This window comes from Bombus flavifrons, chromosome 12 (genome assembly GCF_040668555.2).
Source record: "Bombus flavifrons isolate JBK064 chromosome 12, iyBomFlav1_principal, whole genome shotgun sequence".
NCBI classification, from domain to species: Eukaryota; Metazoa; Arthropoda; class Insecta; order Hymenoptera; family Apidae; genus Bombus; species Bombus flavifrons.
This window is the reverse complement of record NC_138453.1, coordinates 773130-834077: the sequence shown is the minus strand read 5'-3', so window position 1 is coordinate 834077 and position 60948 is coordinate 773130. Positions and strand designations below refer to the sequence as shown.

General features: G+C 36.6%; 3 protein-coding genes across 3 annotated transcripts; 2 read left to right on the top strand and 1 right to left on the bottom strand.

Annotated features, from left to right (window-relative positions):
- The first annotated feature begins 1066 nt into the window (after positions 1-1066).
- LOC138185450 (uncharacterized) lies at positions 1067-29835 on the top strand. Its single transcript, XM_069124431.1, has 5 exons — positions 1067-1234; positions 18954-19047; positions 19651-19767; positions 25153-25349; positions 27668-29835. The coding sequence occupies exons 3-5, from the start codon at positions 19680-19682 to the stop codon at positions 28550-28552; spliced, it is 1170 nt and encodes a 389-aa protein (XP_068980532.1). The 5' UTR covers positions 1067-1234; positions 18954-19047; positions 19651-19679; the 3' UTR covers positions 28553-29835.
- Positions 29836-33440: 3605 nt separating this feature from the next.
- On the top strand, positions 33441-34822 carry l(1)10Bb (BUD31-like protein). The gene is made up of 3 exons (XM_069124470.1): positions 33441-33635; positions 34284-34406; positions 34483-34822. The coding sequence occupies exons 1-3, from the start codon at positions 33542-33544 to the stop codon at positions 34698-34700; spliced, it is 435 nt and encodes a 144-aa protein (XP_068980571.1). The 5' UTR covers positions 33441-33541; the 3' UTR covers positions 34701-34822.
- A 633-nt stretch (positions 34823-35455) lies between these two features.
- Positions 35456-37452, bottom strand: LOC138185725 (uncharacterized). Its single transcript, XM_069124887.1, has 2 exons — positions 37204-37452; positions 35456-36830 (listed from the first exon to the last, which is right to left on the bottom strand). Exons 1-2 carry the CDS (start codon positions 37450-37452, stop codon positions 35547-35549), a joined length of 1533 nt encoding a protein of 510 aa, XP_068980988.1. The 3' UTR covers positions 35456-35546.
- Between the last annotated feature and the right edge of the window lie 23496 nt (positions 37453-60948).

Below are 60948 nucleotides of genomic sequence, written 5' to 3'. Positions count from 1 at the left end.
CCGAGTACATGTGCTTCTATTCATGTATACGGAACCGTTTCTGCGGGCAAGGTAAAGTGGCCGGGCCAGTTGAAAAGTCGATTCTGTACAGATGTATGCAACTGTTTCCACCGAACCCAAGTTGTTCCTACTATAACGGGACATGTATGACGAATCTGACGATTTCGGCGAGCCATAGCATTCAAGGAGATTTCCCGGGTCGCATCTTTATGGAGGTTCTTTTTTCGGCAATGTGGTAATCTTCGCCTGCCCACAAACGAAAGCACACCGCTCCCGATCAGCTGCACATTGCAAATATTTTATACGCATTTTTATGGATTTCTTTTTCTTAACGATAAACGAAATTATTAAATTTTGGACGTCTGTCAAATATTAACAACTGGAAATATGTGTAGTATTACGATAGAAAATTTTCCGTCATTATAATATCAATTATTTATATTAGTATAGCTCTGTTCCCCGAGCAGCCTTTCATTTCTTAACAGATTTTCTTTATATTATTACTTTCCGAGATACGAAAGCCGAATTATTTTAATTTTTTTTAACGGAACTATACATTTTTCTTGAGATCAGTTGTTAGCGTTTCCGTATACGAATTCGTTAACCTTTCATGTGTTCGATCGACTTCAATTAATCTTGCAAATATCGAGCCTACGAATTTATTAACTTTTAGGGAAGAAACTTCATTGGAGCAGGAAACACGGAACGGTGGTCTTGTTCGCGCCTGAAATGCCATTTGTTAAACATTGCCTTTTGAAACAAATGCGAAGGGTCTGTGTCAAGAAGCGTTTGAATTGGTTTGATCACTGCTTGGGTTAACGTCAATAGATCTCTGATTATATCCTCCAAAATAAGTATCTTATAATAATAATTAATAAGTATCTATATTCAGCCCTAATTCACAGAAACATTTTCTTCGTTTATTTTTTATCTCTTCGATTCAATTCGAAGTCTGTTGCAAAAATAGACGAGAATAAGTTCTTCTATGACCTACAAGTCTGTAAGACTTGCGCGTTGGCTGGCGTTCTGTTTGGCTTTGCCTGTCGACGAAGTATACGTACGTAGTTTCGTCAGTCACGTGGAGAACTTGCGTGGTTTCGGTTTGTTCCTCTTGTTCTTTCTTTTCTTTCAACTTCTTCGGTTTGCTTTTCTTCGAGTTACATACGTTTAGTGGCACTAATAGCGACAGTGTTCGATTCAAGAAAAGTTAAAAACTGTGGTACTTCTGCTGAAAGTAAGAAACGATTTTAATTTTACAATATTCCTTAAGTTTGCCTTTGCACGAATTTCATGGCTTTTCAATTTTCTTGATATTATGTAGCTGTAATTTTATTTCTCGTATCGTTGAAGAAAGTATTTGCGTTCATTAGCGTAAAATTTTACAGCATAAAGGTATTTTGCAGTAAATTATTCTAAGAAATACTATGACTCTGACACATTTATCATTTATTACCTTAAAAATTGTATATTTTGGAAAAATATACAATTGAATGATGCAGAAGCGAAAGTTAATTAAAAGTAATTTGTCAATAGTAATTAGTAGTACTTGGTCAAAGTCGAATACTTTCCATGTGTTTTCTAAACTCATGTAGTTATATAGTTCTATAAGTTATATCGTGGTTTGTAACCGATGATTGTGCGAAATAGGAAGCATTTTGAAATAAATGGTTTCAGCTTAATACGAAATAAGAAAAACGTTGTGATTCTTTCGAATTCTTTCTCAAAACAGTTCCATTCGATCGAACCTTTTATCTCGAAAGAATGAGAACAGCAAGGAAACTTAATGAAACGAAGTATTGATAAATCATAATAGATACAAATAAGTGCATTATTCGTTTTTCTCGATAAATATAATAAAAACACGTGGACTATTCGAACTAATTGGAATGGAGCTAAAGAAAACTTGGATAATATCGAGTTTTCCGAACAAATGAAATTGTAACTTCGTTTCATACGAAAAATAATAATTTATTGCGCATTATTATATATGTTTCGATCATTTTCTTAAAGGTTTTCTCATCTGTCTCTAGAAAAATTATTCGTATAATAAGCTGCTTTTATCTATATTACTTGTATACATTATCTGAACAGATAATTTTATCTCGTTATTAGTTCTATAAATCCTGTTTTACTGATTTCAATAGCAGATCGATTTGACGATAGTACTTTTACCTGACATATTCAGTCCACGAATGCCGTAACGTGACTTAAATTTTGATAAGTAATGATGCTTTAAAGCTGCAATCTTCTCTTAATGTCTCGATCAATTGCAATGCTTTTCCATATAAGCCTTGATATAGACCTCGATATAGCGCCCCTTTTTTCACATAATCATGTCAACATTCTATTAGCAGAGTTTCCCTGCAATTGTATGAATTTTTTTATATTGCGTATATGTTGGAAACCTTTTCCTCCTCGATACGGTTCTTTCACGTAAGCCTCAAACGATGTTTGACGAAGTTGTATTAAGTGTACACAGTATCAAGCGTAACGAGAAAGCATCAAGACTCTCATTCGAGATCATCTTCGTTGAAAGAAAATAATTTTATGCAAAAGAGTGCACGAAGTTTAAAATTATGCGATCTTTAATTACATAATTTTCATAAAAGAAATCCAAAAATTTTGCACATAAACATTTACTTTATTAAGAAATTTAACGATCAACTGTGATACAATTTACGCGTTCTAAACGTATACATTATGAATCTTAAGAATATTTATTCCATAAATAAATAATAATCAAGCCATAATAAACGACATTAAGTAAAGTCACAGTTTCGTACAATTCTTTTTCTTTTCGTTTTTGTCATTTAAGTGTGATCAAATCCTTTTTTTATTTATTGTTTAGCGTCACATCTCCTGTTAATATATTAGTAACTACATTCACATGTACCTCGTAAATAATTAAGCGACAATAATATTATTTATATGGAGATACACTTATGTTTGTAATACTGTTTATATGTACTAAAATGAGTAGATCAGTATGGTTTTGTATAACTTTATAGTTGACGCAACAGATCAATTTTTGTTAAGAAACTTGGAATCCTTTACATTGCGCTTTACTACTTATGTTTATGCGCATATGTTGCATATCGTTGGGTATCTTTAAGTTATATATCGTGCTTTCGAATTTGAGACAATAGCAAATTAGATATTCGAGGGTGATGTTAGCGTTACAATAATAACAAAATTCGGGGTTTTGTTTTTTTGATAAAGTGTGAATGTGTTATACACAGAGGTCATTTGTACTTGTTTTTTTCTTGTGATAGTTACAGTCGAACTTACTTCGTGTATATCTCTTCCGATTTTATGCAAAAACGTGTGTTAATTTAGGCATAAGTTGTTTCACTCGTATTTTAATCTTTTTCGTTACAAATCGTTTCTCTTTTATGTCTTTATTGTGTGCATTGGATTGGTCATTTCCATGGTAGTGTAATGTTACTTTCGTTTAGTTATTCTTGGACTCGTATGAGAAATGCTTTGGTTGCTCGAGATTTTTCTGATGTAATTGGGGATTCCATGTAATATTTTGCACACCTTGTTGTGGACATTGTGATCGCGTAAGAGAGGGTGATTAGTTTTCTTCGGGATTCTGGTGGCAAGGACGCTGTAGACTGTGCTAGTTCGATATGCCCCTATTGCTATTCTGGCTCCTACGTTATGAACACGGTTTAGGATATGAAGTTGATGATGCCGAATTATATACGATGCAGCTTACCGCATATGGTGCAGTAACCTATTTTCGGACGTATTAAGGCTTTGTTAGTAAAACTTGGAATCTTTTGATCGGCTGATCAATTCTTCGAAGCCATAGTCTTTATGACGTTTAGTCTATACGTACACAGTGTCAAAAATTATTTGTCATGTTTCGGTGAAAGATTTTTACTTCTTGGATCGGTGGAAATCAATTAAAAAAGTGGATCGTAATTTTGACCTTGACTATGATTTGTAAGATCAATCTTTTTTATTGCGTCATATACTACTCGTACAAGGAACAAAAGTCTCACAGGATACATGAATCGCGAGTCAACCGTTCTCCTGGAAAAGGATATTAAAGTTCCATTAGTTTTCCAACTCACTCTATTTGTAATGTGCTTATATTCCGCAGTCAGATGCAGGGAAAATAGCATCTAGTATCGTAAAAATTTCACATCCATCATTAGATATCCTATATCCTTTTCTCTTTCTTTCTTTCTTTCTTTCTTTCTTTCTTTCTTTCTTTAATTCTTTCTTCCTACCTATTTATTGTAAACAGGCCAGTGCTCGCATTCTACATTACGGCCAAGTTTCTTCTCAAGATCACGTATTGACTTCAATCGATGAAAACCATATTAAACCCGATGTTTTAATCGTTCAAAGGTATCCAACGGTTCAAATGTAATCCATTCATCCCAATTATAAACAATTTCTTTTTTCTTATGAAGTAATTGCCAATTCCTTTTAAAACTTGCGCATTCCGATTCTAAGCAACGATTGGAAAATTCGTTCGTTCTAATGAACGATTATAACGCACGACCTTCCATATAGATAATTTTTATCAACAAATAATTTCTAATCAATCGTAATTTATTTCTAATTAGTCTGTATACTTTTGTTTCTCGTTCGCATATTATTTATTCGAGTAAATATTTTATTTCCACATTAAAATATCCTAGGACTATCGATCCACATGTAAAATCGACGTGTTCAACTCAACGCTTACAAGTAATTATGTTGTAAATTATAAAGGTTTGAGCGAAAGTTGTACCAAAGCTACCCCCTTTCCAATTTCGATGATTTTGAAATATGTTGTCTAGTTCAATGTTTTGTGCAACATTTTTCTACAGATAAAATGGCGGTCGACTATAGTTTCCGAGATATTTGCAAAAAGCTATCAGTCCCAGTGGATTCTGCCTATAATTGTGCGTCCATAGCAGCGTGTATAATCAGCTTTACGGCGCTGCGATCAAATACAATGGTCTAACCCAAATCTAACTCCTATATTTTTTATATGGTATATAAAAAACGAGGGTTTGGCGCATTTGGGTATTTCGCCGATCCTTTGCGTAAAAGCCTCGTGCTGTATCTAAGTTGTGCTTCTCAAATTATCAAACATTGCAACCGTCTTCCGAATTGGAGTAGTAAGGACGTGTGTGACAGTTTTCTGTAGTTTTGTTTGGTTTTAATTTGTTTACCTGTTTTTTTATTGTGTTGTATGTTGTGTTCTTTAGACATGAGAATCTTTTCTTTTTTATACGTGGGAAAATCCTCATGGATACCCCGTCGCTCTTCTGGGAAGCAGAACTTACCAACTAAAACCCCGCGATGGCCTACCTAACGCTTAACACGTTGACTGCCACGCGTGTTTTCAAAGAAATCTCCGTCAGGCCACGCGTACAGCAGTACCAAGCGTTCTCTGCTAGGTGCTCCCATCGATATTTTAGTAATGCGAGTCGCTCAAATGGTGGTCTCAAGAATGATCTTTCGTTTCATTTGTTCGCAACATTAAAACCACTAGCTGTTGTTGAATATAACGAAGGAAAGTGTGGTATAGATTATTCCGACCAAATGGTTTCTTATGCCACCACAATTAGGAAAGGAATCAAATGGTACAGAAAACTTGGCATTCAATTCCTTCTGGGAATTTCTGTTGTAAACGCTTTGACGGTTTACAAAATTGCAACAAGAAAAAATATAAATATTAGAATATTTAGACAATTATTCGTTGCAAAACTATTAAGGTTGTCTGAAAATACAAAAAATCCTTGTCTTCGACGGAGTCAGTATAATATCGCTGTTCGGAAAAATGATTCCGAAAGAAGCATTAGACGCGCATGCAAACTATGTTATGCAAATAAAAGACGTCGAATGGACCGAACAAAGGCACAAAAGAATTTGAAGAAAACAACAACTTATTGTCCAAATTGTCCCGACCAACCTCAGTTATGTATAGAATGCTTTAAAGTTTTACATTCTAAATAATTTTTTTAATAAACCATTTTCGTATTTTTACTTTATAACAATTCAACAGTTTTATTATTATGGAATATCTTTTCAAATACCTACGACGATCCTTCGCAAGTAGTCAAATAAGCGACACCCGAATATGGGTTACGCGGCCTGACCAGAAACTTTGCTGACACAAGAATACGGGTGTCGTGGCAGTCAACGTGTTAATAGGAGTGCTCCGGGATCTCAATATAATAGGATCCCAATCGTTACCTACTTTTTGCTTTTTTGCAACAGAATGTATCCAATTTTTTTGTTGATCTTTATAACGGGGGCAATACTAGAACTTCATGTTTATTTTTGCAAATTATAAATAACATAATAGACAAACAGACAAAGGAAATCAAGTTTAATGTCGTACTTCTAACAACAGCTCATAGATAACGAGCGACATTTGATTGTAGCTAGTTTTCCTTGAAATTTTCCTTGAGATTGTGGCTGACTTTCACCTTTAAGATAGATGTCCGTTTGAAGGCTTTGTACGATACGACATTTGATCTCTCAAAAATATTCTCAAATTGCGTATTTGAGAATAATTTTCAGAGCTTTACTTTTAGATAGACGGAAAACGTTTACCAAGAGTTTGTTATCCGCCCGAATTCTCAGAACTGTATCCATTTGAGATTTGTGTGCCCAATTTCTCTGTTTTACGTTTGAAACTGTCGCTTCTAGTCGTGTGCTATATAACATGTCGTTGCTGGATTCGCAAAGTCGCAAGGGCCAAAACCTTCAACTTCGATTCCTCGATTCTAATTAGCTAACTTAATCGTTGAACTTTCTGCTCATTTACCAAAAAATTGGTTTTGAACGTGTATTAAAAATACATATGTGCACAAATGCAGTTAAGGACTGAATTAAAGTGGCCGAAGATCTATAAGAACATGTACTGATTTTCCACAGTTTCTACAACTTTTCACAACGTGGAAATAATAGTAATGGATCTCGTTGAAATTGTTTTACCGAATGTTAATTTATTTTGGATAAAATAATACGATATACCATCCTGAAAAATTAACCTGATCTTGAAACGCCTCCCATTATTCTTATAAATAGATCATTAAAACTATTATAATTATGTATTGATATCCGGATATTTGTCTGATGAACTTAGAAGAAGATAGAGGTGTGTGTGTGTGTGTGTGTGTGTGTGTGTGTGTGTGTGTGTGTGTGTGTGTGTGTGTGTGTGTGTGTGTGTGTGTGTGTGTGTGTGTGTGTGTGTGTGTGTGTGTGTGTGCGTGTGCGTGCGTGCGTGCGTGCGTGCGTGCGCGCCGGGAATGTAACCGTGTCATAAAACTGCAGCATCTATTCAGCATTCTCGAATGGATGCTCCTATGAGAGTACGGTTATAACATGAAACTGATTCATATTCTGGAAGCAGCTCACCGATAATAAGATTAGTTCGTATCTGCTTGAGATGAACCTGCAACACTACCTTCGCTAGCTGCCAGTCTCTCTCGCATAGTGTCCACTTGCCAGAAATACTTTCAAAGGCAATTTGGGTATTTCTACACGTACACATCCTGCTGTATGTAAGAACGGAACAAATTTGTTTCTAATTGTTAATTTTCATATTGCTTTTGCAGCAATACGCGCTATATTCGTTAGGCTTCTTTCTTTGTGCTTTATAATCGATTCTGTATTTCGTGAGTTTATAATTCAATATTTATAATATATATATTCAGTCAATGTATTATTACAAAAGTTAGCTTCAACATTTTTTTCATAGAATTCCAATCTCTTATATTCATTCACAAATGGTTTTTCATCGTAGTTATTTATAATTTATAGACAGCGATTTGAAAATCTTGGAATATAAGCGGTAATTGTCGATACTCCAAGATTGGGTCGGAATTGGAGTTGACGAAGGCTAATTAGTTTTTTAAATTGCATAAGCTTGTTGAGTTACTGTCAGCAGATACTTGCTCTGATCGGCAGATACTTGCTCACCATCGGAGAAGTATCGCACTAAATCGTAGTTGAATTATCTACAAGAACAGACTGGATGAGATTGAATCGCTAATTGAACGTCGCACACGGACTGCAAGTTAACGAAAGTTGTTAAGATATTCTGTATGTCGCGCTGAGACTGTCGATAAAAGAATAGTTGAAGAAATAGGGAAGTATGCGTCGCGTAGAATAGAGAATATATTATACATTTAATCGCACTAATTGTAAAATACCAGGAAACGTATATCATACGCCACGCTGAGACTTTTGCCATTGAAGAAAGAATTCAAAACCACGAGGTTAATTTATATGTTTTGGATAGAACTTGAAGATACCTCGTCGGTTAACGTCAACTTTTTTCATGTCAAAGCGAAGAGTTTCCGAGGACCTCACGGATGCACAGCGAAAGCAACACTGCAAGTGTCGTTTCTAAAAGTACCATTTGCAAACCTTCAATTCGGACGAACACGGAAATAATCTTTCTTACATTTTGTTCACAAACCTGTATCAAATGAAATGAATTCGTTCTATAACCCTGTCGAAGTGCCTATATCTCGGATAAATTACTTCGATAGTTTAACCACAACAAAAAAGACAAATAGTTACAAGGATACGTAACATGTTGGACAAATCACAGTTCACACACGCATTTCCCATATTTGTTTACTTACGTATATATCTCTCTTTCTCTCTCTCTCTCTCTCTCTCTCTCTCTCTCTCTCTCATAGTCATAATTTAATAGTCGCTAGCTTTCTCTCGTCCGAAGATAAAATCAAGGATGTTTTAGCTGAAAAGAACATCATGTTTAAGTCATTTTGTTGGCTTTTCAAAAGTACGAATCCTTCTTTTCGAGTATGGTATTCTATTTATATTTCTGCAAAAAGTAGGCGAATCAAGAATAATCGATGCTCTCTATAATATCTTGTTATCGATTGAAGCGATATATAATAAATGATGCGCTCAAGCAAAAGAACCAGAACATCAGTTATTTTTCTTCAAACGATTCTAAATGCAAATATTAACTAGGAAAATCATGAAATATATTTCTACAGTTCTTGCAATTGTCTTTGGTTGAACGTAAATGAATTTAAATTACTGTAACAATTACTGTGACAAAAACTTGTAAAAATCATACAATTTTAACGTAATATGTATGCATTTACGTACAAATTTGCGTTAAATCAACAAAGTTTTCAAGATTGGTACAGAGGTACTTTTATAACCATACATAGAATATCATTAATCAATAAAGAATAGAAATCAACGTTACATGTAAATTTAGATGATTCATTATAAATTCAAACCTTTTAGAATCTTAAATACCTGTATGTGCGTATCGTATTATTAAAATTATCTAATTGCATTTGTTTAAAATATTTTATTTACATGTTAGTGATAGAGAACATCCAACTTGTCCTGCGCTTTTTCAGTTCTTTGAAATAGAAACATCTTTATTTTAAAACATTTATCTAAACAATGAGGCACGTGGTTGTGCTGTAATATGAATTGCGATAAACATCCAGAGTGCAGTGTCCTCGGAAATCTTGAAGGATTACATCTTCCATATGAATACGATAAACGCCTGACCTATCCCAATCATAGAAATTATTCATAATACACATACAAGGAGTTGAAAAATTACGCTCCTTGGACAAAACAAATTGTGTAACTTCGGGTCGCGTTCGTTCGGAAGTAGTATAGTAAGATTGTACTAATACATCCTTCCGACCAAATGGTCAATCCTTTGGAATCCGTAAGGCGATTGAAATTTTGTTTGGCAATATTTTGAAGCTACTCTTAGTTTTTGCACTGACAGTGCGTCGTAAGCACCCACCAAAAACACTACAGTAACGTAACTACTCTTACTTATACGCGACACACACACACGCACGCACGCACACACACACACACTCACGCGCACACGTAAGCACGTTTTGATTATAGTACGCGTACATGTATTGTCGCGTAAATTTCAGTCCGATTATTTAGAACATAACCTTCAAATCCGTAATCCCGTATATATAATATATATGTCGGATTAGCGTTAGGTTTAGGGGCGTGTAACGAATCTTCATTCGGACTAGCCATCGTTGTTGTGCAATAGAGATTGCATTTACTGGTATAAATATTGATTTTTATAAAGATTGACAAATAACCGTGGTGATTAGACACTCGAGATATTAAAGACAATGTTCTTAGGTTCAATAACGAATCCACGGTCAACGGGGTCCTCTCCTTACGATCGCGTTTGTTCGTTGCATATTGACCGGGGATACCAATAAAATCCTAGCCGCCGTTGCTAGGCAGACCCGCGTAGTACTGACATTGCTCCTGCCCGGGGTTTGATTGTTAATACAACGTGTGTCCCATAATATTGTCACTCCTCTGTTAGGTGAAAACGTTCATCCCGTGATCATGGCTACGTTCGGCGACCAGTTGTGTCACCTCGAGCCCAAGCCCATTGTCACAAATCTCGGGCAAACATAATCGGATTGAATCATAACAACTACTTCTAAGTTTTATTATTTAAGTACAGCTATAATAAATAGTCTAGACTAAAGTATTGGGGATCTTCCCAAAAATTCCGAAAGAAAGGCCCCGATGTCCTTTCATCTTCGACATATATATTATATGTATATACACAGTATAGTATATTCTGTACAATATAGTTGAAGTTACCGACATGATACGACTTTCATTAACAATTAATAAAACGTGTCGACTTTTATTAATCAAGTTACGGGGCCTCTACTAACATTTTCTGTATTTTTTGTTGCCTTCCCCGCTTTTACATCAGGTTCGTTGGCACGTCTCGATCCAAAGAATATCTTTTCAATCCAGTGGCTCTCTGATTTTGCATCAGATTCCTCCGTATTTTCTCTAACGACTCTTCGACTTTCCGTTCGTTTGTGCCATGTGCCAACCTCCTGGCAGCTCTTCGAGTTTGCATCGAGTTAATCTGCGCTGTTTTTTTCCAACGACTCCCAAACTTCGCATGTTATTCGTCCACGCAGTTTCCTTAACTTTGCACCAAATTCGTCCACAAGTGACTTTCGCGCTGGTCGAAACACCGCACCGGTTAGTAAAGATGCGTCTCCAATAACGAACAGTCATCGAATTGTTCGCGAATATGTCACAGCCGCCGGTTGATCTTTTCAAACATGCAATGTAACAAGTTGACGCACAATTCTCAAGTACCAAGAAATACAGTGGTGTCCCTCCGGATCTCTCTAAACAGATTTCCGAGCGCCGTGGGTACATCAAATGGGTTTCCAAATTAGAGTTCATAGCTTTTAGTTAAAATTACGAATACTCTAGCTTGTACAAGCAAACTATGTTTGCGTTTGCTATCTGAAATATAAAAAATAGGCAAACATTGTGCGAAGATTATATACTAGAATTTTATATGTTTTCAGTATCCGAACACATACAGAATAATGATAAAAATGAAATGTAATACATACAATTTTACCGCCATTTCAAACCCCGTATTAAAATTTTCTATTTACTCAACTACCATTTTTTCTAAAATCTGTCTAAAATCTGTAGATAGAAGACGCAGAAAATGATTAGTTCTAAATATAATACGTAGCTTGTGCAATCGTTTCATTTTCAGCTTTAATTATTATAAAGAAAGAAATTTTATTCTCTTTTTTCATCATGATAATGCTCGATAAGACACAGCGCAAACGTTAAACAAAATAATTGGAATTAAGTTTTCGGTAGTTACGTATTGGAACAGTATACTACATATATCAGCACACACATATATATATAGCAGATTGAACGTCAGTTTGGGATCAATAGATGCAATGTGTCACGAATTCTCGTACGTTAGAAATATTGCATGTTATGGCATGGTCGAAACTTCGATTGGCGAACTTTGCCTATTGTACATGATGCGCTGTTCAAGGTCAGTAAGATCGTCCAATCTGGAGTTACTAAAAAACAAAAACGCTATTCGATTGATAACAGGATCGCTCACAATTTTTTATTTTATGAAAGTATTCTACGAAACACAGAAAATATTTGTGAAAAGTACTATTGATAATTAATTTAGAAGCCTGCTCTATTCTTGTAAAGAAATAGTCAGTAAGCTTGACAGAGTTTGCGACTTTACACGCTAAAATATTTTTAAATATATAAATATTTTCAAAAATAGTAATTAAAAATAGTAGATACCCGTACCATAAACTCCAACGATTGAACTGAGATAACGTATATTAAAACTTCTCTTCGACAAAAAATATATGTTTGATTACGACGTATCGTAAATTCTTCGTTTGATAACCTCTGTTTAAATATACTTGACAAGTTTTCAGACTCCACTTCCTCGGAAACGAAACGTCATATGAAAATATGTTATGTTACATTTTCGACTTATCCTTTCATGTAGAATCACTTCCTGCCCGCTTGTACCTCCCATCAGGCCTCACACACAGGCCTGTATATCTTACACAAACTTATTTCCAAATAAAATAACCTAAAATAATCAAGCAGACTTCTTACAATTAATTATTTTTCTATGGTTCTATTCTATTTGGAAAAATTATACACTTAAGTAGCATTACGTTTGTTAGTCTCTTGATTTAGGTTGATCTTTAATTCTTCGCCACTCAAGGAGTTAGCGTCCTGATCGATTGTCCTCGAGATTTTCGACTGGTCTGCTTTTTAATCAACACGTCTAATCAGTTCTATCGATCAGCATTGATCAATATCTTTTCGAGATCTCGGGACTCTTTCTGAAGTAGCTGTTGAACCGTTACCAATAACTACATAGTTGTAAGCTGGGTTTATGATGCGCACGTAATTTCACTATGCTTGAGTTTAAGATTTCTAAGTAGTCCAGTCCTTGTATTTGCATCTCGTATCGCAATCGTATATTTAAAAATACACTCCAAGTATACTTACAAGTACACTCCAGTTACAATATCTCGAATAAATATTTGCCACGCAACAGCGGAAATGAGGTAATTTTGACAAATCATTCGAATGACCCTTCTGACCGCTGCCGAAAGTAGCTCCTACATCTTGACAATCGATTGTTGACTCTTTATCCAATTATTCTTTGGATCTTAGTGCATTGGTGTTCAACGTTTTATATGTCTAACCCTGACATATAATGTTTCTACATAGCTATTTTGGTAATAAAAAAATTTCAAAATTCAAAAATCGGCATCAGTATTGTTTTTCAATTTGCTAGATGGCTTTAAATAAAATTATATAAATCACATTAGCGGCAAATATTATCATTACATCAATTACCATCGATACCATGTTACGTGGCATAGATTGTACGAATATTTTCAAATCGTATATTATATCTACAACTGTCTTTGCGAAGGCAATCAGCAAATTTGGTCAACGTAATATTTTACTAATCGAATTCTACTTTTCGTGTGGATTTAAGAAGGATTACAAATTAATTCGAACATTTCTTCGCTGATATTCATAAAGTATACTAACCATGTTTATTTAATTGCAGCAACGAACCGATAGTATCTAATTTAATAATTTAAATCAATCGATAAGCAAATTGACATGAATTTCTATTTTATAAAATATGACAGTGTTACCGAAGCAAAAAGTATACATAAGTGGATCGTTTTTTCCGTTTTCATTCAAAATGAAATATCATTAAAATTGATATTTCGGTGTTTCTGTTACGCTATGGAAGTGCTTCCATCGTGTACTTCTATAACGGCACCGAATTCCAATCGATGGATCACCAATGGTTTTAAAATAATAAGTACTACGTCTTGTAGTTTACCTACATGACGTGATTCGATCTGATTCCACGCGATTTAATATATCTTCTATACCTTTATAATGATTCTAGCAAGCAATTGACATTATTTTGTTTTTTGTACCCAAGAATTTTTTTTTATTATTATTTAATTTGTATTTTACAATTTGTCCAGCTGGACATTTGGTAAATTTTTCTAACTTAATTGATAAATAACATGTGGCTGGCTACCCCCAGCGGGATACCATCTTCGAGTTTGACTATTTTATTTCTTTAGCGAGGTCAGTGGGATGTTTTCTTTTTAGTCTTCTTTCTATGAAAGTTTCGCTTGCTTCAGCAGCCAGTTAGTTTGGAAGTATTGCCGTTCTTACCCAAGATTGCGTGATGGCCATGCATATTATAGATGTCTAGTCAAGTGTATCTCTTTAGTTATTTCAGAGCTTTATACAGTACGTTAATAGCAAGGGTTGTCGTTAGAAGCAAGGAAGTAAAGATTGATGCTGGAACTTATGATACATGAGATCGGGCTTGCTGAATGTTTGAATGTTTCAAAAGCGATAATCTAACAAAGTCCAATAGGGCATATCGATCTTTTTAAATTGGAATGGTGGATCCAGTGAAATTACTCGAATCGAAAGTATTATAACTTCTTCTCCAGCAGCACAAGCTATCAAAACAGCTGTCTCTATTATACACTAATGCAAATTATGCACAATCTTGGAGCATTTAGATTACGAAGTAAAATTATTTTTATCTTTAACTTCAAAGAATGATATTATAACTCTGAAGGATTTAATGAACCAAGCAACTCTACAGGGCAATGAACAATGTGCTGCTCGTGAATGAGAAATAAGTTTGAGAAGGAGCATCGACTTTATCTAAAATGAAATTATTAATACTGTTTACCGATTTATTTGTTGGAGCCCGCAAATGGCTGTGTTATTAAAAAGAGTAACGTCAGAATAAATGTAATCAACTGATTAATTGGTGACCTTGTTCATATCACAGAGAAGTTATCAAGTGAAACATTTCCATGTGTTTGTAAAGTCTCCGTTACTCAGCTTTAGTAATAACTCGGAAAACACGTTTACATTACTGTCCTCATGAAGTTCTTATATGAAGTTATTACGAAGACAACTGCAAGTGCAATTAGAGATTCGGAGCTTAGTTTTTTTTGGTTCCACTGGGACATCCAGTCTGAGTATTGCATCATATACAATTGTTTGATCGTTATTTAGGATTAATTCATTTCCCATAGTATTATCATGTAATTTTTGTTCGTTGCAAGAGATCGTACGATACGATCAATTTTATTAAGGACAGAAAATCACATCATTACATTCCAAGTCTAGCATGACTGCTGAGTCTGGATGCGGTGTAAGATATCCTGATATACTATCTCCATATTTCATCCACAAAGATAGCGTGTCAGATATTTGACAAGCCGCTAACATCACGGAGAATAAAGATCCAACGTTTGAGGCAGAACTTGTGAGAGCTATCTCTATGGATGATACCTAATACCTAGGTCTGTTACTACTACTATACTCTATATATATGTTAGAGATGAAAGGACACCGGGGCCTTCCCTTTGGAGTTCTTCGGAAAACCCCCAATATTTTAGTCTCTATAATTTAACTCGATTATAATTGTCCGAGATTTGTGATAGTGAGCTTGGGCTCGAGGCGACAACAAGTCGGTGAACGTAGCCACGGTCACGGGTTGAACGATTTTACCTAACATAGGGATGGAGTAATTCTATTGCTCTCCTTAAAAGAAATAGTTGTAGCGGCACGCGACAGTAAACATTCCAACGGTTTCTGTCCCGTGGCTCGCCACACACACATGTTCAGCTAGCCTGAGGAGCCGCTATAAATCTTAGAATGTAGTTAACTAAAGTCCTTCAAACGGACAAACAGTCTTTATCCTAACAGTCCCTAAATCTACCACCTACTACGGGAAGATACGGGAAATCTGCCTTTCTCATGAACGACGCTTCCCGCTAGCAACTTTCTCTCAAGGGCGGTTAGCATCCTTCTTCAACCACCAACATAGAAATTAACCAATTAACAGAAACGTCCATTTCCCTCACTTTCCGAACGAAGGCTATCCTCGACGAATCCGATGATCTCGTGTCCTTAGACACACCCCATCATAGTTTTCTTTTGCAGCATCATCGTGACGGAAAGTCATTCTTTCTTGCGATCTCATCGACGAAAAGAGTAACGCCTTACGATCGGTGAATATTACGCGTTTTATTAACAAAGAGTCCTACTTAGATTTTGTGAGCACGCACATCTATCATCCCGTCGACCGCGGATTCGTTATTGAACCTAGGATCATTGTCATTAGCTTCTCGAGTATCTAATTACCACGGTTACTTGTCAAATTCTGTAATAATCATGTTTACACTAGTAAATATCTCCTCTATTGCATAACGACAATGTGTAATCCAAATGAAGATTCGTTTCACGCCCCTAACCCTAATTCTAATGTAACTCCGACATATATATACTCTATATACTGTATATTGAAAAAACGACTATTTCATACAGAAGGGGAAATTTAAAGCACCAAACAACTAGTTCAAAAAACTGAATTTTACATAGATTTAACATGAGCAATGGGCGCTGCTAATATTCCTCGGCGTGCTTTAGAAAACAATTTCTCTATCCAAATCTATAGGTCAGAATATTCCAAAATAATCGACGCTACGGAAGAATTAATTAGACAATTGCTATAATGCAGGTATGCAATATATGAGGGAAGATGTAGCAAATCACTAGTAGAGCTAACGGTTTTACTATAATATGTTATATTTAACCGATGTACATAAACTTTTATGACATTTTGTGGCATTTGAAACATTTTTCCATCGAACAATTACAGCACAAATTCTTCTTTTTAGACATATGTAGTGTCAATGCGCGATCGAAATGAAAATGAATTTCCGTCTATTACTTCCATTCAGTTCGTTGGAAATTGAGACGAGGAACAAGAAGTGGGTGTGAAATAGGATAAAAATCTACTAGGCCTATTGTGTGCGGAAATCAGAATGAGAAATATCAAGTCCGAACGAGAAAAAAATATTCGTCAATTGTAGCGCAGTATCACTGCCGTATTCAGCTAATTTCTAGATATCAGTGTATAGAAATAACGACTGTAGTGCAGCGATTCATTTACTATTTTAAACGATCATCTAACAGCGTTGTACATTGTAGAACTCCTGCGGCATATATGATCTAAGCTTTTGTTAAATAAAAGGTTTGTCGAAGTGGTTATCACTTCTAAAAAAAAAAAAAGGGAAAAACTCTGCATGATCTGTTTAGTCTTCTAGTATTTTTTTTGTAATAAATTAATTTGAATGAAAAAGAGAAAGGCGGCTGGCAAATGTACTTGTGAAGGCATTGACAAATTAATTTTCAGATATTTACGACAAGAGTTAGAAAAATATTAAGAGATAATTTGTAAATTTGAGATAATTGTTTGTAGGGATGTAGAGTTTTAGGGAGGGTGTTGAAGTGGTCACCGCTTATAAGAAAACTCTACATCTGGTCTGTTTAGTTTTCTCAAGCACTGAAGCCATCGACAGCGCGTAGACAAAAGACTGCGACGAAATCAGACCATAAACAGTAGACAGGCGACGTTGGCTTTGTCACGTAAATTTTAAGGGTTGGTTGATGAAATAAAATAGCTGAGTCGTAACACAACTATTAACTTCGTTTTAATTGAACTTTATTATAAATTCTGCAATCACAATGTAATACACACTGAATTAACATAAATCACAATTCACTCCAACCACGTTATGTAAGACTTAGTTACACTGATACGTTAAGTACGCGACTGTTATAAGGGTAGAGACCGGTAAAGATATATTGACTATTCTAAGGATACGGAATAAGTGAGCCTTACTGACGATACTGTGTCTGAGGAAGGCTAGGGGTGGATGTGTCTGAGGACACGGGACCATCGGATTTGTTGATGACAATTTTGGTTAAGGAAGTGAGGGCAGTAGACACCGTCTCCGATTGGATAATAAGACGGTTGGTGAACCAGGAAGGGTTTTAGCCGCCCTCGCGAGAAAGTTGCTAACGGAACATACCAGATGCGAAGAAAACCAACTTTCTATGCTAACACGTGGTAGACAATAAACGTAAAAGGGAATCTAAGACAAGAAATACTCGCTTGTTCCGAAGGACCTTAACTATGAAAATTCCAAGGCCCCTGGTGGGTACTTAAGACTATTGAGGTTACGCGCCAAGGATGTGCAGACATCTGGGTGCCATCCTGTCCGCGGTGAGTGGCCTGGTCTCTGACGTGTATTGGCGTTACAGCTTCGAGGGTTTCAGTTATTGGGTAACACAGCTAGCGTGCGGATCTGGACAAGCTCAAGTTGTATTCTTATTTATAATTACACTTCTATTTAAATATATTTTCTGCCTTACAATTTATCCACAAGTTTTCTCTGTTTACACATCGAATAACCTCAACAAGGTTGAACATGAATATTACTTTGTAAAACAGGGTCTCTTCTACAATGATTCATGTTTTTTATATATTGCGTTACATTTACATTTATATGTAATGTAAAACGATACAAGTACGCCGAAAAATTTGAAAATTTTTACATTCTCCTCGCTCGGCAGAATCTATACTATGATGTAAAGCAGGTTGCATTTGTGTAGGAATATCTAACGAAAATTACATTGACTAGAATTTGAAAAGTAAGCTTCACAACCGATACTTTTATATATGTACTAACTGACTTCCGTATTCATTTCGTTGTTTAGAATCAACACTTCAAATGTGTCTCACATATTTATTAATACCTTGTGTCTTATCAAATTGATCTAGTTATGCTAGAACCATAATTGCGCAACATACCAATGACAATAATATATTGTCAATGTTACCTATAAACTACTTCAAACTTCATATTTACAATTCTGAATTGCTGATCAAACGTTAGGTATAGTCTATCTTTCGAATTACGACAGTTCAATTTGGTTAAGTTTATCGCGCCATTACATTTACGCGACGTAATTTGTGTGGTGTATAAAAGGCAAACGTAAGAAAGGCCTACTAATATTTGTCTAAAATGCCAAATATAAATTATGTGATAAAATTATGTAATAAATTATCTTATTTAATTTGCACTATTTTCATGTAAAATACCCTACATTCTGTTTTTTATATCAGTATGAAAGCGAATATCTTTTCTGAATATCTTTTCTCAATAATTTGTATTTCGTTTTCATGGTTTCAGAGAAGCGTAAAAGTTGTAAGAGTGGAGGGAAGAAATCGATCTAGAGGACATGTCACAGTGTCACTGCACAAACATCAGGATGTCAATCGCAGTGGTAGGTATATTAAAAGTCGCTAATATTGTATATATATAATAATATAACATACGTTTATAATAAGAACGCTATTTTTGCTCATTAATATCTTCATTAATTTCAAACCGATTATTGTTTTTGTGAACATCTTATACAAGCTATATTCAAAGATTTTCTATGATAATAATTACAAAATTTGGTAAGTTTGAAAAATACTTAAAAAAATTGAATAGAATTCTATAAAAATATGGTTGAATAAAAGCAGATTGTAGAATATTCGTGGCATAAACTAATATTTAGACACAACAAGCTTAAAAACATTACTATCAGCAGACCATAAGCACAGCGCTTGATTACAACGCGATACGATCCTCTGAATAAAAGAATGTTACATTTATTTAAAGAACTTTTTCTATGAAAAGAGTACGTCTAACTAACTTACAATTATTAAGTAGATTAATTGATTTTGCCTAATACATTAAAAGGCAGAAGAAAATATACTACGTGGCAATAAATTTATGTAAACGAAAAAAATATTAATATAATATTATTTATTATCATTTCAAAGTTTCTAAGATTTACTTACACCATTTGTGATTATATGTTTTATTTTTGTTCGTCTAGGACACGTGACAAAAATTGAACTAGAATTGATGGAAGCTTCGGATGACAGGATCCTCGTTGGACCGATACCATCTGAATTGAATATCACCGGTAAAATTAATTCGACTTATCCGGATGGTGAGTTAAATATCCCACAATACTCAGACAATGGTAGCTCTTATCGTTCGTGAATTCGAAAGTTTTATATGGACACGGTTCGCTTTGCCATTTTAGATCATAGGATCCCAAAAGATCCGAGACACAGCTAAATATTTAAAGTTTATCACAGAGAAATCGATCCTTTTGTGCTATTACGTTTGATTAAACGGACATTTCAATTTGCCCTGCCATGCAAAATCTGGCGCAGCAATCCATAAGGATAGAAACTTAATCTTGAGAAATAGTAGCGAGAGAATGATAGAGAAAGTGAAAAAAGCTCGTTGGAAGAACAGAAAATGACAAGGGCATGTTAGCATGGTAGCAGTGCGTAGCTGGCACGATGTATTTAATTGCGAAATTTACAACAACAAACGAACCCAATAATAAATATATACATTTTCATTAATTTTTAATATAATGTGCGCGCATGTTAATAAAATGAAAGAGATACGGAATGTAAGTCGAATAGAGAGAAGTTCGGCAGGTCTTTCATTGATCGACGGCCACATTAGTTCCATATTCCAAGTATAAAATCAAATCGTTTGTAACGTGCAAAATAAGCCTCGAATGACATTTTTGTACAGACTGTTCGAAATGGTTCGAATGGTTCTACACCGTAAAATGAAATTCAAGGTCAAGCCTTTTTCTATTCCATCGTATTCCACTCCACGCGAATAAAAAGTCTGGATCGAAACTTAACCGTTCTACAATGAAACTCTAATTTATTTTTCCAAAAAGAACAGTTCAGTTGCGACCAACCAGTTCAGTTCGAACAACCTGTATGTGCACGAATCTTTTTAATTATCTTGATACCTGGAATCATAGATTATACATATATATCTGGCCCTCTTTTTTCGACAAGCAAGGAGGATAATAGCAATTCTATGTATGAATGGAAATTTTTGTCTTTTTATTACCAACAAAGCTATATTTGGAATATTATTCCTCGCCATGCGAAGCAAACTGCAATGCCCATGCTTTGTTTATTCGCGATTCAAACTAACGAATAATTTACGTGACGAAGATGATTGACATATATAACTCGGTTCTTAATCGTGTGTGTCGCAATCTATAAGATATCGACATCGTGTTTCGAGTGTTTCGTGTTTTACTTCGCGCCACGAAAAGATAATAACCATTACGAAACGCAAGCACGCAGACTTGGTAGATAAATTTCGTCCGACAGTAATTCAATTTCCGGACTTGTTACACTCGCATTTCCGCATGTAATTTCCGATTAGACGCAGTGAAACTAGTCAACTGCTTTTCATCTGTCTCCTTAACATTTTCCTACAAAAGACTACGATGCACGTCCTGAAATCGTTTCTGTTCACGCATGGGAAATCCAATATAGAGCCGCCGACGCACTCGCCGGCAATGATCTAGATCAACCAATGGAAAAGGTAAGTATACCATACCCGGGCAAGAGAGCAGGAACAACGCCTTCCGATGTCCAGAATCGTATAACGAAACCGACGCATGCTGCCAGACACACGATAATTGAGCCCACAGGTTTCGAGCACAACCTGTGGAATGCTTCTTAATTTCGCTTTCTTTTTGCTTTTGCCAGAATTTCGTCTGGTACGGTCGCGTCTCGAGGTAGCCGTTTTTAATTTTATTCTTCCTGTGAGATATAGATCTTCTTACGCAGAGCGCCGGAGCGATTCATAATTCGACGCGTGGAGCATCAATCACTGCTAGTTTTTAAAGTCTCAAGCAATGTTCAGGCCGTTGAACGATTCGACTTCGCAACCGAATTTTTGCGTTTAGCGCTCAGTAAAAAATACACGCGATTGGATGTAACACTGTATACGAATTGTTACGTGTGCCTAGCCAACTGCCTCGCGATCCGTCGAACGTCGAATCCTGTTCCGCTAAACAAATCGAACGAAGAGAACAACAGCAAGAGTAAATATTATGATCTGAAAAAGCGACAAAAGAATAGAGGAACAAATACACAATTTTTTGAACAGGTTAAGCTACGTCTGTGACTATAAGTTCTACCAATGTTTTAAAAATTCAAAAGACGCTGCCACCGACAGAGTAGGATATCTGTATTTCACCGTCTTAGGGACACAATGCTTCCGAGAAGATTATCCTGCTTCTTGCAAAACTCAAACCCCATAAGTGCGATTAACGTGATATCTAACGTGAAATTTTCTTCTAACGACGAACATGCAAGCGTTCGAGTTGAGATTATTAAAAAAATTTGTTCGTATGATCGTTGGCAGCATTGGACGTTGTTTGGAGTAGGAGTTTGATAAAACCAAAGCAAAGGAGTATCAGAGTGGTTTGACGTGCAACAGTTCTAGTAAAATTTCGGCGAACCTCGAGGATGTTTGCTATTCGATTAGTGTTGTCAAATAAATCTACTAATAAATATTAATCAACATAATAAAGCTCGATAGTGTACGATAAAGTTACAAAATATATAGCTGCATAAAGATAAATATTGCATTCTGCCAAAATTACGACATTTTGGAAACATTTTGAAGAGGAAGATAAATTATTTTTACGCGTATAACTCTCGAATGGGAGCGAGTAGCGTAAGAGATAAGCGAGCAGAGTTAAATTTATCAGAGTTGAGCTTTATCGTCCAAAATCCACACGATTTTCTCCATTTTATGAGAGATGGTATACGGACAGCTGGCGGTTAATGAAGTATTTCCCGCCTCCTATTCATCCATATGGATTTTCGAATGCGCGTAAGTACACAGACTTTGCATCGTCCTCGGAAATTTCAATCTCGATCAAAATGGTAGAACGAATTTTTCGATTTTTAGAATGAGACCGCCACAAGCGAGAAAATAAAGCAAACAGTGATCTGTGATACACATGACAAAACCAAAAATAGGATAAAGGAGCCACCTAAATAATATTTTCAATTTTTCAGATACAAAGAAATGTTTGAAACAAAAGTTGCTTGGTTTCGATTAAATTGGAAAAATTTTTCTCAGGTGGACGTGTCTATGAATTTTGAAGGCTACCTCCATTTTTTAAATGAAACCACACATTTTTAAACGCCTATATATTACGCAATATACGTATTTGCCTATCTTATGTTTTATCTTTTCATTTACATTTGAAAAATGAAACGTGAATGATATAAAATATGAAAATTGAAAATTAGAAAAATGTAAGAGACGAAACTATAAAGATTACTTTTGTTACGTATCTATGGATCAAACGAATAGAAGCATGCCGGCCGCCAATCCATCGTCTCTGTCGGTTATTATCTGTCAAGGGAACAAAATTTACATGAAATTGAAATTCATTTGAAATTTAATATCTTGATATTGGCTTATACGAAAGATACGAGTAACTGATGTTTTGTTTGTTATGGAAAAAGAAATATGATTCCCATTTAGACATATAAATCTGACCTTCGCGGTGACCTTTTCAAGTTCGTTGCAAGATATAATTAATATCGGTGTAACTTGTTCCTCTCGACACTGTACAACATTTATTTCAAATATTTTCCCATATCGGCTAGAGTTTTCGAGATGTTCACACGTTTCCAGGTAAACGAGGCTAAAGTATAGTTTAGTTTAGGAAATTTGGCGAATTTTTAATAATTGGAAAATGAGGTATATTTGATGAAATAAGTAATACGAGGTTGTATGTTGTAGTAAATTGCGAGGATGTGAAAAACACTGTGACTTTTATCGAAATCGGTATTTTGGAATATGAGACACGAAGTCGTACACATATATCTATTCTGTTCGTAGTTAGGTCCTTGATACTCACTTTGGATGTAATTGTAAAAAATGATCGTACCCGTAAGTAAAACATCGACGGAATCCAAAAATCATGCAACGTTTTCGTGTTCTTCGTCATGAATAAATATGGTTGGATGTTTTCAACTATCTGTCTGCGCTTGCTCTTGCATCTCGAGCGGTTGTTGCGTTTGACCAATGTAGGTGTAGTATGTTTCTTACAAGCGTTGAATGAGTTACAATTCCAACTAACTAGCTGTTGCAAGTGACCAGTTTAAGCGCGTTCTGGATGATCTCGAACAATTCGAAATCCTGTTTCATCTTTCTAGGCAGTTCCACAAATGGGGTTTCAAAGTTAACGAAAATAAATCCACACGCGTAACCTTCACGCTGCGAAAACAAACCTGACCTCAGGTGACCATTAACAATATTGCAATTCCTAACAAGGATTCAGTCAGATATCTGGGCCTGACTGTGGACAGGAGAATGACATGGAAACAACATCACAGACAAATCGAAGCAACTCAAGGCCAAACTTGAAAAATTCTACTGGCTCATTGGCCGACGTTTCAACTTAAGCGCGCAGAGCAAAATTACGCTCTACAAGACCATAATAAAACCTGTCTGGACCTACGAAATCCAACTATAGGGAACAGCAAGTAATTCCAACTTTGAAATACTCTAAGATCCCTAATAGATGCACCCTGGTATGTTACCAACAAAACGATACATCGCGACCTCAAGATACCCACAGTCAAAGAAGAAATAACAAAATGTAGTAATAGATATATCATAAGAGTTAACAACCATCGAAACCCCCTAGTTACTAAATTACTCAATACGTCGGACCAGATCCGCAGGCTAAGAAAACACTATCCTTTATCATAGATCTAAGCACTAGATTCAACTAGACATAAACTTATTATAAATAATTAGTCATGTCATTGCGCCACGCCAGAGAAACTTACTCAAAATTCTCAATGTGACAATTGATTGTAAAGTACTTGTAAATAAAAAGAAAAAGAAATCTTTCTAGACAGATGTTCTACTTTCTCTTTCACTTTGGCTTTTAAGGAAATAAGGTTTGTAGCATTAGTAACGGGAAGAACGCAGCAGTGAGTAAATTGTTGCTTAGAAACCTTGCAATATTATTACCGTCACATTCAGGAATCATTGAGGATGCTCGAGGAACATGGTATATCGCAGATGTGTTTGCCCTAGAGCCTTTAGCGGTTAGCCAAGAAAATCATTTTGGCCATCCAGAGGACTCATTAGCCTTTATGCGTTCAGTCGGAAACTGAACGACATATAAAATACCTACTGTTTAAATCGTAAATATTTAAGGAATTAATTACTGTACAACAGATTTGAAAGTTTCATGCCACGGATTGTCATACATAACTCTGTTGTGAACTACACTGTTTGAAGTCTCACCTATATAAAAACAAAGAGATCTCCACGATGTACATCGATTTCAGTGGATCCTTCGATACCTGAAGAAGGTAGCTGTAGTAGTAGGGAAACGTCAGGAGGAAATTTCTTTCGGATACGGCTCTTACCCAAGACCCTCAAACAGTTTTGTTCACAAGAGTGTTATATTTATTTAGACAATAAACTTTAAATAGTAACTCGAACGATGTTGTAATAGGCAGTCCAGAACTAGGTGCGGTTATACTCAGAGCTGAAGAGGCCTTGATAGTTATTTTCGTACTCTTTCTATGGGCTGCGGCAATTGCGTTATTCTTCAATCGATGGGGCAAGATAAGAATGTTGGAACCATCTCAACCGAAATTCCTGCCACAAGACGAACAAAATTGTATCACGATTGAACAAAATCAACTACAGGTAATGCATAAATATATATTTTATTTATAATTGATACTTTATGACTATACTTTAGTACTGTGTACTGTGTATTGACCTTCGTGCTGTCTAATGCTGAGTTCAGACTGGCTAAAATGGCAAGCTATTCATAGTTGTAGCGTTGTTACTCGTTTAGTGTTGGTACGCGCAGCCACTTGTTGAGTTTGTTCGTCAGTAAATCTCAATATATGGAAAGACTTGCTGCTCGTATCAATTGCACGTTTCATCGTAAAAGCAAATAATGTTAGAAGAAAAAATGATCTAGAGCATCGATGCTGGAAGAGAATAAATTTTGATACAAGAGACAAATAATTTATTAAAAAACGAAGATGAATTGAAAAATTCTATCGAAATGTCATATGAAAAATTACTCGAAACTATGAGAAATTACTTACCATAATCCAATAAATATTAGAGACAAGTATAAATTTTCGAATATCAATTTCAGTCATAGAAGGAATGTTGATTACGTTAAATTCTCTATCAACGAACGATTCTCACGCTGATTGTTCAGAAGGCAGTAACATCGAAGTTTATAAGCTGCTTTACATCTGCTCGTAACATTTGCTTATTTGCAAATAATACGCCAGCTCTACTGCAGGCACAAATACGTCTGTATTCTGCATTATAATCGGTACCTTTGATGTAACGTCTCTTGAATAAGGAGTGTTCTCTGTTCACTACTCGTTGTTCACAAATAAGTTCACAAGTGTCTAAAGCTGTTGACGAACGTAATTTGTAAACAACAATGTGGACCTAACGTAAGACGATCGAAAGACTCCTACACAATCCTAATTAATTATATAGTAGTAAAAAATCTTTCACTTGAGACTGACTGAATTATCGATGGCATCTTCTAATTGAGACGAACTAATTGAAACTTCCTAACTCAATTAGACATTAATGGCCGCGTCCTGATTGGCGTTCCACTCAACTAACAGAATTTAATTGCTCTAAGCTTTCTGGTTGAAACTTACTTAACGGATCTTTAACGATCAAATCCAACGAGAATAACGTCCATACGTTACCCTTAATCAAGGTATAACAGCTTTCTGAACGTCCGCCAGGACAAATTGCAGGAAACTTCATATAAAAACATAAAAAGAAAAATATAAAGATAAAATTCAAATTTAAAGACAATAATGTCGAAAAATCTTAGTCAATTTTTATCAATCTTTCAAATCATTTATTATTATTTCAGAGATGCTTGACCCGAACGCAGCTATCTTACATCATTTTCCACCAAATCGAGGTTGTACAATGCGACTATAAAAATAACGTACAATTTCTTAATACCCAACACATAATCCACTACTAACAACATTTATCCTTAAAAAAATGTGCCGCATTCTTCCCGTAATTATTCTATGCGAAATATTATACATTTATAAATTGTGTTGCAGGACCGCATATTATTTGTTGCTAAAATTAGTTGCTTCCAAACTTCTAGTTCCTTATCAGAAAAAAACAAAAAATATTTTGTTATCGGTATCACAATAAATCGCTGCATTTCTATCAACTTTTATTACTTGACACGGACTTAGACGCACACAAACACGCGCGCGCAGATAACAATATGAATTGTTTTCAAACTTTGCACTTCTGGAATGCTATTTTACTTTTACCGTGCACCGATTCATTTCTGATTTCTTCGTCGTGATTTCAAATAACCACTATGTATTTATTTTGACATTTCGACTTTATCATTTACTAGATTCAAATTTCCTACTACATAGACAATTTTCTATGCAACTAGAGACTTAACATCTCGGAGATGAAATGTAAAATTTAGGGAAAAATGTTTCATTGAAAAACATGGATTGAGTAAATGTTTTTTACATCCACTGTCCGGCATACATACGTACATATGTATAAATTCATAACGGAAAGGAGCAACGCAACAACATATAACGTAGATATAACAAACACAAGAGAAATGTTATGCATTAATGTTTAAAATATGAATAATATATTATATACGACACACTCTTATTAATTACGTATTAAATAATTAATAATTAAGAGAAGAGAAGCAATCGAAATTTTCATCCAGTTAGGGAACTGGATTTTTTATATTCTCAATATATTGAGAAATATTCCATACTGAAAGACTGAATCTTTTACATATCCAATTCATTTCAATGGAAGGATGTTGCAAAAATCTGAATTATCATTAAATAAATTAAAAATTAATGGACAATTTATTTTCTAAACACGAATGTAGATTACAAAGATCAATTGAACTGTTTACAAGTGGCGATCAAAATTAATTTACAAATCATCTGTTTGTTTGTTCACAGAACCGACGCACATTCTCGAAATGCAATATTCTTTGCGAAGAGTGTCCAATAAGGCACGACTCGAACTACGCTTTGGGACAAATGAGACCGAGGCAAAACAGTGCGTTCATTGGTTCCAGCGTGTCCTTTCTCCCAGGTGGCGGAGGTACAGCGCGTCGCACGAAAAGCGCGTTCGACCTTCAATTTTCCGTGTTTACGGAAAATAACACGCTCGACTCCTCCAGTGAACAAGATACGTTAAAGAATTTTAAGCCGGCCTGCGATTCCACGAAATTATTGCTAGACGAACGAAAGACAAGCGTCTATCAGCTGGACAAAACCGGAACAACCAAATCTTTCTGTCGAAACAGAGGAATAAGTGTTTGTCAATTCGATGCTTCGCCAAAATTATGGCAACGAGATCGCGGAATGAGCATCTGCCAGTTCGATAGGATGGAGGTTCTCGCCAGGCCATTGCAGAGAAATCGCGGTGGAAGTATCTGTCAATTCGACAGAATGGACGTATTAGCCAGATCACTGCAGAGAGATCGCATAGGTAGTGCTTACCATTTTGACAGAATGGATGTGTTGGCCAGACCTAATGTAACTTTTGACAAATTCTTGTTGAGAGAAAAACGCGTTAGTATGTGCAACCTTTTGGGAAAAAATGAGAAAACGACAGAAGGAATTCAAATGGAACGGCATTTGAGCAACAGCAACGTTGGGAAAATCGGGGAAAAAGATACATCGGGCGAGGAAGAGAGAGGCAGGATTATGGCGGAGGAACAAAAGACATTTATTAAACAAATAGCCAAAGAGAAGAAAAACAGCTTTTGTCGATCGAACCAACCATCTTGCAGCCAAACTTCTGATGCTGCATTTGGATATAAAGGTACTTGCGTGTAGCGTGAGAACTTGTACAATTCGTCAAGGAAGAGCTGCAACTGTGTGACACAATTTCCAAGATAATGGTTTTGTTCGGAAACGATCTCAAGATTGACGTTCTTGCGAATATATCATACATATGTATGTATATATAACGAATTAATTACTCGTTTTGAACAGAATTAACATTGTATTTATATATTAAGTATGTATATTGCTTTTGATATGAACACTTTCAGTTCGCTTATAGTGTTTCCTGTAAATGAAATGTTGGACAAATTTCTAAGAGAAACATGAAATTAAATATGCATTGTACAGAATGACCAAGGTCAGTATTTTACCAAATTATTAAAAAACAAATATCTTACACGTATCTTTAAATTTATAAGGAGGAACGACTCGTTACTGAACTATCGTACTAAATTTATATGAAAAAATGATATAATCTGTACAGCTAACGGCTAAAAAATATTTTGTCAGGATAAAAAAATATCATGGAAATAGATGAAAACTACAAATTACAATAAAATTCAAGGAATTAAAAAATAATGATAATAAACAACGTGATAATCTGTCTTTCAAATATCGAGGAAAAATATAATTATCTCGTATTTTATTTATTCTTTCGAATTTTTATTATGTTATTCGAATTCATTCTTATCCTATTGTGTATTTATCCATTATTGATGAATAAAATTTGATTTATCATTTTTATTCGAATTTTCAGTATCCAAATAACTTTTTTACCGTACCTTACTGTACCTTACTATACCTTACTATAATGTAATAATTTGAAGTGCGAGTACTAAATGATAACAGTTGCAACGTTGTAAATAAATAGTTGACCGGATTTATAAAGAAAGATATTCTTTTAAGCATTGCAATTTATACTTATTTTCTCAAACGAAATATATTTACTAAAATCTACCATAGTTTTAGTCTTCTGCTATTAAAGTGAAAAATATTCAAAGAATATTCGATTTCAAAAACTACAGCGAGTCACGAATAAAGCGACTAATCATATTCAGAATCATATAGTAAAGGTATTGTTGAAAAGAGAAATTGAATATACTAAATATTCTGCCGTCTTCCATATAAATTTATTACAAAAAAATTTTAATTTATTATTTAGTTACAATGCATCCATTTATAACTGTCATCTATTGAAAGACTAGCTATTAAATGTTGTACGGGAAAGCCGTTTTATATTTCCAAGTCAACCGTGTTTTATATCTCACAAAAATCAACATCTACATATTCGAGAGTGGCAATATATTTTTAAATGCAAACTACTGTCAAGCAAGTGCTACAGATACACTTCGTATTGCCAATATACTGAACCGCTGTTTCTTTATTTATTTCTTTATCTATAAGTAATTATTGCTTTCTTGCACTTTTATAACTATCGAAAAGATAAGTTATCCATTGATTTATATTATTATTTACTTTTTTCTATGTAATTTATGTATAATTTGAGTCCACTTCTGCAAAAGGAACCTTGATAACCTTATATCACTATATATAATTACCTATTTATATAATTTATAGCATTTAATTTCCGACAGTCTAGGTGTAATAAAGTTTCATCTCTTTAATTGTAGAAAAACCTGGAACTTTAACATTCTTCGATCGCCTAAAACCTCCATTTTCTATCAAATATGTTTTTGAATTCGAAAAGTTCGTTTGCGATAGATAAATAATCTTTACCACTAATTGTATCTACAGGACATATAAATTTGTGAGTCTTTTTAAGCGCAATAAGTATTATTAAGTTTTACTGCAAAATATTACATCGTTTACACAGAATTAATCACATTTATGCAAAATTTCAAACTGTAATATATAATAGTAAATAGTAATGATATAGTGCAATTTTTCAGCCTTTCTTTATTAAAATCAAAAATCAAATTAAAACTTAACAAAAATATTCCTCGGGCCCAGCAAACTTCTCTACACGAACCTATGGAGCATCCTATGCACGAGAGCCACAGCGAGGCTCAAGTTCAATAATGTGTCCGCCAATTTACCTCGTATCGTAATGAAGAAAGCTATAACTATATAACATCCAGTAGTACACAGGACTCTGTATATTACACATTATTTCGTTAAAAAATTAGCGTACCTTATACACGCAAATTTTCTCTGTGATTCTTTCGTTGCACTTATGTAATGTCCACAGTTTGCCGTTTTCAATTTTTAACTAATTTCACGAAATTTCCACCGAAAACTTTTCGCTTTTATCTCCGAGTCACGGGCGCCCGTGTCTTCCTTGATTCGTTTTGCTCGCTCGAAATTTTATCCCAGGCTTTATGCGAATTTTATACAATGTTGGATTTCGCGGAATCTCGCCATCTCCACCTCCTTTAGCATAATTTCTTCTTCGTGACCTCGCCGAGCTACCCTCTTAAGGAATTTTCAGCGGTCAAACTGAAGTCTTGTTTCGTTCCTTTTGTTTCTGAACTTAGATCGCCATCCTCTCTGACACTCTCCTCTTCGTGGCTCTGCTCGGAGAGGACGAATCGTCGCAACGTCGTGTAAGAACAATCAGCTCTCTTTTCCTGTATGCTTCTCCTTCGTTTTTCGTCCTGGAGATTGAAGCCTCGTTATGTCAGAGCTACCGCGATTTCGGGGTAATTCCATATGCTCTCTGTCTGTATACCTTCTATTGCTGCTTCTCCTTCTCTTCCATCGCTTTTTATATCTACTAACACCAAGAAAGGTCTTGTTTTGGACAGAACAAGGTCGTTCGACTCTTACATTTTAAGCGATTCGAGATACAAAGAAAAAAATGTTACAAGTTTGGATTCTATCGAGTGGAGTAAAATGAAATGAAATCATAGTCTATTTCATGTAAATCTTAGAGATCAAGCTCGAACGCTCCTTGAGGCTACTGCACTATATACAGCTTTATAAATATCTGTACAAGACTTTCCAACGTAAGCTATAATCCACGTACGTTATTCTATAATCCAGCGGTTGAAACATTAACAGAATTTATTACAATTGTGTATAATAGTAATGTATTTTACACGTTACTTTATACACTGTTATTTGAGCATTAGTAAAAAGAGTGAACGAAATCACGACTACTATTAAAAAAATATATTCAGTCCCTGGTCGCCGAATTAATTCAACCACACGCAGAAATTTCATTTTTCTACTTGTAATGTGTCCGAGACGCATATTCGTATGTATATTATGTCGGATAAAGGACAAATTATCATTGGTTGTTTAAACTGTTTATTGACGATTATGTACATATATACATATAGCAACTATTTAATTTATTATCTCCTTGTTCCACGTCGCTTGATTTTAATAAAAAAATTAAAAATACTGAAAATGTTAAATTTGATTGTAGTGATTGTAGTGACCGGAGTTTGTACGTGTCTTTATAAGTAACAAAAAATAAAATACACGTATAAACCTGAAAAACCATCAGCAAGTCTCTGGGAACGAGGTTAACGGCATCGACCGATAATACAGAAAACTAGAGGTCGGATGAACCGTGTCCGAAAGGAAAGGAAACTTTTTCTTTTTTTCACCAAACATCAACCATGGGACGAGCAGTATATATCGATCGATTTCTTACTGGTCGCGCTACTAGGAATCAAACAAGCCCTCAGGTCGTCGATGTTCTTCTTAACCAACAGTCAGTCTAAAACGTTTCGTGAGAACGTAACACAGCGATTTCCACATCATCTATTGACTTTTTCTTCTTCGGCTCCTCCATTCTCCCAAATAGCAAAAAAAGCTCAATGGTCGAAAAAAAAGTTGCTAACATAGAATTTTTTGTGGCATTTTTTGTGAATGTCTCTCTAAGTGTCGATAATAAACTATCAAGCGCACGTGCTTTCTTCTTCTTCAAACACGATGGCGTTTGCGATCGATTGCGATTTTTTGCGTCTAGTAAAATCCTCTTCGAGTCTTCCTATTGTTTTATAAACTACACACTTCGTATCAAGCAACACTTTACGCCCGACATTTTGTTCTTTATATTTTCGTACCATACATCTTTGGAATAAAATGGTGAGCTTTCGAAAAATTAGTGTTGACTATAGACTAAATCCAATCCCGTTCACTAAACCTTCTAGACCAATCGAATTTGCCTTCAAACTACCCAAAATTGGGAAAAATGGTAAACAGTATTTTTTTCTACAAAATGATTTTTGTGTGATGTTGTGATTTTTAAATGATAATTTAATATAATATATATAAAATAAATGAATTTTATTACATAATTTAGCATTTCCCATCTTGCAACGAAGTTTTAATGAAATGATAATTATGGTTTCCTTTTTTCACTTGTTCTGTAGGTGAGTGTACAATATCATTAGACATATGGTTTATAGGAGATTAATCTACTCATTGGTGCATAATATATGTATTGTTCCTTATAAGAATCAAAGATAATATGTTCTACAGGTTGAGAATGCTCGTGTAGCAGAGCATTGATTATAGAAATAATTGTTTAATATATCCAAATATCTTTTAAATGATGCTTTAGAATTTCATCCATTCTTATTGTTTAATTCTCCTTCCGCTCTTCTTCTACTAATTTTACGTATACATATGTATAGTCTTAATATAATTATAGTAAATATAATATAACGATAACTATATTTTGTAATTCTGAATGGTTGTAAATTTTCATCAAATCAATATTTTAAACAAATGTCGATACGCATAGTATCCGTGCATGAATTTTTCTATTTTACAAAAAGTGCATTATGTAGCACGAATTTATTCTGTACAATATTGAATTATCTTGATATTTCTGAAGAAGAAACTGTTTAAAAAAAATATGAGAACGGTGTTTCATTTGTGGTTTGCCGCCATGCCGCCATTATTCGTTTGCTTTGATTCGTCACGGCAGTAACGTATCTATAGCTATGCATAATCAACACAGGTGCACAAGTGCACAAGTAACGGCATTATAACACTACGACTTGACATTACTGTAAACTGTATATTGTATACTTTTCCTGGTAACGCTGATGCGAATTAAAAATGCCCAAAGTACGTAGAAGTAAGAAACCTCCGCCAGATGGTTGGGAATTAATTGAACCGACGCTAGAAGAATTAGAACAGAAAATGCGAGAAGGTAAGAAGAAAAAGAAAATGCAGGTTATGACTAGAAGGTTATGTTGATAACGAAATGTTTCTATTTGCTATACGAAATATAATGTCGCGAATAATTATAAACTCAACCCTATTTCTAGATTTTTGATAATATTAAAATAAAAATTGACAAAATCGTTTATATAATTTCATATTGTAGTATAAAACAAAACTGAAGATATAAAACAAATAATATTTTTTTCTTTCGAAGTCTTCAAAAAATATAAACTTATAAACATAAAATGCTAATTTTGTTAAGTTTTCATTTAATGTTTAGTGCGTCATCAGGACTCGACGATCGCCATCGCAATAATTCTATTCTGAAATCTTGAAGCCACTTTTTGTAACACTGATTCTATAAATAGGAGCATCGTCTTGTTGAAAAAATTGTCTTTTTGTCTCCTATTCTGTTTATAAAAGACAATAATTTGCCATGCAGCATCTCCTGATATCCTATAACGTTCAATTTACCCTTTACAATAACAATTCCATTTAACACATCCAGCCATGATCGATGGTTTCTTGGAAATATCGAAGAGATAATGGGGAATCTAAATGTGTTTGAGTTTAAAATTATTCAGAGCAATGTTTTCTTTGAAATAATTCTAATCTATTGATGTTTAAATCATAGCTGAAACGGAACCTCACGAGGGCAAGCGAAAACAAGAATCTTTATGGCCCATATTTAAAATTCACCATCAGAAATCACGATACATATATGACTTATATTATAGACGGAAAGCGATAAGTCGCGGTAAAGTATCATTGATTATTTCATTTCCTTACTTTTCTCATTGTTATTTACTCTTTTATATGTTCTATGTTTTCAGAATTGTATGATTATTGCCTGAACGAAAATATAGCAGATAGAAATTTGATAGCCAAGTGGAAGAAAGTGGGATACGAAAACTTGTGCTGTCTACGTTGTATACAACACAGGGATACTAACTTTGGTACAAATTGTATTTGTAGAGTACCTAAAGGCAAACTCGAAGAAGGCAGAATAGTGGAATGCATTCACTGTGGATGCAGAGGATGTTCTGGATAACATTTAGCAATGACTACAAGATACGTATTTATGTTTCTGTTAATGATATTGCATTGTATATTACTAAAAACTGTATTGCATAATATCGATGACCTATGAAAGTATCAAGTTATAAATTAAAAGCGTATGTACCTTTATTATACCTTATAATTCTCTCTAATTGTACAATTCTCCATCTCTACTGACTAATTCCAAATATTTTTAAATAGTCTAAAACAACATTGTTGTTTTTATGTAATTTCAGACTTCTTACATTTGAATTTATCATATAAATAATTGAAACGTATGGACGAATTAAAAACTTTTCATCTGAAGTGAAATAGAAAATAAACTTTGGTTGGTATTATTAGATCATAAGTAATTCGCATGAATGAAATGAAGTCAAACTTTGAATTTTTGGGTAATTCAATTTAATTTGTATTCTGTAAATTACTATTCATTTGTAAACTTAATATGTACACTTTATTTATCTTTTAGAATTAAATAATATAACTTCAAATATAAAGCACATTCTGAATAACATGTAGCGATGATAATAAAGATGTGTTTATGTTCTTGCTAATGGTATTGTATCGTAAAGTACCAAAAATCTAATTTAAATTGATTACTTGTGTTCCAACAATTCCAATTAAAAGTTAACATAAGATAATCTACGTATGTATAAAGATTGAAAATTTTTTAATTATTTTCTAATAAAATAAATAAATCTTTGTTCGATTTGAAAAAGTAAAACTAAACTAGAAGCTAATGCAAGATATGTATCATGTCAATAATATATAGGTTTTTCGTATAATATAATTTTTACCACTGATTTTAATACTTTTAATATGAAGTGAACGATAACTTTTAATTCTGATATTTTTTGTAAAGTTCTGTAAAAACCGTCTGACATTCTTTATGAGTAAACGTTTGTGTGTATTGGTTATTTAATATAATAAATCTTTTACCCTTTCGCCAAACTGTAGCAGTTGGTGGTGAGTTACATATCATTTCTTTAATAGGATGACAAATCGTATTTGTTCTTGCAGATAAAAATGAAATAGCCGATCGACATTCTGAAACGGTGAAATCTTTTTGAGAAGTTTGTGTAGCGATTCCAATAATTTGCCAAGAATATTTAACGCTACATTTGCAGACTGATTCGTCATCGAGAAGATTGCTTTCCTTAACTAAATTGTCTAAAAGTGTCTGTGATGTTTGTGAACTTGTACCAATGACCTGCCAAGAATATTTTATCTTGCACATACGGCCATTGTGCGAGTTTGTACTATCCTGATATTGAGATCGATTGTTCGTAAGAAACGATAGAATCGAATGGCCAATGTTCTCTGGAGAATGATGCCGAAAATTACGCGTAGCCAACATTTTACTATGCATAGTCTCTATCGTATCGGGTCCATCCGTTTTTAAAAAATTGTCTGATGTCGAAACATCAAACATGGTACACTGAAGTTGATTAAAGGCTTCCGATTCGATATGTGTAATTGGATACTTTAATTCTTTCCCACAATCAATGATATTATTAGAAATTGTTCCTCTTATGGCTACGTCGATATTTTCTAAGACAGATTCGCAATAAGGATCAAAAATACATTGTTTTTCAACGTCTTCTCTCTTCGTGGTCGCTGTTGGAATTGCTGAACTTAATGTAATTGAAACATTCGAGGTATTCCTTGGCATAATTGAATTATTGATATTGTTTTCCATCAGATGTATCCTTTCCTTAGAACTTGATGACAAACATTTAGTCCGAGTAGTATCATTCTGCGATCGACGAATAACATTTTCTGATTTGTGTAATTTCAATTTTTTATCATTACCGTTTGTTTTTGGAAGATTCGATGAGATGCGATTAATACCGCCAATTCTTGTTTTCTCAATAATTTTATCCATTTTCTTCCGTTTACTTGTTTTAATTTCGTTTTCATCCATTGCAGGAGAGTAACGTTTGAACGAAGTCAAAGGCAGATCAGAAATCGACGAAGGAAATATCAATATTTGTTGCTTTTTAATTTCTGGTTGCTGAGAGAAATTTACTTTCTTAACGTTTACAAAACTGTAACTTCTATTAATCGAACGTAACCGTTTTCCTAAGGTTTCTACTTCTTTGTGTTTACTTACTACATTAGTCTGAAAACACATTAACGTTGCATATTAGGCTATGAAATTTCACCCTACGCGAACTTTGTTTTAATATTATCGTCTGGAATAGTAATATCGAGAATGGAGTTCTTGCAACCATTACAAACAATAACTATTTTACCTTTTATTTAATATTGGATAATAGTAAAACAATTTGCAGTGAAATTTCACTTATGATAGCGTAAATATAATTTTCTTTGATGATAGAGGTTTGCTTTAAAAAATGTTCTCTTTAATTTTAGAAATCTTGTATTTATGCGCGCGTAGGAGAAATCAAAAATGGAAAGACGAGAAAAACAATAACTCAGCTTAGATGAATAACCTGTTTCGGGTAGGGTATTGGATCTGTACAGCTTTTTACTAGAAGGCTACATGGTTTTTTTAATAATGGCATCGTTGCGCCGTTGTTACATTGGTATAACTTAACGAAGTCCACTTTTGGTACGGAAAAATTGCACTGTAAAGCATCACCACGTTTCTTCGTAAATACGGTTCTTGTTATCGGTACAAAAACATTTTCCGTAATCACTTCCACTTTTGGTGCAATCAATTTTTTCGATTTTAACGAATTCCGTATACGGTTGCTTTTTGCGCTACCTTTTAACTCCATTGCCTTTCCTAATCGAATGTTACATACTAACCTTTCCAGAACTAAATAATTTTTTAGCCTGTAATATATATTAGGATGTAATAATAAAAATTACCTTTTATAAATTATTAATTATAGAAACGGAATTTGTCGCATAGTATTGTAGAGAAGACTATAATCCACTAAAATTTACTGAAGATGAATACATTTATCGTCGATAACTTACTTTAATTGTTAATTGATATTTTACTAAAACACAATGTTGCGTATACATAACATCAAATGTGAAAAAAGGAGATATGATTTCCGTGTGTTTATTTCACTTATGCAATTTACTTTTCAATTTGTCACATCTCCAAGATAGGTAAAATTAAAGACCAGTTTTAAGTAAGTGGGAATGAAGGTTAAAGTAAAAAAAAAAAAAAAAAAAAGAGAGAAATAGGAAAGAAAAGAGAAAAGCCGCATACATTTTATCGTAATTCTCTTATTTCATATGAAAAATTTTCATTAGATCTTCATTAATTCTAGTAATTCCACCTATTTCCAAAACAGCTGGTCAAGTGCTCTTGCACTGCGTTGGTAGAATGTGATGGTACACCATTCTACACGAACCATCTCTTATTGCGTGTAGAGTTTCACGTGCCCAGAAATGTTCGTTACGTATATTTGTTGTTCCACATTTATTAAATGTTGTCTCATCAGTAAATAATATCCTCACGGGGAAACTGGAATTGCGTTAAATTTTCCGATTTGTCGTCATTTGCAAAGATTATTTCTTCTTGAATTTTCTCGAATACGATGCAGTGTTCTATCTCCCAGATTCGGATCGTCGTGCTGAATTCGTCTTATCTTTGAAATATCTTTGCGCTGGGTATAGTCCTATTGAGATATTTTTTCGGCGTATAAACTTTGCGCTTTTATGCTATTACTGTCCGCCGCACCGTAACAAAACTGTATGTCCGAAAGTTCTCTAAATGTATACATATTGTAATAAATATGGCTAGAAATGTCGCTATAAATACAACTACACTGCACACAACACTCACTACGCGTACAATATACGCACTACGCACACTGCACACACAATGCACCCAAGTAACACCCTAACTTGATATTTTCAGATCTTTGAAGGTTCTTCGGAATGATTCTGTTCTTTAAAAATTGTTCTACCCTCTTGCTTCAAAATGACTAAAACTTAGTAATGGTTTATTCCGAAAAAAAATTTACGATACAAGGGTATGGTACTGAGAAGGCGAACAGGCTGTGCATCAAATATGTTTAAAAATAAGCGCAAACCTATTTTGCACAATCTTCAAACTTTACATAGCTAGGGATTTATTAGTGATGGTCATTGGGAAAGTGGACTTTCTGTTTATAAGATGGGTTTCGGAAATATCTCAATTCTTCAAGCCTTATTGTCTTCAGTTGTTATAACCATAACGTATTTTCAGCATGGAAAGAAAAAATAACATAAAAAAGAAGCATAACTCTCGCATTTATTATTTAATTTGGAGCAAACACTGTAACTATATTCGTGGAATAATATAAAATATTAATTCAACATTGTGTAGGAACTGTTCGGTAAATATTCAGTTTTCATCACAAAATGTATATCTTATATATATGTCGGAGAAGGTTGGAATTTAGAGTTAGGGGTGTGAAACGAATCTTCGTTTGGATTACAGTTATGCAATAGAGAAGACATTGACTAGTGCAAATACGATTATTATAGGATCGGACAAGTAACCGTGTTAATTAGATACTCGAGAAACTAATGACAATGATCCTAGGTTCAATAACGAATCCGCGGTCGACGGGATGATGGATGAACGTGCTCACAAAATCTAAGTAGGACTCTTTGTTAAAACGGGGAATATCCACTGAGCGTACAGACGCTAAGTAACTCGCTAATACGACCTCACGAGAGAATGACTTTCCGTCCGGATGATGCCACAGAGGAAAACTATGATGGGGTGTGTCTAGGAACATGAGATCATCGGATTCGTCGAGGATAGCCTTCGTTCAGAAGGTGAGGGAAATTGGCGTTGCTGCTAATTGGTCAATCTTCATATCGGTGGTTAGAAAAAGATGCTAGCCGCCCTCGAGGGAAAGTTGCTAGTGGGAGACGCCGTTCGTTGAAAAATAGGTCTCCCCTATCTTCCCGTAGCTGGGACAAAGATTGTTTGTCTGTCTGAAGGACTTTAGCCAACTAAATCTTAAGATTTATAACAGGCCCTCAGGCTAGCCGAACATGTACTGCGAAGACGCATCGACATCTGGCAATCATCTTACTCGAAGAATAGGGTCTGCGTGTGGCGAGCCACGGGACAGAAACCGTTTGAATGTTTACTGTCGCGTGCCGTCACAAATATTTCTTTTAAGGAGAGCTATAGAATTACTCCATACCTTTGTTAGACAAAGCGTCCATCCCGTGACCGCGGCTATGTTCGGCGACTGATTGTCGCCTCGAGCCCAAGCTCATTATCACAAATCTCGAACAAATACAATCGGATCGAATGACGACAATTGTTTAATTACGCCTATAATAGAATCTGGATTACGGTGTTAAGGGATTTTCCCGAAGTTCGAAAGGGAAGGCTCCGATGTCCTTTCATCTCCGATATATATATAACGGTAAGTTTGTTCATTATTACAAAATTCTACATTATGAGGATTAAAACTGCGTTACCGATTACTTCGCCGAGTCTGCTCCGAAGGTAAAACATTCTTAAACAGGAAAGAACGTTAGTCCGCTATCCGTCAGAAATGTTTTACCATTGACTAAAAATTGGATAGAGCATGCATGTAATGCTTAATGTAATGCCCGTGCATTATGTAGTCCCTCGTACTATCTTAGTATCACTTACGACACTATCGGTTCAGTATAGAATAAGATATCAGCGTTATTGGAACGGTAGGAATTATAATTAAGTCAGTGATCGATATATTCATAATCGGGATCCAACTATATTCTATATAAACCATTCGGACTATGAGAATAGCGAGTAAGAGGAAATTGTCAGTTTTCGCGGGAATTACGACACGATGCTTCACTACGCGATAGACATCGAAGATAATTAGGTATCGGTTAAAATTAATTTGTCAGTTATTGCTTGCCATTTCCGTATATTAAATGTTTACGTTGCGCATATGTAGTTTTGTAATCGTGTTGTCCAAATGTGTAACGCAAAATTCTATATAGTTTTGCTAGTAAGTAGTAGTTTTGCATGTAAAATAGGATGTCGGAAATTTCCGAGTAATAATCGTTATAAAAAGTGCCTGTATCCAAATTGCGGTTTAACAAACCGTAATTCAATGGATACCACCAGTTTTCATCGTTTACCTGTAATTGATAGTGATAGATGCACAACGAATACCACAGAACTATCAAAAAGATACAGATGTAGTTGGCATTTTTTAAAAAGTAGTTTCTATAGTGTCGGATGTATAACGAAAAAGTGCCATATCTAAAATGTTTCTCCGCGAAGATATAGATATGACCGATGAAAATTGTGATATTCAAAGCATTTCAATAATGAAAGAACGCAATGTGCAGGATAGCCGGTTGATGGAAACTGAAGAACAAATAAAGTAAAAGAAGAAGAAGAAATGTAATATCCATCGCTTATAATCACGAGCAAAGTGTAAGGCAATGAATCGGTTGAATAATAAGCTTTCTTCAGGCTGCATTAATGATGGTAACAATGCCGGTATAGCTGAAAGCCAAGCTCGGTAGATTTAGTGTTAAGTAGCGCTAGGCACGGACAGTACTTTAAGTACTATAATTATAAGTATTATAAGTACACGGTGCCGCTTGCGAAATCTGTGTGGTGTTGGCTTTTTTTGCACTATGGCCCAGGGCATAGCGTTGAAAGGGGTGGTCCCTAACCAATGCCCGAACTAACCAGGAACGACTCCCCCAGAATGGGAGAAGACGCAAGAGTGTGTCACGTAAACTTGAGGGTTATATGATGAAAACAAGATAGCTGAGCCGTAACTCAACTATTAACTTTGTTTTTTATTAAACTTGTTGTCTATTCTAAGGATACAGAATAAGTGAAGTTTTATTGACGATACAGTGTCTGAGGAAAGCTAGGGGTGGGCGTGTCTAAAGACACGGGATTTGTTGATGACAATTTTGGTTAGGAAAGTAAGGGCAGTAGACACCGCTTTCGATTGGATAATAAGAAAGTTGGTGGACCAGGAAGGGTTTTAGCCGCCCTCGAGAGATAGTTGCTAACTGAAGATACCAAACGTGAGGGAAAACTAACTTTCTCGTGTCAGCCCGTAGCAAACAATAAATGTAAAGGAAACCTGAAACCCGGCGCATCCCTGTTAAGCGTCAGACGGACCACCATGGGGTTTTAGTCGGTAAAGTTCGACACTACCCCGCCGCGGCTGCATTAATCGTGATGTATTGTTTCGTTGGTAAAATACCAGGGTGCATCTATTAGGGATCTTAGAGTTTTCGATTGGAAGCGTTCAAGTATTTCAATGTTGGAATTACTTGCTGTTCCCCATAGTTGGGTTCCGTAGGTCCATACAGGTTTTATTATGGTCTTATAGAGTGTAATTTTGTTCTGCGTGTTTAGGTGTTTTGTACAAGCAGTTACAAACTTATCAGCCTCTAGAAAGTATAAAAATACGTTATTTAAAGTGAAAAATAGGAGAAAGTGCAATAATACTGCCAACTGATATTTTATTAAAAGGTTCTTATTCAAAGGTAAGCAATTGTTCTTTGATGGCACATTTGCAATAAGTATCGTGAAATTGTTCAAATCTGTGCAAATAATCATAAATCGCATAATAATATCTATTTATAATTTGAAGTTTTATTAACAAAATCTCACACAGGACAGCCGTTTACCATCTGTGGCGGCAGTCGACAGCAAATACCACCACTCGACACTAACTAGCATCGGACAACGGCAGTGTCACACGCTCAAGAAAGCCACCGGCTCAGAAACAGTAATCAAGTAGACGAAACATCCTGCATGCCACAGCTATAGAAATAATAACAAAACAGTAACCGAATGGCCGCCTCTGATGATAACCCCTTCAAAGTGACTAAAACCTCAATATGAAAACCCTCCTAAATTAGCGCTCAAAACCTTATTCTGTTGTAACACTTTGAACCGTCGCTCTATTGGATTTATATAATAAAAATTCCATCATCTTGTACGAAATTCAATTTCTTCACCTTATTCGTAAAACGTTCGAATTGCGACGCGAGGAGATCGCTGGAGATCTATCGGTTTCGTGATTTCTTGTGTCTCCGATGTGAGAGCAGCGCAGTGGATACAGTTGACCGTAAACCTCCGAACAGGACGGACCTCACAGCCCAGAAAGGGACACCAGGCTTAGGTCCTAACAGTGCGCGCGTCAAAGCAAAAAAAAAAAAAAAAAAAACACTCACAAATAGGTAAAGGGAAATAGTGTTAACAAGTGAAAAAGTATCAAACAGTGAAAATCATTGCAGTGACATCATAGCCATAAAACAATAATAGAAAAAAAAAGAAAAAAAAAAACAACAAAATTAAGGTATATAAAAAAATAGGAGCCACCGAGAATGAAGCAAAAAGCAAGAAAACGGAATCCGCCCTAGATCTAACTAAAAAACAAACGCTAAAAAGAAAAATAAACGCTCAGAAAGCAGTTATAGAAATCAGCAACAGCGTTGGACTTTCCGCGCAAAAGACGCGGAAACTCAATCCACAACCAAACCTGATTGCCAGGACAAAAGGTCGCGTAAACACAAACGAGGAAATTCTCCGCACACAGGAAGAAAAAGCTGCAGAATTCGCAACCATGAGGCCCATAAGAGCAACCCCACCCCCAGCAATTACAACCAGCAATAGATTCGAACTATTGCAAACCGAACCAGAATCTCATCCCCAACAGGATGCAACAAATTACCCAACGCCGTGCTCAACCTTAGAGCAAATAAAAAAAAAACGACTCATTAAGAGGCAAAATGGGTAAACACAGACCCACCACATCGTCAAGACTTCCATCACCGGAGAGGCGACAGGCCTCAGCGAACAACCCGGGAGGCCCAGCGCCAACATCATCGCCAAAGGGGGGCCGGACACCGATCGGACACCCCAGCAGACACACCGCAGATGAACGTACGAACGCCCCTACCGCTACAAGGGAAATCAAACCTCCACCCATCGTTATCACAACCCAAGACCCAAAAGACACAATAGCCCTCATGGAAAAAGTAACAAACATTAAAAATTTCCACATCAAAAGGATACACACAGGTAAACATGCGCTATATCTACGAAACATACCCGACTTCCACAAAGCCAAAGAAACACTCAGAGCAGCAAACACAACATACTACACCTACACACCCAAAACAGAAAAACACCATACATACTTACTAAAAGGACTAGACAACAGCTACACCGAAACAGAAATACTCGCAGACCTACAATCACTACAAATAGACGACGTACAATTTACGAAAGTCTCACGGTTCACGACAAAAAGATCAAGGGAGAACAACATACTGCTCCCAATTTATATAATTCAACTATCCCCTCACAGCAATATAAGCAACCTATTAAAAATAAACCATTTTAACTATTTTAAGATAAAATGGGAAAAAATAATAAAAAGAAAGGATGACATAATTCAATGTCATAAATGCCAGCGACTAGGGCACACTGCACAAAACTGCAACCTAAACTATCGCTGTGTAAAATGCACAGAGCCCCATGGCCCAGGCGACTGCAAAATAAAGAAAGAAGACGCAGTCACTAAGGACAAAATATTCTGCGTAATCTGCAAAAATTACGGACACCCAGCGTCATACAAGGGGTGTCCCAAACTCGTAGAACTACGCAAAAACAGCAAAAAAATAAAAATAGACAAAGAAACAAAAGCAGAACGAATTGCCCAAATCAGCCGTAAATACGTCCCAGAACTAAAGTTCTCGGACATAGTGAAACGGCAAATAATAAAAAATAAAACAACCGAAAACACAACCAAAAACAAACTTAGATCATCCGCGCCCAGGCCAAAACCCACCTACAACCGACAACACCCCCCAACTAAACATAACAAACATCATTGAAGATTTCAAAAAAAGCATACTCCAAGCGCTAAAAGAACACCAAATGCAATTAAACGACATAAAAACAACACTATCAACGCATGAAGAAAGGTTCGACGCCATCTTCAACACTTTCAATAGCATATATGACAAATAACCAAAAACCTCAAAACCAACAAGTACAGCAAAAAACAAATAAATTAAACTTAAAAGATCTGAAAATAATTGCAATAAATGCCAACTCCCTAATTTCAAATCAAAAAAGATAGAGTATGCTAACCCTAATAAATAAAGAAACCCCCGACATCGTACTCATCTCAGAAACAAAACTAAATAAAAGACACAAAGTACACTTCAAAAACTACTCCATGATAAGACAAGACAGACCGAACGCCAGCCAAGGAGGAGGAACAGCAATCCTCATAAGAAACCCTATAAAACACAAAACAATTCTAAATGACAAAATAACAAGTTTCAAAATCCTAGAAACAACGATCATAAAAATAAAAATAAGCGATAAGGAAAACCTATTTGTCACTGCAGCCTACGCAACCTATGGAAACCGGAAGGAATTTAGCGAAGAATTCAATAAACTCTTCGAACTCCTACAGCTCAACAAACCGGAAAACTACTATATAATAGCAGGCGACCTTAACGCAAAACACACCAGCTGGAAAAACGAAATAAACAACACGAGAGGCAACTTCATTAGAAACTGGCTAGACAATAAAAGCATTCACTTCAAAACAATCTTATACAGCTCCGAACTACCCTCTTACCCAAAAGGAGGCTCATACCTGGACATATGCTTAGCAGATGCGCGACTAAAATTTCAAAACCTACGCCCAAACAACACCCTAAAAACCTTAGCCTATGACAGTGACCATAGCGCCCTAGTATTTCACATAAAAAAGAATACATCGGACCTCCGAACACTCGAAACACAGACCGAGGCACCCAGGTACAATTACAAAAAGACCGATTGGAAAAAATTCCAAAACATACTCGAACAGAACTGCGACCTAAAGATCTACAACAACGCCAATCTAACTAACAGTCAAATCGACTCATTCCTAGACGAAATAGAAAAACATACACAAATCGCTCTCCAAAAATCCGTGCCAATCATAAAACAAGAAAATTCATGCGAGCCCTATATCAACAATAAAATAAAAGAACTACAACGAGACAAAAGCTACATACTCTCCAAAGTAAACAATATAAAATTCAACTATTCTTATGACAAAAGAGAAGAATTAGAATTTCTAAAGTACCTTCTATACGAAATAAAAACACAACTGAAACAAGAATTCGCAAACTCCATAAACCATCACTGGACAAACAAAATAAAAAACATCTCCAAAAACGACACAGCCGACATGTTCCCACAAATAAATCAAATCTTCAGGCCAAAAGGACAAAACCCCATCTCACCCCTCAAATTGCCCCCAGAAAAAGCTTCCCTCATCCAAGAAGCAGGTATAACGACACGCAACACCATCAAAGACACCGAGGGTAACTTCATAATAGCCAAATCAACAGAAAAACTAGACATTATCGGCACCCACTTTTCCAAGACACACACACAAAACGAACACATGGGCCGTGAACAACTAAACAGAATTATCACCGCCGAAACAAACAAACTCAAAAATGAAATGGAACAAGACATAACGCTAAACAAAACAGTCAGCACATTCTCAAACGAAAACACCGCAGATAATCCCAAACAACCGGAACCAGAAATAAACTACTTCACAAACTACAATCAACTGAACAAAATCTTCTCCAAACTAAACAACAAAAAATCCTCCGGCTTCGACGGCATCCCAAACATCCTACTCAAGCGCCTACCGAACAAAATAAAATGCTACTACACAGTACTCTTCAACAATGCACTAAACAACACATATTTCCCCCAAAAATGGAAAAAAGCCAAACTGATAGCGATAACAAAAAAAGATAAAGACGGCTCATCACCCGCAAACCTACGACCCATAAGTCTCCTCCCCAACATAAGCAAAGTATTTGAAATAATCATAAACAACCCCCTCACCTCCTTCTGCTAAAAAAATGACATAATCCCAGAAAATCAATTTGGCTTCCGACACAAACACTCCACAATTCACGCAATAAACAAACTTACGTCGGACATCTGCTGGGCGTTAAACGCAAAACAACGAGTAGCCGCCTGCTTAATAGACCTCGAAAAAGCTTTCGACATAGTCTGGATCTCAGGTCTCATATACAAATTAATCAAGAAAAACTTTCCCAAATACCTAATTAAAATAGTTTGGGACATGATCACAAGCAGAACATTCGTAATGACTGAAGGATCACACACATCTAGCAAAGAATTCTCCATAAAAAACGGTCTGCAACAAGGCACAGTAAACTCCCCGCTACTTTTCAATATTTACAATAGTGACTTACTAAACCTCTTTAACCTCAATACATCCACCCATAAACGCTCCATAGCCTTCGCAGATGACCTAATCATCTACGTAACAGGCCACAAAACCAAAACAATAAAAACAGAACTACAAGAACTCTTTGAAAATATTAACGATTATTGCAACACATGGAAGCTAAAAACAAACACAAGCAAATGCGAAACCATATTGTTTAGACCCAAGTCAAGCAAAATCGGTCCAATAGAAAGGGAACACTGCAGAAAATTTCAACTAAGGGAAAAAGCAAACGAAGGGGAGCTCATACCACATAAAAACTGCGTTAAATACCTAGGTATAAACATAGACGATAAACTAAGCTACAAGCAGCACATTCAAATCCAACTCTCCAAAGCCAGTAAAGCATTCTGGAGAATAAAAAGATTATTTTACTCTAAACATCTCAACAGTCACGTAAAAATCCTGTGCTATCAAGCACTAATCAGACCAATTATAACATACGGCTGCCCAATCTGGTACAACATATCAGCCTCCCAAATGGAAAAAATTCGCAGATTCGAAAGAAAATGCATCAGAGCTTGCTTGAATACTTACAGATCCGAACACAGCGGATTCAAAAAATATGTCAAAAACAAAACAATCTACGACCTAGCCAACATTCACCGCATAGACTGTCACATATTAAAAGTAACAAGAAACCACTTCGCGCAAGCTGCAAAGATTCAAGAAAACAGCCTAATCTTCAGTTGCCTATTCCCAAATGACTCATATTACAAAAACACTCTAGCAACATGCTACATCCCCCCAGAAACGTTCATATACCTAGACGAAAGAAACTACCTCCAAGATCAAAATAACATCCCAGTAATATATCACATAAAAAGAAAAATAGGAACCAAAACCATACTCTACGAAGAAAACTTAAACGGACAAACCGCAGACACTAGGTGGAGATACAACATGGCCCTCCCTATGAAAGACACTAAAGACAAACACAGAAAAAACACAAAGAAATATTGATGGATTCCAAATCCATGATAAAACAAGAGAGAAAACCAGTAAACCGACAGAACACAACTCTGACACCGCATAACACAGGTGTAATTGTAAATAATCTGTAAATATTGTAAATAAACCTATTTGACATCCCCCTCCCCCGCCCCCTCCCTATTATCCCCACCCAAAGGCATACAGCGCCAAAATGTAAACTACCGATGAGTCCTGTTTTGCGACCAAGTTTCAGGACAAAAAAATCAACCAAGAACAAAATTACAGAAAAGCTCCGCTCCCCAGCGGCTTAAATCCAAAGAATAGATTTAAAATCACAAAAAATTGTAAAACACCGACACATATTATAGTATGGCTACGTCGTACCGTCGCGTATCGGTACTTTTGCCTAGCACATCATTACCAAAATTCACAGTTTATTATGAATACCAAAATGTAACAAAAATTGTATCCTTGGTTAAATAAACATCATTAAAAAAAAAAAAAAGCAGCGCAGTGGGTAGCGCCTTAGGTTACGAACGTTCAGGACCCGGGTTCGAATCCCGGCGCCTGCAGTCCGATTTTTCTTCCGCGCATCTAAATTAGAAGAAAAAGCAGCAGTACCTGAGCAGCAGCGACATTTACACCCGCAGCCAGAACCTATCTCAGCCAGCGGAACACACACCAACGGAGTTACACACAGCCAGTATCAGTGCTATCACCACAACGAGCAACAACTAACACGGACAACACTTACACCTCACATCCATTTGCGCTATATGGACAACGTGAAATATGATTCGTGTTAGATTTATTTGTCATTAAATAACGTGCAATGTACTTTCATATAAGCAGGATTACATTTCTTTGATGTGCCACGAATTCTTATTCTTATTCTTATTTTGTGCTAGAAAAGAAAGGCCACGCTGTGGCAAAAAATATTTGATTTAGCATCAAGCTTGCAAAGTAAGATAAAACTTATAACGAGCGATTAGGAAGTAGCAGCTGTTAAAACTCTAAATAAATTATTCCGTAATGCTAATATACACGACTGCTGATCCATTATTGTCAGGTTTGTGGTATTATTTAAAGTTATATGTTATCACGTAATTGCAATATGTAATTTGTCATTGAGACATAGAAAGTTAAATTTTCATTATTCGTTCAAGCTGTTCTTCAAAAGTGGTGCGATTTGGGTTTGGATAATGCTCCTAATGTTGTTGGTGTTATTAAATATAGGTTTGTGGTTGATATTTAATAGATTCACACAGATTGAATTTTACTTTCTATATTTCACCACTTCGTACAAAAGGTCTGAACACACCGGATACACTTAGATAATTAACACGTGGTCGACTTCTAAGACAAAAGAGCGTCGTTAGAAGTTGTGACAACTTAGCTCGTAGGAACTAGCGGTCATACCAACTTAACGTTTCTCAACACTCCCCTTTGATCGTAGTTTCTACAAGCCCCATAGCTTTGGTAAAATATTGAGTTTTAACTCTATTTAAACCTTTGGTGAGAATGTCAGCAACATTCTTAGAATTAGATATATAGGTATAATGCAATATCCCTTTCGACACGCAGTTCTTAACATAGAAATAACGCACTTGGACGTGCTTAGTATTCTCAGCAACTACTTTATCTTTGGACCATGAAATAGCTCCGATGTTATCGCAGAAAATTTTGCATGGGCGTGGGCAATATGACAATTGACCCAACTCCCTTAACAGTAAGGATATCCACACAGTCTTCCTTGCTGCATCTTGCATGGCTACAAACTCTGCTTCGCATGTCGATTGAAATATAATTGGTTGTTTCTTTGACGACCAAGATGTTGGTCCACCACCAGCGAGTATGAAGACGTACAATAGATTTCCTACCTATTGAACAGCCTGCAAAGTCTGAATCACAAAATACCTTCAAGGGTTGTCCTGTCCTTTGGTACACTAGTTTCAAGTCTTTGGTCTTTAACAGGTACTTGCAAATCCGCTTCGCTGCTTTCCAATCAGATGTATAGGATGTATGGGGTATATAATGATGGACCTGGGACATGGACGTGCAACAATAGACGCTGTTTTTTCTGCTCCCGATTGCAGAATCTAAACACATTGTGAATAAAGTCAGTTTAAATATTATTGGAACTTTGAGGTGTTTGTTCCTCTTGACGAGTAGAATAGGCTGCGATAAAAAAGATGTTGACCTTGAAACTAGTACTTACGGCTTTGCACGAACTACACCTATTGTTTATACACCATGTATATTTCGCAATCGTAACGATGTACACATACACACGTACACACATACAAATATACAAACATACACACCGAGCGCAAAACATCGAAATATTCCAACAGCAGTCGTAAATTTCCATTACGATTAGACAATCGAAGTCACGAATCACCACGATAAACAAACACTTCCACTTCGCACTTCCGCTTGATAACTCGTAATATAATTTATGAGACTTACAAAGCCGTCAGTCTGTTGACAAACCTGCTTTCTGAAGTAGTTTCGCGTTATTGGTAAGTTCATACATTCATCAAATTTCTCTATTTTCTAAGCTTCTGTATTGTATTGTATAATGATTATATTGTATTGTATATTGATATTACGATATATCTTGGCTTAAATTACGATTACGTGTTATTATGTACAAAGAAGAAATAGATTAGAAGTTTTGGTTAATTTTTACACATTGGTTCACATGTCCTTTACATGAAACAACATTAAATTATTAATGGATGCTTGTAAAATCTCCGTTTCTCGTTGGGAAACATATATTATCCATTTGCGAGAATATAACAACGCGAGCGTAACGCGAGAAAATTTTTTTTCTTCTTTTTCTTTCTGTCTTCTTTTTCTTTTCGCTTTTTCTCGTTCGTTCAAGATTTTTACAACACAACAGTGAGATTTTCTATCCACTTTAATTACATATAGTACTGATTCTACTTACGATTATGATTACGTTTTCACCGTCGTGGATTCGCTGTGCTGGATATTAGAGTTTTCGAAAACCTAAGCGCGGCGCGCGATCTCCAAATAGGAAAATTATACGATGCGAACGTAATACCGTAAACCGCAGGAAAATAGTATAAATATGTGTTAAAATTTTCGCAGTATTGCGTTTCACAGCCGTTATCTTTCTGATATGACGATCCGGTTTTTTCGACGCAGTGACTTATACACATGTACAGTGACGCATGAACGTATTTGAATGCGGTCGCCGAAACGGAATAACGCTTTTAAGCTTTTTAGAGAGATTAGAACGATTAATCGACGCGTAAAAAAGTTTTGGGAATCGATCTGAATCACGAAGAAAGAAGTAAAAGTCTCCTTTTGCGTTTGAAGATTTGTTCAAACTCTTCGAGATAAAAATGTCGTTTAAATTTAAATAGCATATTTAAAATTTGTCTTACACGTTATCCAGTTAACTAATCCAGTTAAACTAAAAAATAATAACTTAAGAAAGCTATTAAATGGCGCGACGGAAGTCAATAATCCTACCCTCTAAACCAATGAAATAAAATGCTTAGTCAAATTCAACATCGTGAGCTCATTGTCGGATTATTGGTGACCGAAACAACAAACCGATTTTTCATATCAGATATCATGTAAACGCATTGCGATCACGAACGCATTTGCTATTTAAATTATTCGATAAATCGTCCAAATGCAACGGGCAACGAAAAATTTACTAATCTCATTTTGTCGAAAGAATTTAGAAAAAATTTATTTTTTATTTTTATTTTTATTTTTTCCTTTTTTCTGAATTCCACGGCGAAACTACATCGAATCAAGAAACTAAGAATACGTTAATTAAAATATAATTTTTTAGTAAATTACTTGGAATATTTATACGGAGAAAGAAGCGATTCTTTACCTGTTCGGAAATAACCTTCCTCACTTTCAAATCGGTTTCATTAAATCGCTATATCAAAAGTTCTGCCCATCTCATGCTTTTTTAATTCAAATTTATTAAACATTTCTTTATATCCAATCATACTCGTATAGATAATTCTTCCTTTTCTTAATTTCCATATCTTTATTTGTACCCATTGTACATAATATTCAACAATAGTTTTGTATTAAACGAATAACAATATATTAAGTAAAAGTTAAATAAGTTATTCTTAATAAGGTAGAGTATGTTGAGATTCTGTTTAATCCTGTTCATTGTCGGCTTAACCAGCTGGTGATGGTTGTTTTCGCTTATGCTCATGTTTCATCCGAAAGCTCGTATAGATGATGATTACACATTGGATTGTTTCCTAGAATCGGCTGAAAATTATTCCAAATCATATTAACGTTCCAGCTTAAAATTGAAATTTGTATTTATTTCAGAATTTGTGATACTGACTACAGCCCATAAGCGATGATGATGATGGACGATGATTGAAGGTAAATAGAATCATGTTCGTGGGAATAAGGGACTGAAAGTGACGTGGCAGGTACAAGGCGTACTATATTTGCATATAGTACGTGGCAATGGTAACGGTAATAATGTTTCAAGAAATCGGCAGCGAAAGTCCTTTGATGACAGAGACAGACGGTAAGTTAACTTGAAAGAATCAGAAATTTCATTGAATAATTAAATCTTCTAAAATTGAGGAATGAAATGAGGAATGAAAATTGGAATGTGAAAGAAGGAGAAGAAGAAGGAAACGATGAACAACCATGATGCGTTCCTTTAAAAAAACCAAGACTACGTGAAGCTTATTAAGTAGTTGGCAAGTATTTGGCAAAGAAAATCACTTGTGTTGAACTATTGCAAGCATATCCAATTAAAGAATATCTTTTTTCCATGAACTGTGAAATGGAGTTTCGCGAACCTCCAACGATATAAACGTAAGAGTATAAAAGGTAAAAAGCATAAAATGTAAGTAAGAGAGTTTATCATTAAACCGACCGGTGATTAAAGAAGTAATAGTTTTTATGATTTAACTTAGATAATGGTTAATTTATAACTAAATGTCTGTTACTCTTGACATACTCGCCTCGTTTTGTTCGTTTTAGCAGCCAGCTGGCTCCCATGTATTGCAATTCTTTCTTTGTATCTTTTTGCGTATCTGCCGATTTCTTCCTTCACTATGTTGAGAAAAGTTAAGTTGGCATGATCGCTAGTTACTACAAGCTAAGTTGGTACGACTTCTAACGACGCTCTTTTGTCTTAGAAGTCGACCACGTGTTAATTGACTAAGTGTATCCTGTGTGTTAAGACGTGTTGTACGAGGCGGAGAAATATAGAGAGAAAAATCGAATCTGTGTGAATCGATTAAATATCCTAACCCCAAACTTACATCAATTAACCATTAGACCATTGGTATTTTTAAGTCCTTACGTAAATTCTCGTTTTTGGCATAGCATGGGGCGTTAACTATTGATCTGAGTATTTTCGATTCTAGCAATTCTAGTTTATTTATGTAGCTCATTGTGGGCTGGTCAATGGCGAGGGTCGAAGCCATCCCAAAGAGGCCCATAAGATGTTATAGATGCATAGAACTGGGACACGTGAGAGCGACCAGCGGATCTACGGTAGACCGGGAGCGGCTATGCTACAGGTGCGAAGGCGCCGGGCATCAGGACAAGAGCTGCCCTGCCCGGAGGCACGGATGCCCGGGTGCCAGTTCTGTGAGTCGCTCAGTGCGCCCGCCACCCACAGAATGGGAGGGACGACATGCGTTCCGTCGAAAACTAAAGAGACGAGCGGGATTCGGGAGCCTGCTACGGACAGGAGGCAGGGCGGCAACGCGAGAGATTTACCGCAGGAAGAGGAAAGGATCACGAGTGTGGCAGATGGATATGGACATGGATATGGACTTGATAAAGTAGATTCATGCGGCTTCTCCAGACCAACTTGGCGCGATCGAAACGGACACAAGACCTGCTCTTCCAGACGATAAGGGAGAGCAGGGTTGCCCTGGCAGTGGTAGCCAACCCTATCGTCTACTCCTATCGACACCGCTTAGTCGCTTAGACGGCTTAGTCGCTATGACGTGGACGTCAGCACCGATCACATCCGCCACAGGGATCCTGCTCGAGCAGGGCAAGGAGTATGCCGCGATCGAGTGGGCTGGGATGGTAGTGGGGGGTGTATATGTCTCCATGAACAGTGGCTTTGTCGCGTTTGAGGAGTTCCTGGCCGGGGTTGGCGATTGCGTGAGACGATACCTTTCACGTACAGGTCCTCGTCCTGGGAGGCTTTAATGCTCACTCCTCGCAATGGGGGAACACAAGGACGGAGATGCTAATGGCCGGGTGCTGTTAGACTGGGCTGCGGGCCTTGGGCTTCTCCTACTTAGCAGAGGCTCGACCAGCACATGCGTGGCATGGAGAGGTTGATCCGTCGTCGATATCATATGGAGCCCGTGAGGGCGGCTGTACAGGACGGTGGTGAAGAAACTGCGTCCATGGGCCCCACCGCTGACGGCAGATATGGATCCGGCATTGCTGGAGGAGGTCACATCGCACACTGTTCCCGCCACAGGAGGACAGCCCGAGGCAGCCACGCACTACCTCGACTTTGATAGCGGAGTGGAGGGAGGAACTAGGGGTTGCGGAGGAGGAGATGCTGTATGCGGCGATGAAGATGGCCTCCCGCAACGTGGCGCCGCGACCGGACGGTGTCCCGGTACGGATGTGGGCGGAGACGATGGCGGGCATGGCCCCCAGACTACGTCACCTATTTGCAGGGTGTCTGAGAGAGGGAGTCTACCCTCTGGTATTAATTTTTCCTTCTCTATTATTTGTTTTAAGCGGGCGTAAATTATTTTTTCTAGTATTTAGGATAGTACAGGAAGTAGTGAAATTGGTCTGTATGATGCTGTTTGGTGTGGGTCTTTGCCTGGCTTAGGTAGCATTTTTATCTGTGCTTGTTTCCATAGTTTAGGATAGCATTGGATTCGTAATATTGCATTGAATATTATTGTGATTAGTCTTATCGCTTTTGGCGGAAGGTTTTTCAAGATTTTACCATTGATTAGATCGATTTCTGGTGCTTTATTGTTTTTTGTTTTCTCGATTATGTTTCTAATTTCTTGTGCTGTTGTTTTAGGTATGGTGTATTGCTTATCAGTTGAGGTACTAGTGGTTTGCGCATCCTCGTCCGTATGACATTTGAGGTTGCTGTTGTTGATATTATGTGGTGTAAATGTGTTGCAAAAGTGGTTGGAAAATTCTTGAGCTCGCTCTTCGTTGCTTCTTGCCCATGTGTTGTCTGCTTTTCTGATTGCTGGGACTAGCTTTATTGCCTTCTTTATTTTTTTCGTGGCTTTCCATAGGGAGTAGTTGGAGTTCTCGTGTGCAGAGAGTGTCTCTATGAATTCTATGAATTCGTTATTTTTGTGCTCTTTTATTTTATTTTTTATTTCCTTTGCAAGTTTGTTTAGGTGTTTTTTGTTTTCTCGCGTTCCATGTTGTTGCCATTTTGCTTTCGCCTCCCTTTTTTCTCTAATTTTTTCAAGTATGTCTGGTGGAATTATTTTTGTTTGTCTGTTGGTTGGTTCAGGTATAGTGGTTGCCCATGCTGCTTCTTAGATAGTTTCTATCAATGTTGTTACTGCCTGTTCGATGTGTTCGTGTGTTTTCAATGGGATGTTGCAGTTGATTTTGCTCTCGATTATTTCTTTAAAAGTTTGCCATTTGGTGGTTTTGTTTCATAGTGTCTCTGGATTGCTATAAAGTATTGGTTTATTTCTGTATGCAATTATTGTGGGTGTATGATCGGAACTAAGCTCGAGACTGGGTGTTATTTTTAGATTATTTGCGTTTAGTCCCTTTGTAACTGCAAAATCGAGTAGGTCAGGTATTTTGCTCAGGTCTCTCTGCCAGCATGTCGGTCTTCCTATGGATAATATATTGAGGTTATTGTTTCTAATGTATTTTTCCAGGGTTCTACCTCGAGATGTAGTGATTCTTGATCCCCATAGCGTGTGCTTTGCATTGTATTCTCCCGCTGCGATATACTTGTCACCTAACTGTTAAAAGTACATTTGTGATGTCATTTTCTGTCGCGGTGGTACATATACTGCTGACAACTGGAAGTGGTCTAGTTTTAATTGTTTTATAGTGTAATTTTCTTTTCCTGCCGTGTTGTTCAGTAGTTCAATGAGAGGGTCTATTATTTGGGCTTCAATGTAAATTGGTGGTGGTTTGGCGATGTGGGTTATTAGTTTTTCGGCTGGGTCTGTTTCTTTCTCTTCTGGCAGTGCGCTGATGGAGTTTCGGAGAGTAATTTCTTGCAGCCATTGTTGCTTTTCTGCTTCTATAGCTTTCCTAACATTTGTGTTTGGTGTTATTTTGCGTTTTTTATTGTAAATTGCCACCTTCTAGCTTTCATCCTGGTGGGTTAGTTCGTTGTTGGTTTTATTCTCGTCATTATTTTGTATTGTTTCCATTTCTATTTCATTTATAGGTAAGCACTCCTGTTCTTCGTTTCGTGATTGACTTCGTTTATGTAATATGTTTCACCTTTGCTTGTTATTTTTATTGGTGGTATGTGTTGTTGCATTTTGGATTTAGTAATAATAATCTTATCAGTAGAAGACACGGATTTTCCACCATTTACTATGGGCGTTGTCGTTCGTCATTTTCTTTTCCCCATTTGCCGCGCTTTCACTGAAGCACTGTTTTACACGTCCGTTTAGCTCGGCTGCTCGGGCGGAACTCCTGTTGCTATGACTGCTGTTTCAAGATTAGTGTGCTTGACTAGTACAGCCGTATTGCTGTTGGTAGTTGTTGGTATGTTGGCTTTGTATATTGTATATAAAGTGGGTGCTAAAACGCTTTACTGCAGTACTCCTGCCTCGATGTCTTTAACTTCACAATATGCGTCCTTTGTTTTTACTACAAGGGTTCTATTGATTAGGTATGATTTGAGTAAGTGGTAGATTTGTCTTGGGAAATGTTTTTTGGTTGTTTGTAAGAGGCTTTCATGGTTCACTTTGTCAAATGCTTTCTCGATGTTCATGAAGAGGGCTGTACAGTATTTTTTCTTTTCCATCGCTAGTAAAATTTCGTTGACGAGCCTCTTGCATTTGCTCTATCGTGGAGCGCTTATTTATTTATTTTATTTATTTATTTATTTCAGTCTGTGTCTTTCGGCTTTGGACGACTTCCTTTTTACAATTACGTCTTACAACACATGCATTCTTATTCCTTCCCCTTCCCCTCTTCTGCTGCTCTTCTCTTCCCTATTATCGCCTTTAGTTCCGCCAATCCTTCTCCAGTCTCCTCAAGTATCTCTGCTATGCTCCTCGCTCCTCTTGTTACTTCGCATTCCTTTATTATGTGTCTTAGATCTTCTCTAATTTCTTCTATCTTGCACTCCTCTCTCAGAATGTAGTTCGGCGTTGTTGTTTCCAATCCTAGAACCAATCTCACGTATCTCCTTTTTACCCTGTCCAGCCTCTCCTCTATGTTCCAACCCCATACCTCTGCCCCATACAGCGCTACACTCTCTACCAGTGCTCCAAACATCCTCATTCTCCTCTTGTAATTCCTTTTAAATATCCTCTCTCCTACGCTCCATGTCTTCTTCATCGCGATTGTCCTTCTTTTCCTGTCTTGAATATGCTTTTCGTCGCTCCCATTTTTCTGCAGTATGTACCCTAAATACCTAACTTCATCCACTTCCTCTAGTTCTTGCTCCCCCCATCTCCATGTCCTTTGCCTCCTATTGCTCCTTCTCTTTTCAAACACTACTACTTTCATTTTTTCGGTGTTCAGTTCCAGTTCCACTTCCTTTAGGCATGTCTTAACTCTCTTCAGCATACTCTTTAGCTCCTCTTCTCTGTCGGCTATCAATACAATGTCATCCGCGTATGATATCGACCATACTTTACTGTCTCCTACCACTATACCTCCTACCTAACCTTTCTTTATTTCCTCTTCCAGCCCTACCATATAGATGTTGAATAGTGTCGGGCTCAGCGGGCATCCTTGTCTCACCCCCCTCACTGTCCAAAACTCTTTTGTGTTCTTGTTCCTGATCCTCACTACGTTCTTTGTCTCCTCGTATATCTCCTCTATCCTTCTGGTTAACTTCTCGTTCACCCCCATTCTCCTCATCATCTCCCCCAGCTTCTTCCTGTTGATCCTATCGAACGCTGCCTTTAGATCCGCAAAACACGCATATAGCTTCTCTCTTTCCCCGCTCAGTTGCTTATCTATTATGTGGTTCAATACGTACACTGCGTCTGTCACTCCTCTTCCTTTCCTAAACCCGAATTGGCTCTCACCCAGCCTGTCTTCGATCTCCACCTTCAGCCGCTCGTCCAGAATTCCGGCATAGATCTTATATGCCGTGTCCATTAGCGTGACTCCTCTGTAGCTCTTCACTGCTCCTTTGTCTCCTCTCTTGTAGATCGGGCATATTACGCCTTTTCTCCAGTTTTCTGGCATCCCCTCTCCATTCCATATCTTCCTTAGCATCTCCCATAGCGCCTCCCCCACTTCCTTCAGCGCATACTTCCATACCTCGTTTTCCAGGCCATCTCCTTCCGTTGCTTTTTTCGCCTTCAAGTTTCTTATTTGGAAAATCACCTCTTCCTTCTCTATGTCGTCCTCTCTCTCCTTCTCTGATTTCTCCTCTGCTTTCCTCCCTTCTATTCTTCTGTCCTCTCTGCCTTTTGTCCCATCTAACATTTCCATAAAATAGTTTTTCCACTCCCCTTCCCTTATATCTTCGTCTGCAACTTCTCTTCTTCTCCCATATTTGTTTATGTATTTCCATGCTTCTTGCTCTGTTTTTATCTTGTTTATTTTCTCCATCTCTTCCTCTTCCTGTTTCTCCTTTCTTTATTTGCACCACTGTTTAAATGCCTTCCTCTCCTTTGTGAATTCTTCCCTGCTACATTTTCCTTTCCTGAATTTTGTCATTTTCCTTCTTATCTCCCCTTTCCTCTCTTTCCACTCCTTGTCGTACCATACCTTCTCTCCTATGCTCCATTTCCTTATCCTTACTCTCTTCTTTGGTATTGCCTCGTTTACCTTCTTCTTGATTTCTGTCCACATTTCCTCTACTGTTCCTCCCCTGCTTGCCCAGTCTTTGCACTCCTCTAAATATCTTCCCACACTTTCTTTCGTCCATTCCCTTCTTTCCTTCTCTTCTTCCTTTCTTTCCTCCACTCTTTACCACTCTGATCCCTCTATTTCTGTTTCCAATGGCATGTGGTCTGACTCTACTCTTATCCCTACCTTCGTGTTTGTTACTTCTTCTATCGCTTCCTGATTGCCAATCACGTAGTCTGTCACCGATTTTCCCCTTTCCTCCACATAAGTCCACTCATCTCCTTCTTTGTCTCGACCATTAATTATCGTCCATCCTCTTTCATCCAGCATCCTTAATAGCATTCTTCCTTCCGTATTTATTGCCTTGTCTTTTGATCTCCTGCTTTTTTCTTTTCCTAGTTCCTCGTTTATCAGCCCTCCCTCTTTTCCCGTTCTTACATTCCAGTCTCCTCCTATGATCGTCACTTCCTCTTCCCTTCCTTCTACTTTTTCTTCTAATTCTTTCCAAGTCTTCTTCGTGTCTCGATTGTAAACCACCACTATTCTGTAGGTCCTCTCCTTGTACCTTATTTTTCTTTCTACTATGTCGTCACTTATTTCCTTATACTCTATTTCCCTCAGGTTTTTGTTTACGCCTGTTATTATGCTCCCTTTTGCCCTTCCCTTTTTCTCTTCTCTCCTTGCTGCCCTGCATTTCCAGTCGTATTCCTTGGGTAGTCTATGTTTTACCCTTTCCCATTTGCTTTCCTCTGTCCATGTTTCCGTGAGTCCGATTACGTCAAAAGTCCTCAAATATTCCCATACCTCTTTGTCCTTGTTCATTATCCCTGCTACGTTCCAGAAGCACATTCTCACCCCCTTTATTACCCCCCCTTTTCTTTTTCCTTATCTCATCCTCTCGCCTCTCTCCTTCCTTCTTCTTCCATTTCAGCTCTCCTCGCTTTCATTCCATCTATACCATTTGTCTTCTATTCTCAGCTTCTTATAGCCTACTTTTGCGCGTTCCCCCCTCTCTCTTCTTTCTCTAGCAATTCTTCTTAACCTTTGTTGTGTTTCTCTTTCTCTCTTCGTTAGGTCGTTATCTATGTAGATCCCCTTCCCCAATTTGCCTTTCTCTCTCATTACCTTCGTCTTCTCCTTCCATGATTTCAGCGTCGCAATTACTATCGTGTTCTTTTCTCCCACCCTTATCTTCCGTGTCCCTTCTACTTCTACTTCTAACCTCATATTTTCCTTTATGAACTCTGTCACCGTCCCGTTGTTGCTTTCTTCCCCCCACTAAGCGCCTTTTATTACAATATTTCTCTTCCTTCTCTCCCTTTGTGCCCTGTCCTGCTCCTCTTCGAACCTCCTGATTCTGTCCTCTAACTCTTTCTTCTCTCTATCCCATCTTTCTCTTTCTGCCTCTCTCTCCTTCCTCCACCTCTCTCTCTCTTCCTCTCTCTCCCTTTTCCATCTTTTCCTCTCTTAATCTCTCTCCTTCTTCCACCTTTCCCTCTCCTCTTCTCGTTCCTCTTCCCACTTTTCTCTCTCCCCTTTCCGGTCCCTTCTCAACTCCTCTACCATCTCTACTATCGTCTCCAACCCCCTCTCTATCTTCTCCATCCTCTCGTCCCCTGCTTCTTTGCTTTCCTCTCTCCTTATTGCGTCCTTCTATGTCACGCTGTACCTTTCCAACGTGTTTCTACGCTCTCCCTTCTCCCCCGCCTTGACCGTTACCTTCGGCCTGCCTCTTGTCGCCATCTGTCTTCTTCCTGTCCAATTACCTTTTCTGCTTTCGTCCACCTAACCTCTTCTTTCCTGACTTTGTGTTTCACACTTTCTCCTGTCTTTTTTGTCACTTTTTTAATGCTTTTTTTATACCCTCTCCTCGTGCTTTCACCCTTTTCTTTCCTTTCTACTCTCCCCTTTCTCTTCCTCCTCCTTTTTCCCCTTCACTTTTCACTTTTTCACCGCGCTCACTACCCACGTGTTGCCTTCGCCCGCGCCCAAACCGGAAGTCCCGTGGAGCTCTTGTTTCTAAATCCAAGTTGGAGATCTGGTATT

What these genes read in the sequence shown, in the direction of transcription:
- LOC138185450 (XM_069124431.1), top strand. Translation starts at nt 19,680, where the DNA reads ATGGAAGCTTCGGATGACAGGATCCTCGTTGGACCGATACCATCTGAA. An exon ending in TAATTCGACTTATCCGGATG is followed by an intron (nt 19,768 to 25,152) that starts GTGAGTTAAATA and finishes ATGTTGTAATAG; the next exon opens with GCAGTCCAGAACTAGGTGCG. An exon ending in TTGAACAAAATCAACTACAG is followed by an intron (nt 25,350 to 27,667) that starts GTAATGCATAAA and finishes GTTTGTTCACAG; the next exon opens with AACCGACGCACATTCTCGAA.
- LOC138185725 (XM_069124887.1), bottom strand. Translation starts at nt 37,452, where the DNA reads ATGGAGTTAAAAGGTAGCGCAAAAAGCAACCGTATACGGAATTCGTTA. An exon ending in AAAAACCATGTAGCCTTCTA is followed by an intron (nt 36,831 to 37,203) that starts GTAAAAAGCTGT and finishes ATGTGTTTTCAG; the next exon opens with ACTAATGTAGTAAGTAAACA.